The sequence below is a fragment of the Gymnoscopelus braueri genome (genome assembly GCF_963280865.1).
Source record: "Gymnoscopelus braueri genome assembly, chromosome: 22".
NCBI classification, from domain to species: Eukaryota; Metazoa; Chordata; class Actinopteri; order Myctophiformes; family Myctophidae; genus Gymnoscopelus; species Gymnoscopelus braueri.
In genome coordinates, this window is record NC_137624.1 from 41,554,905 (window position 1) to 41,626,993 (window position 72,089).

Sequence of the window (72,089 nt, forward strand, 5' to 3'; positions counted from 1 at the left end):
AACAAGCTCACAACGCATCAAGATGTGAGCTTGTGAGACCCTAATGTATGCGTTGACATTGTGAGACTCTAATCAAGTGATAATGTCAACATCATCAAATGGAAGGCAGACTGCATGGTGATTCGGGAGGAAGGTCGGGAGGAAGGTGTGAAAAAAAGTTCCTGAGAGCCGACACCGACAGACAGCTACTGTGGTGCGTTCACACGGGCTGATACAAAGATACAAAAATTCAAAAATGTACAGCATCTGTGTCGCTTTGTATCTGTGTTGCTCAACACGTCGGTGACGTCATCATGCGTGCATCCGCGGTGACGTGTGTCGGAGTGACGAGAGAAAAACAACGTGTGTATGGCTGCGCTGGTAGAAGTACTTCTGCTAACGAAAGGAGTGTCTGCCTTCCTTCTGCTGCTGTGCTGCTCACAGCTACTGTACCACTTATTTTGAGTTGTTTTGTTGGCCCTGACCTGCATTACTTCCTACTTGATGGCCTTTGTCATCAGGGCCCCTAGACTCGGGAACAGCCTCCCATTGGACCTCAGGGGTTTGTGATCTCAGAGTCTGTGTCTGTGATTACTCTGTAGTACAGTATCACAGGAGTAGAGCCACACCACTGAATACAACGCTACTGTATGTCATTACAATAAATGTTGTTTTTTATCTTGACGAGAAACAAATGTTGCATTGAAAGTAATATTGACATTGATTTAATTCATCGCTGAATGGTTAGGGAGCCCGCCTAGGACTCCGGCCTAGGACTCCGGAGGTCCCGGAGGTCTCCGGTACGATTCCTGCTGTCAGCAATGTGTCAAAGTGTCCCTGAGCAAGACACTTAACCCCTAGCTGCTCCCCCCTCCGTGCTCCTCTGTGGTTCAGCACTCAGCTGGGTGAAGCTGAAACTGGAGTTCCCCTGTGGGATGTGATAGGTTAAAAGAGGGTAAATTGCTTTAAGCACTTTCAACTTGGCGTCCCTATTTTGTGCATGTCATTATAGGTAATGACAAAAAGTTCCAAACATTTTCAAATTTATTTTTTTATAGTGGAAAAAAGCACCGATCAACAAGCTCACAACACGTTGCGATGTGACGCATTCAGAATACAGTTTTTTGAAGATCTTTAAGATAACAGGTTTAAATATAAATGTTGCTGCATGATTATCTCGTTCTAGATGTGGTTTCTTTGTAACTTCCCAAATTTCTAACTGACAGGAAGCTGATATCATCACCACATAGATTTATGAGCAGCAGTTTAAGCCACACACATCCCTGATAGAACAACATATCTATTTTAGCCTTGCGCTACCACTGAGAAAAAGTACTGTGCAAATTCAGTAACATAATTGTACTGTATGATGTATGCACATTATGTTTACTGTATATCTATTGTTTTTAGCATCCATCCATCTATCCATCTGTCTGTCCGTCCGTCCGTCCGTCCGTCCATCCGTTGTGTGTTTATAAAACTAACTAAACCTGAATAAAATCATAGAGAAAATGTCCTTAGACTTTGTCAAAAATCGTAGAAATAGCCGATCTACAAGCTCGTTTTTTTTTTTTTTTTTACCTTGTTGAATCTTCCCCTGACTAAACTAACACCAAAACAAACAAAAAAACACCAAAAAAAACAAACAAAAAACAAAACATGAAATTGAAAACAAAATAATAATAATTGTGAGCTTGTAGATCTGCTATTTTCAAATGGTCGAAATGTATATAGGGCTGATAATATATATTTTGTCATAATATTCAAAATCTACAAAGTAACTAGTAACTTTTTTCAAATAATTGTAAGTACAGTAGGCCTACTTGAGTAAATGTACTTAGTTACTTTACACCACTGATAGAACCCAGAGGGAGTGTGAAGCTGAACCAGCCTTTACTCATGCAGTCAAGAGATGGAGTGAGATAAGGACGGTGCACAAACTGTATCTACAACACATGCACATGCATGGAGAATCAGACCTGTCTGTCAAACCGGGCGGACCAGTACATGGACTTCAAAGAAATCAATCAGAATCAGAATCAGAATCAGTTTTATTGTCACTTCCACAGTACACAAAGCATACAGGGGAGCAAAATACCGTTCTCCACAACTCATAGTGCTTTCACATTAAAACAATAGACACATTAAAAAGAGGCGAGGCCGTTAAAAACATTTAAAAAGTTAAAAGAGCAGACAACATTGGTAATAAAATAAGTGCTGATGCATTCAAAGTGCAATATAGGTACGGTGCTATTTATCCCTAGGATGTTCGTTTAGGGGTACTGCGTCTCATCACCATTCGTGAAAGAATCTGGTTTGGATGAACAGGGACCTACAGTACTAAAATGTATCAAGTTTAATACGATGCCATTTGAGAGCAGTGGTGGAAAGTAACTAAGTACATTTACTCAAGTACTGTACTTAAGTAATCTTTTTAGGTACTTTTACTTTACTGGAGTATTTCCAATTTTCAATACTTTTACTTCTACTCCACTATATCTCAGAGACAAATATTGTGCTTTTACTCCTTTTACTCCACTACAATTATTTGATAACTTTAGTTACTAGTTACTTTGTAGATTTAGATTATTATTACAAAACCACTTAAATACAGTACTTTATATATACTTTGGCAATTTGAAAATAGCAGATCTACAAGCTCACAACACGTCGCTTTGCGACACGTTGTGAACTTGTAGATCTGCTATTTTCAAAGGAATTTTATACATTTTACACATTTGAAAACTTGTGAAATGGGACCGTCTGCATAATGAGTACTTTTATTTTTAATACCTTACTTTTACTTGTAAAAGGCAAGCACCTCACTCGCTCCTTACAGGCCTCAAGTCCTTCATTGATATGGTCCCTACAGGCTGAGACAGCATGAGGCTACGATCTGTTCGTCTATCATTAGATATTTATGTACATGACAACACCTGGAAACACTGCTCAGTGAGCTGGACATCATACAGGGAAAAAATTGCAGTTTTTGAATGAAATGCTCAGGAAATTTATACTTCTGTAAAGCACAACATTTTAAATGACACTCAAATGCAAGGTTGAGCTGTCGTGTTGTCATTAAATTGTCATCACAATCAATTAAAGAGATTTATTTTTTAACTTAGAGTGTGTGTTGTAGGTTCCAAGAGACAAAGTGTAAGGGGAGGAAGCAAGGCCAGGAGTATCATAGGAAGGTTCAAACTGTTATACCTTGGGGTCGAGGGGACACTAAATTGGGCAGGTATAATCCTAAATGAATATGAGTAAATGTTATGCATTGTAGCTTCAAACTCCATTTTAATCATGCTAGACTCATTGAAAACACGTGTCCCTGCTACTGGTGACTGATATTATCCTTCTAATGAATGATGGGCCGTGTTTTTTTTATTTTTTAAGAGAGAGTACAGTCCCCTCACACATTAGGACAATATCAGTCGCCAGAGGTTAAGACAAGTTTATAGGTCAAAGTATGTGGATTGTGGAAGGAGTTAAGAGTCACAAAAAAGTGGGGAAAATACATTAATAAATAGTGAAGAGAACATGACTCGCTGCCCAGTGAGCCCAATAACAATCAATATGAACAACAAATGACAAAAGTGTCATCACTAATGTAATAAAATGGAATGTTTTGATTTCTTTGTCTCCAACAGTTAGACAATCAGCATAATTATTAACTTAACTTACTGTAACTAAAAGCTGATCATAGCTACAAACTGCCACTTGGTTTGTAGGGAAGAGAAGAAGAGAAGTGTCACGGTGCAAGTCACAGAGGTAGGACCTTAATTGCAGGACAAGAGGCACACACAGATTTATATACAGTCAAGGACCCCCAAATTAATATGTATTTGGCCGCAGACCCCTATCCAAAAAAATATTTTGTGCCAGGGACCCCCATAAGAGAATATTTGTGTGAAAATCAAATAAAGTCTAAATTATAAATGTATAGATTGTTCTAAAAAAAAGCTGAAATACAAAATATGCTATAATACTTTTTCTGGGGACCCACTGGAACCCCCTCAAGGGCTCCCCGAACCCCATTCTGAGAAACCTCTGCTCTAGAATATCCCTCTTCACCAAATTTCCTCGCTGTAAATATCTGATCTACAAGCTCACAGTGCATCGTGTTGTGATGTGTTGCGAGCTTGTAGATCTGCTATTTTTGCCAAATGTTCGCCCCCCCCCCCCCCCCCAGAATAGGGTCACTAGGGTTCAAGTTGTGAAACCAAAATGAACAACATGCTAAACCATCATAGTTGGTGGTTTGTATTAAAGTGGTTATGGCTACAGCAGTTACTTCTGTACAATAAAATGTGTATTCATTATAATATAAAAAATATATAAAATGTTTATTCGTTTGTAGGCCTGCTGTAGCTGGCTTTGTGTTGATTCCTTTAGATTGTGTGTGCATGCATGCTTTTCTTTATTATTTCAGTTTGAGTTGCAGTGCTTTGGAAGCCAGTCTATAGACGAATCCACAGACGCGCTGCCTGTAGCTGCCTGTAGGCGGCCATTGCTGCGGTGTAGCGTCCGCGGAGCGTTGACACCGCAGCAATGGCTGCGCCCAGGGCAGCGCTCTGTGGATTCGTGTATAGTGGCAGTGTGAGTGTCAGCAGGTCAGCATTGAGGACTCCAATTGGACTAGTGAGCTGTACAGGTGCAGGGCATGAGATAATTACTCTATCGCAGGCTGCTATTGGTGCTGGGCTGGAAGGCTCTCCCTATTTATTGGCCACTGTTCTAGTATGACAGCTTTGTCCAGGACACGGAAAAGTACAAATTTCTACAAACACAGAGGAGGACGGACCTGGACTCAAACCAAAAGCCCCCCCCCCCTCCCCTCCCCCTTTGGAAAGGGAAGTAGATGCACCAGACACTTTATTCTGCTGTAATTGGATTTTAGATACTGGAACCTATGGCATTTAATGACTCTGCATCTTACAGTTTGAATGTCTTTTAACACTGGATGCTGGCTCTGAAAGAACCCCTGCCCCCCCTCCTCCCCCTATTGGACATTGGATTGATGCATTCCCCTCCTACGCCCCTGTCCCATTCCACTGCAGAGAGAGACAGACAGACAAACACTCTCAAAGAACACCACGTTTCTGACTGGCTGCCAAAATGAGCTGATCATCATAATAGTCATAAATCATTTAAATGTAAGATGCTGCACACCTACAACAGGCACCATCTATACAGACGTATACAGGTCTTAAGTGGTCACACTGTAACTCAACTGCCTACACTACAGGAAAACATGGGTCTTTTTTATTTTTTTCCATGGGGGGCCTTAAACCAGACTGTAGTAATGGAAGTGAAGGACACACACATGCTACCTGTTTAGTTCAATCATTTATCATTCAGTGAAGACTCCATGAGAGTGCACAAATTAATACTATTATATTAATATTGTTTATTTTTGAATAGAAAACTAACTATTTACAGATTTACTATTGAATACATTGTAGAATGGCACCTTTGCCCCATGAGTTTGTTTTATTTATTACAGCTATGAAGGAGATCTACCCTGATCTCTGCTGGTTCCTAACAGCTATACTGTAGCTGCATTCAATGTTTCTACTGTATGCATTGTTACAACCTGTCATAAAAAATACTCTGCTGCCATCTAGTGGAGACAGAAGTACAGTAGCTCAACAGACCAATCTCTCATGAACCACTTAAACCCTACACAGTTGTCAGGGGTCCCCCAGGGCTCTAAACTTGGTTCGCCCCTTTTATCCGTAGAAATAGCCGATCTACAAGCTCACAACGTATCAGGTGGTGAGCTTGTAGACCGGCTATTTTCGCTGAATGTTTGCTCTAGAATAGGGAGGCTATAGGTTCATGTGGTTAAAGAGAAATTATTGAATATTAGATCAACACATATTTCACACTGCTTGGTGTTAATGTGTCAGTAGATTAAACCATCATTAGTAACTTGATATTTGAGCAAGTCTTACAACCTGATTAATACCATTGATTTCTATTTAATGTCAATTTACTTACTGTAGGTACAGTATGTATACCCATGACAGGTTTCTAGTGTAGACCTAAAAAAAACCAATATGTGTAGAGAAGAAAAACATATTTACTATTATACTATTTTTTCTTTCTTTCTTTCTTATACTCCAGGTTTATGGTGTCTCTCCCAACCTACTCCAGACCATAGGAGTCATGTTCACGGGTACCAGAGCCAAGGTGAAGACCCCCAGACGGCCACAGTGAGCTGGGAGCTCCCAGCCAGCAGACTTGTGCTCTGGGACCCAACAACACATGGACATTGATCACGAAGACGTCCCACACCTACCTACCTACCTACCTACCTACCTACCTACCTACCTACCTACCTACCTACCTACCTACCTACCTACCTACCTACCTACCTGCATGGACGTACTAAAGAAAGATGCAGGGGAGGACAGTACTGGCCAGCTGCTAGCCAAACGTATGGAGGAGAGATGACTGGAGGCCTCTTCCCAGGATGACCTAGAGAGAGGAGGGTCTACAATGATTTTAGATCCAAAGTTTGACCCTAGCTGGCCATCACTTACACAACTGATGAAGTCAAGAAGAAGACATCTCAGGGTAGGAACCTGTTAATGTTGTTTTTTTTTTCTTTGCTGTTGCTGCTGATTATGTTGTATGTTGTGTACTAATGTGATGTCATGCTGTTGCTGTGTTGTTGTTGTTGTTGTTGTTGTCATATTAGGACTCAATGACTGCATCAGTGTCTGTTTCTGGCTCTGGCATTGAAGGCTGATGTGAATCTACAGTGTGTCTGTTGTGTTGTGTCTGTTGTTGAAGGTAGTGAGTAGTGACATGGTAGCCAGTACAGTATGTGTATACTAGGCTGTGTTGTGTCTGTTGTTGAAGGTAGTGAGTAGTGACACGGTGCAGTATGTGTATACTAGGCTGTGATGTATTGATGTTGAAGATGTGAGTTGTGGCAGGGTACAGTATACGTATACTAGGTGGTGAGTTGTGGCAGGGTGGCTCTGGAATTGAAGACTGATGTGAATGTACACTGAGTCTGTTGTGTTGTGGCTGTTTTGGTTAAAGAGTTAAAGAGCAGTATACGTATACATCTATGTCAGTGGTTGTCAACCCTTTTCATGCCAAGGACCCTTAAATTGATATACATTTGGCCACGGACCCCCATCTGAAAATATTTTGTGCCAGGGACCCCCAGAAGCAAAGATTTTAGTTGAACATGTTAGCTTTAGAAAATATATATATTCAAAGATATGCACACGTTATCAAGATTTTTCAAAAATAGCAGATCTACAAGCTCATAGTGCGGCACCGAGTGCGATCTGCTATTTTTGAATAGCCAAAGCTAAGTGGTTAAAATGATTGTGACGCTATGTTAACTAATTTCACTGGGGACCCCCTGGCACCCCCCCAAGACCCCACTGGTGGCCCCAAGGACCACTGGTTGAGATCCGCTGATCTATGTGATCTTGGTCACTTCGATTAGCCTCTGTGTGAGATTACTATTTTCTTTATATATTCAATATTCCACTGTTTTTGAAACTAGAGGTTTTGGCCTCTGACCAGTGTATTTCTCTCCAGGGGGGGATTTACCAAAAATACAAATCATCAAACATGTATTAAGGTATGGCAAAATATGCATAAAACTTAGAGTGCCATAACAAAGTAAAAATACAGACAGTATTCTGCCACTAGATGTCGCTCTACACCTTCCCTCTCCACACTACTGTGTGATCTGTGAGCTCTGATCTTCTGTGCAGACAAGAGCTCTCTTTATACTTAGATGTGTTGTTGTGAGCTTGTAGATCTGCTATTTGTGAATAATCACAGTATATCTGTGGTTGTCAATATTAAAACAAACATACTCCTTGAAGCTCATATACGATGTCTCTGGTCAAACATGTTTACACTTCTTGTATATAAACTTTTCTTTAATCTGACAAAAGATATTTTTTACTCAACCCATGACCACAGTAACTTTAATTTGAGCTGCAATTATATATACTATTTTTCACACCATTCCACTGTTTTAGATACTGTGTTTCTCTGATTCAAAATGTACAGGTCCACTGAAGCCTTTATATCTGCCCTACACCTCAGCAATATGAATACTAAATATATGTATTATAAAGCAATATGAATACCAAATATATTTATTATAAAACTACACCTCAAAGCAATATGAATACCACATATATTTATTATAAACTACACCTCAAAGCAATATATATACCAAATATATTTATTATAAACTACACCTCAAAGCAATTTGAATACCAAATGTAATTTCACACAATCAGTCACCTTTTAGTTTTTTAAAGTTTTACTTCAAGGTAATATGACATGTTGGATAAAATGTGCAATGAAGCAAAATGTATATAGAGTAAAACAAATGCTAAATATAAGAGTATGCAAAAAACAACAACAACACGAGTACAGTAGCCTATGTCAACTACTGAATTGATACACTGTTAAAGATTACATATTTCTGAAATTATCTTTTGTTGTTCTCATTTCCATATTCCCAATTCTTTGGCAAATGTAATTTGCTACAACATCTAAGATACAAACACCATTCCAACCTCCATAACTTCAGAAACGCACAAGACAAGGAGTTGAAATATACCCATTTTAAAGAGAATAAAACGACACTATCTGCAAATATGTACAATGTATTCGAGTACTGTTTCAGGTTATATAATGATACAGCAGGCATTCTTCAAATATGTACAATATTAAATTTATATTTCAGGGAGTATGGTAGGGATCATTAAACAAGACCAGGAGACCTGGTTTTGCCAGACCCAGACTTCACATGACGTGTCAGCCTGTGTCTATGCCCATGTATGGACGAAAGGGGGACAGACTTTTATGGCTGGGGCCTAAGGACAAAGTGACCAAAACCATTCTTTTGCCCATGTATGGAGAAAACAGGTACAAAACATGCCCATGTATGGACGAAAGGGGGACAGACTTTTATGGCTGGGGCCTAAGGACAAAGTGACCATGCCCATGTATGGAGAAAACAGGTACAAAGCCTCATGTAAGCCAGACCCCCTGGATCCGGCAAATATGTACAATATTCAATTTATATTTCAGGGAGTATGGTGTCGCCCGGAGGGCAGTTGTTTGCATGAATCGAGATCCGCGGCTGGCAAAAGCCAAACAAGTAGCTTATGTGGTACCGACACCTCAGGGGCCTTCATATGGCACTATGCGCCATAACAGTCAAGCAGGGCCCAGCTCAGCGGCTCAGGGGCCTTCAGATGGCGCTATGCCCCGTAATAGAGCGGGCCCAGCTCTGCAGCCCAGGGGCCTTCAGAAATGACCCTAAGAGATGAGGAGATATTAGAAAATGTGTTGGCCTAAATGGTGGACTAGCAATCGCCTCTCTTAATGCGGAAAGAGCAAATGTAGAGAGAAATATCGAGGAACTAGGAGAAACAATGAGAGAGAGAGAGCGTCAGAGGGTAGTGATAGAAATCAGCGATGAGGAAGACAGGATGGAATCAGACGCTAGGAACAGAGATGCTGTGATAGTGTTAAGCAGTGATGAGGAGAGTGACATAGAGGAGTTGCAGCAGGGGAGTGAGGAGCACAGGGAGGTGGAGTTAGAACAGGGTCCAGAGGCGACACCCCAACAGCAGCAGCTGATAAGGTTGATGTTGCAACGACCACAATCACCAGGCCGCATCATCACCAGGTTGCATAATTCCCTGGTCTACGTGCCTTCCACTCCAGGAAGGGGGAATTCACCTACCCCTCCATCATCACCGGACAGTCCATAAGAGAATCAGTTGGCAATGAGGGAGATCAGAGCGATCCTCCACCATATTGTTTCATGTATTCATTGGATGGATGCCTTATGCCTAAACTGTGTTAATTTGATGAACTGAGTACTGAGGAGGGTACTTAAAATCTTTTTCTGTTTCAAGCTTGAATGGAAGGGGTTAAAATTAAGATGTGAGAAAAGACAGGGCCACGACAGTGTGTGTGAGAATGACGAAATAGGTTAGCAGTGAAAGAAACAGCTAGAAAAGAGGAACTTCTAGTGGAGGACAGGAAACCATGAAAGCTGGGCGAGGAGCCAAAAAGCAGAGAGAGTGTGACTTTGAGAAGAAAGAGTAGAAATACTCTATTTTTACTCTACTCTCTATAAGAATAAAAATACTTATAAATAATGATAAAGTGTGGTAATGCTTACTATATGCTTAAAGATTGTGTTAATCACTAGAAGAAGTGGTAAGGATGAAGTAATCACTGAAAGGAGGAGGAAAGGGAGGAAAGTATAAAGATAGAAGGTAACGTAGTATTACAAGGGGGGAGAAAAGGCTTTACTAGACAGACTGGGTGTAGCACAGGAATACACTGATTAGGCGATAGTGGGGTGAAGAGTAAATGCTTTATACTTAAATTTATTTGGGTTAGTCAGCAGACAATAAGTAAACTGAGATAAATAGTATAGATAGGAAAATAATGGTCACGACTAGTGTATAGGGTAATAGCTACTGAGACTATGGAAACATAATTTCCCTAAGGGTATTGCATATGGTGAAATAGTGTGTAAGAATAGGGATGAGGTGATATGTCCCAGACATAGATTAAAAGGGTCATGATGCATCAAGCACAGTCACGCTGACCATGGTAATAAACGGGATATGGTCAAGAGAACGTGGGTGGTAGGAAAAATAGGATGGGCCAAAATGCCATTTATAAACAATGTTCAGAGTTCAAGTTGTTGAGAGACTTTGTGCGCTGTCGTTAGAGACCTGGGGTATAAATAGTAATCTCACCATATCACCCGAGTTGGGGAATTAGCCTCTGACTTGTGCGAATATGGAATTTAGATGCTTAATAATAGATGGGGTAGAAAAATCAGCCAAAAACATAGTGCGTGTATTAGACTAAAAGATCTCCCAATTTGATGATGGGTCTTATAAGGGGCCTCACCCTTTATAGCCTATTATTAGGTTGTAGTCAGGCGAGGGAAAGATTGTACGCCTTATACCTCACTCTGCTTTATAGTCAGGGGATATTAAAAAAATCTTGGAATAAATTCCTTACCAAATAAATTCTTCACCAATGTGTTTGTAAAGGTGTCTAGTAACACATCTCACAAAGACTGAAATGCAGTCCCCCTAGGAGAATTTTTGACAGCTCCTTAAAGTTGGGGTACCCACCATAACCTTGGTTAAAAAAAAATCAAAAATCTAATCTAAATTTAATTCTGTTTTAAGTAGCATGTGAGGTGTCAAACTAGGGTGTTTTTATGATTCTGAATCCATTGCAAGCATTTGTTTTGCACCAAAACCACTCCTTGGGCTAAAAACGGCCCAATCTCAATGGGCTTTTTACACAAAAAGTATACCTGGAAAAGGATGGCTATGACCGTTTTTAGCCCAAGGAGTGGTTTTGGTGCAAAACAAATGCTTATGGTCAACTTTAAGGAGCTGTCAAAAATTCTCCTAGGGGGACTGCATTTCAGTCTTTGTGAGATGTGTTACTAGACACCTTTACAAACACATTGGCGAAGATTTTTTTTGGTATGGAATTTATTCCAAGATTGGAAAATATTCTGCTAATATCCCCTGACTATGTAAAATAGACAACAGGTAGAAAGAAGGAATCTGGATTATTGGAAGGAACTACCAGAAGGTGATATTTTAGTTATGTCTTGTTTTATCACAGCATGGGAGGGTAAGATTACCTATGTATTTGAGATCTATTTGGATAGAACTTTAATATTCTCATGTATGTGATATGGATTAATTTGTAACAGCTTAATTGAACATTGTATTCAATCTACTTACTTTTACCTGAATTTTCTGCTTAAAGTTGTAAGCAATACTATAATAAATGATACATTTCCTGCATTTAAAGGAGAGGTTTCATAGAGTTATTTTACACACTTTGGGGATAATTCCCCTTATTTGGTTTATCTCCTTCAAAGAGTAAAAATAGATTTGTGCATATATATATATATATATATATATATATATATATATATATATATATATATATATATATATGCACAAATCTATTTTTTTCAATTTTACAAATGTACTAAACATTAGACATGTGTTAGTAACAGAGAGAAAACAGACTTACCTTGTGCTGAATTATGGGATTTCTATGACACACACACACACACACGCACACACACACACGCACACGCACACGCACACACACACACACACACACACACACACACACACACACACACACACACACACACACACACACACCAAATATCCGTCATTTCCATGAACAAATAAGAAGCAGTTATTGGAGCATGATGTTAAATTGCAATGTTTATCAGAAATACATCATAGTGAGGTGGCCGCAGTCAAATAAGAAAGGCTTAGGAAAACATTGTAATATGAATAGATACTGCTGCATTTTATAGATATAATGGAACCTGCCTTCATATTCAGCTGCTAATGAAGTGGCTTCTGCTCTTTCACCTCCTGAGTACAGAAGAACAGATATTAGTGCTGTTAGTCAGTTTAAAACATCAACACCAGCTTCAGACTATAGTTTAAGTGTCATTGTTCTGTTGGTTTTGTTGCTGTGAGACTTCCTACATGTTGTCAGTGAGCTGTAAGATCTACAGTACCAGTCAGGTCATGGTGACTCATGGCTGTTCTTGGTGGTTCTTGTCCCGTCGTGGATCGTATTGTCTGGAGTGGAATTTCTATGACACAAACACACAAGTGCGCACACACACACACACACACACACACACACACACACACACACACACACACACACACACACACACACACACACACACACACACACACAAATGTCAGTTATTGGGGCACGATGCTAAATTGTGCTGATGTTGCTTGTGTTGCCAAAGTGAGGTGGCAGACTTCAAATACAAAATGCACATTGTAACATGACTATAGACACTTATGCATTTTATAGATAGAAACCATGAGAGCCTCATGGATTAAAGTTCTCATTTGGATTCCATAGAAGTATTCAATGGAAGCATGTTGCCTACTGCAGTGGTTCTCGGCACCCCCAGGGGGGTCCCCACATGATTTTTTGTTTTTGGTGGGGGGTCCTCAGATGACGGTGAAGTGACAATTTAAGGACTTTTAAGACCTTTTTTTAATACCTCAAAAAAAGAAAAAGACCATTACTTCATCAACATAAGTAATCAGTAATGTCAAACAGTATGAGAAAGAGGCAGAGATTGTGAAAATAGCAGATCTACAAGTTCACAACGCCTCGCGGCGCTAGGCGTAGAGCTTGTAGATCTGCTATTTGAGTCAAGCAAAATGTAATGCCTCCAACAATTTCAAGTGCTTGTCAGGGGGGGGGGGGGTCCCCCATTCAAATATGATTATTTTGGGGGGTCCCCAGTTCAAATATTATTTTGGGGTAGGGTTAGCTTGGTTCAACTGGTTAGCTGTATGTAGAAGAGTAGGAACATAGGTTTAGAACAGTATTACTAAAACATCATAATTATACATATTGTGCTATTCGTTTCATAAATCACAGATTGGGTCTTTTGGCCTGACAAAGTTGTTGAGTCGTGAGAATTTATTTTAGTTTTAATCCATGGAACCTGCCTTCATATTCAGCTGCTGATGAAGAGGATTCTGCTCTTTCACCTCCTGAGTACAGAAGAACAGATATTAGAGCTGTTAGTCAGTTTAAAACATTAACACCAGTTTCAGACTAGTATATGTCTCATTGTTCTGTTGGTTTTGGTGTGAGACTTTTTAAATGTTGTCAGTGAGCTGTAACATACTCCAGCTACTGTCAGCTCACTTAACCATGCTTTAGAACTACTTCATTCAAACTATAGAACATGGAAATAGAATTACTAATATCTCTGATTATTTGGATTATTTATGTTTTTGTCTTGAAAGCTCTTGTGAGCTTGTTGATCGGCTATATTTTAACGTTAACGTTTGTGTAACTGGCATACAACAAAATATGAAATAGGGAATTAATTTATGAAAGAAAACATTAAATGATGAAATATGAAGATACAAGTTTTTGAGTCTAGGGGTGCGTTCGGATATACAGCACTGAGCGGACGGGCCAATACAAACTAATGGGCGAGTGCGCTCCGGTGCGCAATTTCCGAACGCACCCAATATGATAATAAATGAGTCTGAGGTTTAACTCCAGACCAACTCACATCACAAACTGTACACATAATGTTCTAGAACTCACTCACCTTCAGCATCAACGACACGCTGAGGCCCACATGAAGAGAAGATCTTCTTTATACAATCTGATGACATAACATTAACATAACATCATGCTGGTAGACAATTATGATGTAAATGATATGCTGGCTATAGGCAGATAGCCTGACCGGCCCCTCCCACAAGCCAATCATTGACCAATCGTAATGGAATCTGAACAATCTGTGTAGGCCAGTAGTAGCAAAAAGTGTGTTTTGTTAAATGCTAAATGGCGAAAATATTTTCAGACAGAAATGGGCTTGGCCTACGTGGTTGATTAAATGATCTATGGAAAGAGTTATAAGAGTTATACTGCAGGCTAAAACAATTTAAAATAATTTGTGACAGACGTTTTTCCTTGGCCTACTGGGAGTGTGCGTGCAAAGTTTCTCACACACACACACACACACACACACACACACACACACACACACACACAGACACACACACACACACACACACGGATGGACTGACACACGGATGGACGGACAGGGGCGGAAACATAGTCTCCAGCCTTCGGCCATACAGCCTGGTGGAGACAACATAAACAAACAGAACAGAACATAATGGTGATATGAGGTTTCAGAGTAACTTACCAGAAGATATCCAACCCACCATCAAAATGAATGCAAGGAGGAGAGCAACAATACTCCATCTCTCCATCAGCCCGCCGGGTGAAGTTCCTGAATGAATGAATGACTCTTCATCATTTGTGGGTTACATTTGCTTTGTACGCCCCCCTTAATCCATCTGTCCGTCCGTCCATTCGCCCACCCAGTGGTGTAAAGTAACTTAGCACATTTACTCAAATACAATTTTGAAGTATTTTTACTTTCCTGGAGTACTTCCAATTTTCAATGCTTTTACTTCTACCCCAATACTCAGAGGCAAATATTGTACTCTTACTCCACTACAATTATTGGAAAACTTTAGTTACCACTTTGTAGATTTTTATTGCAACCTAAATGACCACTTCAGCCTATATACATTTCGACCATTTGAAAATAGCCGATCTACAAGCTCACAGTGTGTCACATTGTAGATCTGTCAGACTGAAGCTCCACGCAGCTTCAGTCTGACAATCAGGCTAAAACTGTAGCCTACCTGTGCATGGGAGTTGCAGCATGGGGATTTGCTCTGTGTCCCAGAAAGGGTGTTGAATAGCACAGGTCAGGCTGGCTACTCCATTCGGGAGATCTAGCTGGCTTTTCACTGTGTAGAATCCATCTGGGTGACTCTGGGTGTCCACTCTAGGTACAGACGAGTCATTTGCCATGTTCTTCCAGGCGATGGAGGCAGCAGGTTTTCCTCTTTCAGCTAAACACACAGCCACCCACCTGTCACCCTGCCACTGCAGACTGGCTGACACATGAGGAGGGACTGGACAGAACAGAAAGACTGACACTCACTGAATAGTAACAAGGTCATCAAATACCAGTTCAGTGTTTACATAAATTACAATATATGCCCAGTGAGAGAAATGACAGACTTACCTCTGACAGATACATTATAGATTGCAAAGTCACTTCCTCGTTTGTATGCGGACTCACAGGTGTAGACCCCCTCGTCACTGTTTGAGATGTTTGGGATGAGCAGGTATGATTCACCAGTAGATGTGTTGTGGAGAGTCTTCTCATCCTCACAAGAGTTTTGACCATCACTGTTAAAGTCTATCTGACACCGCTTGTTCTTTAAGTCTATTGTCCAGTTTGTGTAAAGCATCTTGCCCCACATTCTGATGCAATTCAGGGTAACATTATCCCCCTGGTTGACGGTTTCATTTCTGTAGACTAAGCAACAACAAAAATTATGTTAATTAATACATCTAGATATGTTTAAAATATAAGAATACTGTGTTCACAGTGGTTATATCCTGATACAAAGGACAGTGGGAATCTTAACCCAAAAGAAACCTTAATTCATTAGAGATTTGACTGTTTGAACGTATAGATGGTTTGTAAAAAACAACTTTAAGGATACCAAGAATAGGGTACTACCTCTAACAAAGAGACAATAAGGTGTATTTCCTTAAAACAAGATGGAGTCTGTTAACATTGTGGTTCATGGGAATGTGGCCAGTGACATGAGTCATCCATGACATATGACATAAAGACTCAATGGTTTCAACTTCCATTCACTTAAACTTTATTAAATACAAATATTTCATTAAAGAAAATATATATGGAATAATTTGGGGACTTATATCATTGGCCTACTGGCCATTTCTAGTCTAACCTCCTACAGAGCCACACTGAAAACAATACCTGTTTGTAATTGTGTGGATTCAATTTGCTCTAAAGTAAATAACTTCACCAAAACCAATCAATCAACCGTTCAATCAATCAAAAGGGGTCATTATTCAGTTGCCCACCCACCTACAACATGACATCTACCAGTCCACCCAAATATAACGGGTTGCAACCAGTCCTGGTTGCTTCTATCTTTGCGTTCTCATTCAAACTGTAGCCTACCTGTGGAGGCGTGTGGCGTTGTGATTTGCTCTGTGTCCCAGAAAGGGTGTTGAATAGCACAGGTCAGGTTGGGTGTGGCTACTGCGTCTGGTAGAGCTAGTTGGCTTTTCACTGTGTAGAATCCATCTGGGTGACTCTGGGTGTCCACTCTAGGTACAATCAAGTAATTTGCCGTGTTCTTCCAGACGATGGAGGCAGCAGGTTTTCCTCTTTCAGCTAAACACACAGCCACCCACCTGTCACCCTGCCACTGCAGACTGGCTGACACATGAGGAGGGACTGGACAGAACAGAAAGACTGACACTCACTGAATAGTAACAAGGTCATCAAATACCAGTTCAGTGTTTACATAAATTACAATATATGCCCAGTGAGAGAAATTACAGACTTACCTCTGACAGATATATTATAGATAGCAAAGTCACTTCCTTGTTTGTAGACAGACTCACAGGTGTAGACCCCCTCGTCACTGTTTGAGATGTTTGGGATGAGCAGGTATGATTCACCAGTAGATGTGTTGTGGAGAGTCTTCTCATCCTCACAAGAGTTTTGACCGTGACCATCACTGTTCAAGTTTATCTGACACTGCTGTTTCTTCATGTCTATTGTCCAGTTTGTGTAAAGCAACTCACTGCATGTCTGTCTGGTGTTTGTCAGGGTAACATTATCCCCCTGGTTGACGGTTTCATTTCTGTAGACTGAACAACACACATTATGTTAATATATCTACAGATGTATTTAAAATAATAGGGTACTGTAACACACTGGTGATGATGTTTGAACATATAAAATAGTTTCATCCTACAAAGGACAGTTGGCATCTTAATCATTGTGTCCAGACATTACAGAGGCCCCTCAAACCCCAGCTCAACACACATGTTTCTGTCTAAGTTGAAAGGTTGCACAGTTGCCAGGATTTTCTCTGCTATTACTTTTGCCGTCATGTCTCCTGTGTCAACACATCCTATGGCTTTCTCCTTGATATTTCCCTTGTACACATAGCGCAAGCAGAAAGCAACCAATCCGTTTTAGAAATGTCCTTGCACTCATCGGCTAGTATTGCTTATCATATCAATGGCAGTTATTCTTGATTTATGAATAATAGTATTAGCAGTGATAGTATTACTGAAGCTGGAAATTACATCATCAAGAAGACATTGCTCTGATGATGCAATCAGAGATTATGTTTGAAATAGAATTCAGAAAATGTTTTCATGCTCAATATTGTTGATCATGAGATGAGAATGATCATGAGATCATGAGAATAATGTAAATCTGAGGAACATGGGCAAGTAAACAGTGGAGCTTTACTGCAGAGAGGCTTCCCCACCTCTTGAAATGAATCCATTACAATAGTGAAAGGTCAACAGCATACAGTAGGATTATGAGACACTGCAGAGCAGCCTTTTATAGTCTTACCTGTTCTTGTGATATTTAATTGATAGATACAATTTCCAAAGTCTGACTCTGGATTCACACATTCCTCTGTGCCGTTAGTTGTTGTCACTCTGGGGATGGATAACATAATATTAGTGATGGACAGCATGTAAAATGAATGGCACCTCACAGCATTCTGACTTATGATGCATTCACACTGGCAGCTACAAACGTTGGGCATATGTCTTTGTATCTTCATGTCGCTGGCTTCCATTGAAAATGAATGATAGACTGTATCTTTGTATCTGCCAGTGTGAACGCAGCATTAACTTCAGTTTAGAACATTCTGCTTACATGATCTCCCTGCTTGGACACAATGGAGACGCTTCATTTATCTCGGAATCCTTAATGAGACTTGAGTTCATGTAGTCGATTCCTTGATCTGGACATCTGCAGCTACCACGTTGACCTGTTTTGCAGGTTTTCCAGGTTGCATTGAATTAATTGAAGTAATTAAAACAATTATCTGTTCTTTTTTTCAACTAACCCAATTAGCAGACAAATACCTAATTCTCCATGGAACTAATGATTAATGATTACAGAGTAAAAATACGATTTTTGTCTATAAGATAATCTAGCCGTATTAGAAATGACTATATATGGTATTATCCAAATATTAGGAAATGTTTAAGCAACTTGATGTTCAACTAAAAAAAGTGCGATCCTCAGAGTGCATATCTCCACCAGGCCTGCTTGCCTACCCAGGGCTGTGTTAGTCCAACCCTGGGACTACACACACACACACACACACACACACACACACACACACACACACACACACACACACACACACACACACACACACACACACACACACACACACACACACACACACACACACACACACACACACACACACACACACACACACACACACACAGAGAGCTATGCAGCCTGGCAGAGATATGCTCTCTGTCGATCTGCCTTTTCTAGTCCTACCTTTTCTTCTGATATCATAGATGAAGTTTCCCAAATTTGACCCTGGAAACACGCATGGCTTCTTGCCGTCAGTTGTTGTCACACTGGAGATGGATATAATAATATTAATGATGGACAGCGTCTAAAATGAATGGCACCTCACAGGAATATGACTTAAAGGGATACTTCACTCTCGGGCCGGGGACACATTTAAAAAAAATATAAAAAATAAATGAAAAAAGTTATGGAAAATTCATGGCCCCCTCACACATTAGTAGGACACTGCGTGTCGTGAGGGGGCCATGAATTTTCCATAACTTTTTTCATTTATTTTTAATATTTTTTTTAAATGTGTCCCCGGCCCGAGAGTGAAGTATCCCTTTTTAAGGTCGTTTCAGATGGGGAGCGGTTGACGTGGGCGTTTTCTCTTGGATCTGCGGGGATCGCACCGCGATCATTGTTGTTTTGTCCTCCTGCGTGCAGAGGGGGAAAAAGCTGACTACAATCCAGCTCTTCCCCCGGGCGTGTTCACAAACGAGCACGAGCGTGAGAATTTCACGGGACCTGCACGCCCGCTCGCCTCTCCACCCCTCAACTTCTCAGCGAATCCCAAATAATCGCCCGCCTCTCATTGAAAATTAATTACTATGGCACGTCAACAGCTCCCCGTCTAAAACAACCTAAAGGCTGTTTAAAAACATTCTACTTACACAATCTCCCTGCCTGGACAGAACTGAGTCTCTTCATATATCTCGTGGTTTCTGATGAGACTCGGGTGCATGGAGTCGAAGGAACAAGACACTTAGTTGAAATGCACAGTTGCATTAATAATTAAATATGAAATGCTTTAGCTGTGTTATTATACTAATAACAAACATTAGCAGACAAATAAATAACATCACATTATTCTCCCCAGAGCTAAAGTAAACCAGCAGAAGAAATACAATGACAAGATTAGCGAGTAATATTTTTTTTAAATCCATGGTTTTTCAAAGCAATCTAACCATGTTTGAAATTACTATGGTATTATCCAATTAATAGAAAATGTTTAAGCAACTTGATGTTCTTCTAGAAAAGTGTGCTCCTCAGAGCACAGATCTCCACCAGGCCTGCTCGCCTACCCAGGGTTGTGTCAGTCGTGGGCTGCAGCCGTCAGGACATTTGCTGAGGGGGTAAATAGAGTTTGTACGACAGATGGACCGTGCAACTGTTCATGTTTGTGGCCATGGGGGCACAAAAAAATGCAGAATGTTGTACCGTATGTCATAGAAATGCTGTTGCCCCAGCTTCCTCACATCCTGACATCTACACCCCAATACGTACACAACCCTGGCTAGGCAACCCAGCCTGGCACTGATATAAGCTCCGCTGAGCAGCCTATGTTATGTTTACCTGCTCTTTTGAGAATGATAAACTTTCCCAAGTTTGACTCTGGATCCACGCATTGCTTTACATCAGCTGTTTCCACACTGGAGACGGATAAAATAATATCAGTGATGGACAACTTTTAAAATGAATGGCACCTCACAAGTAACACTTTGTCATACTGTAAGTGGTGAATTCATACACATAATTAATTAACTCTTGTATTTATGCTTCATTAATTATTAACTGATACATTTATTAGTGTGGTTGCCCTAACAGGGCAACCAGACCATAATACTCTTCCCACTTTATTATTTCTAGATAAACTTATTTTGGCGCGCTATTCCTCCCACAGTTTATTTTTCCCAATTTTGCGACATATGTCAAAATGACCGGCCTCACCGGGAATCGTGTGCTATCATTTTGCTAAGAGATTGGTTAAATAGTTTTTATTGATATTAATTTATTGGTGCATTACATTTCCCCATCCACTTTAATGGAAAAGTGAAAAAACTCAAATTCAAGTATTTTTTTCTCAGAAACCGTAAGAGCTAGAGTTACCAGATTTCGAGGGGAGGTTCATAATTTAGTGCAAATTATTAATAAAATAATTACAGCAATCGGCCTCATGGTGGCGCTATAACAGTCCACTTTACGTTTTGGCCTATAACTCTTGAACCGTTGGTCGTAAAATAAAAAATATATTCCCTGGATTCCTTGGGTCATTACGCAACTCCCTATATAGGCCACGCCCATTTGCGTCAGGATAGATTTTCCGCCATTTAGAATTTTCTTAAAAACACACTTTTAGCTCCTCCTCCCACATATTTTGTCCAAATTTCACAAAAATCGGTACAGATGATCTCTGGACCCATGCGATAAACATCTCCAAGCAGAATTTTGATAGTCATTACCGTTCGTCCATAAATGGCTTCCAAATTTAGTGGGAGGGGCCTGTTTTACAAAAAAGGCCAAAAATCACGAACAAAACGTCCGGTCAATCCCAAATTTGAATCACATGTCAAGGGTGGTTTACTCAACGAATCCCCAAAAGCATTTCCACTTTAACCCATAGGGGGCGCCACAAATGCGCAAAACGTAACCGTTCGATGCAAAAACAAGATTTTTGGGGGGATCAATCCTCTCAAAATGAAATAAAAGCGATATCAGGAGTGACGTGACAATATGATTGGCCCGTTACATTTGTGGGAGGGGCCTATTTATTTAGTGGCAGGGGCCTATTTCCTAAAATCGAAACGGCACGTATCACGAAGGCAGGATCCGATCGGCACCCGATTCGAATGGCACGTCGCGCGGCCTCCGACGGTATTCCTCCCGGCATATCCCTAGAGTCCCGGCGGCCGCGACCGGCGTCGGCGCAACCACACTTTGCAATTTCCCAGAATTGCGACGCGTCTAGTTCATCATGAATTTATCATGAATTCATGTTAATTCAAAAGTTAATATATCATTAGTTAAGGGTCACACATGGTGGGTTTGTAGATCAGATTTCTTTTGGTGGCTTCTATGCCTATAGGATGAGTGCTCATAGGCGGGTAGCAGTAGTGAGGAGAATCTGGTGGTGGTTGTTGTTTCAAAACTTCCATGTGGTGCATGGCTGTGTGTTAGGCTGATGGGGGTCTCCCAAGTTAGACTGGCTCACTGGATACGCCCGGTGGTCCCAAGGGGACCCCCAGGTGTTCATCATTAGTTAATCATTACTTACTTACTCAATTAATTATGAACTTAATGTCAAGTATGTATTAATTCATTAATGAATTAATTATAATCTGTTAAAGTGTTACTGAACATTCTACTTACATGATCTCCCTGTGTGGACAGAATAGATTCACTTCATATATCTGCTCATTCTTAAAGAGTCTTGGGTGCATGGAGTCGATTCCTTGACCTGAACATTTGCAGATATATTGACCTGTGGAATGATGACAAGAAACGTAGTTGCATAAACAGTTGCATTCAAATAATACATAATTAAATATTAAAACCACAATCTGTGTTTTTATCATACATATTTTATTCATTCGTTGTTTAGCATAACAGACAAATACATTACAGCAAATTATTCTCCCCAGAACTAAAGTGAACCGAACAACACACAATGATAAGATTTCTAGTCTTACCTGTTGTGTTGAATTGATAAATAGACATTCCCAAGTATGACTCTGGATTCACACATCTAATGCCGTCAGTTGTTGTCACACTAGAGATGGATAAAACAATATTAGTGATGGACAGTGTGTAAAATGAATGGTACCTCATAGCAAGGTTATTATAGTTAACGAAATAACGAAAACTAAAGGTGAAAAAACGTTTCAGTTAACTAAACTAAATAAAAACTAAAAGAAAAAAGAAAAACGATAACTAACTGAAACTGTATTGTGTGTTTACAAAACTAACTAAAACTAACTGAAATTATAGTCAAAATGCCCTTCGTTTTCGTTTTTTTTTTTTTCTTAAATTTTTATCCCGCGATTTTTGTAACCCATTTTTTCACCCGGTGCCAATTTCCTAAGTGATCCTGGGCGCTACACCAGCCCTACACCAGTATTACACCTGTCACCCCACAGTAGGGAGGCCAGGGCCGAGCTCATGCTTCCTTCAGGCATGAGAGCCAACTGACCTTCTTGTCACCTGACAGGGGGGAGTTTCCCTGGTTGGACGTAGCGCGTGGAAGGAACACGTTATTCCAACCAGTTCCCTTCCCCTCCATCAGGCGCCCCGGCTGTCATGGGGGAGGCGGTATAGTGACCAGGATTACTACATGTTTTTGTGAGGGTATTAACTACCCTAGGAGACACGGGGAGAACATGCAAACTCCACACAGAGTAGGCCCTTTCGCCAACCCCACCTAGGGTATGGGCGCTGATGACGCGGAGGAGAAGACACGCCCCCAGTGCCCACAGCGTCCCCGGCGGGAATCGAACCCAGGACCTTCTAGCTGTGAGGCGACAGCGCTACCGACTGCGCCACCGTGCCCCAGTTTTCGTTTTCGTTTTAATAAGCCTTTTGGATTGAAATTAATTTGTATTAATTTCCCCACCAGTTTCACTGCAGTTTGCGCGACCGTGGGTACTCTGACTGTGTTCGCCCCAAAACACAGTCGCCCTGGGGCAAATCCGGCGTTATTCCCCTGCTATGGTACGGGGGAGAAATGGGGACGAGCGTGCTTTGGGGCGAGACTTCTGGTTGCCGTTGTGTTGACTTTCGACACCGTGCGCAGAGCAGAACACAGAGCAGCACGTTACTTTGCCATAATGGTGTCGGCAAAACAAGTTGGGAGAAAGAGGCAGAGTCCCATATGGGATTTATTTGAATACAACAACGAGAAAGACAATAGCAAGTGCCTTGTAGTGGTGGAAACAAATGCTACTGATTTAATTTGTGGAGCAATTCTCAAGGGGAAAAACCCCACGGACCACGATGTAAAGTAACTAAGTATATTTACTCAAGTACTGTAGCCCACTTAGTACAATTTTGAGGTACTTTTACTTTACTGGAGTATTTCCAATTTTCAGTATTTTTACTTCTACTCCACTACATCTCTCAGAGGTAAATAGGCCTATGGTACTTTTACTCCACTATAATTATTTGAAAACTTTAGTTACTAGTTACTTTGTAGGTATTTTGATTATTATCACAAAACATACATTATACCCACTTCATTTCGTCCATTTGAAAATAGCCGATCTACAAGATCACAATGCTTTGGTGAGCTTGTAGATCTGCTTTTTTCAAAAGATTTGTATCCTTTTATAGCCTGCCCTACATTTTGAAAACGTGTGAAATGGGACATTCTGCATAATGAGTACTTTTTACCTTTGTTTGTACTTAGTACATTTTGATACCAATACGTTTGTGCTTTTACTCAAGTACATTTTGAATTCCGGACTTTTACTTGTAACAGAGTATTTCTACATTGCAGTATTGATAATTTAACTTAAAGGGATACTTCACTTTCGGGCCGGGGACTTAATTAAAAAAAATATTAAAAATAAATGAAAAAAGTTATGGAAAATTCATGGCCCCCTCACGCATTAGAGTGTCCTACTAATGTGTGAGGGGGCCATGAATTTTCCATAACTTTTTTCATTTATTTTTTATATTTTTTTTAAATAAGTCGCCGGGCCAAAAGTGAAGTATCCCTTTAAGTAACAAATGTGAGTACTTTTTCCACCACTGATAGCGAGTACCTTGACAAGGCAGCCTCTCTGCCTGAGACCCCTGGTCCCTGTGTGTGTCATGAAAGGGTTTATGTATTTATGTTCATATATTGTATGGCTATTTTGATTTGTACCAGGCACAGTACATTTTGCACTTGAGGCTGCTATCTTGTGGACTGTGGTTATAGTTGTGTGGATGGTTGATTGTCTAACAGTAACTGAATAATTTATATTTTTAAATGGTATCTTTTGTTGAGTTTTTATCACACAATACTTACTTTGACCTATTGAATCCTACTAAATAAAAACTAGCAAACCCGCTCTATAAACTAACTAAAACTAACTGAATTAGATTTTTTTTGTCAAAACTAACTAAAACTAACTGAATTAGAAAATACATTGTCAAAACTAACTAAAACTAAACTATAATGAAAAATCCAAAACTATTATAACCTTGCCTCATAGGAATATGACTTGTGCTGCCGTTTAGAACATTCTACTTACGTGATCTCCCTGCCTGGACAGAATGGAGACACTTCATTTATCTGGTAATCCTTAATGAGACTTAAGTCCATGTCGTTGATTCCTTGATCTGGACATATGCAGTGAACAGGTTGACCTATGGAATGATTGGACAAGACACTTAGTTGCATGCACAGTACACATGTACGTTAAATTAATATTAAACCATTATCTCTGTTTTTATGTTTTACTAACATTAGCCTACAAATAAATTACAGCACATTATTGTTTCCAGAACTAAAGTAAACCAGCAGAACAAAACACAATGAAAAGACTAGAGTAAAAATCTGACTTTAGCCTATAAAAATAGATGACAGAATCGTAAAATTCTGTCTAGGCAGCCCTGGCTAGGCAACCCAGCCTGGCGGAGATGTGCGCTCCATCGAGCAGCCTTTTCTATTCTTACCTTCTCTTTTGAGATCGATAAAGATTCCCAAGTTTGACCCTGGATTCACACATACAAGCTTGTCGTCAGATGTTGTGACACTGGAGATGGATAAAATAATATTAGTGATGGACAGTGTGTAAAATGAGTGATGCCTCACAGGAATATGACTTATGCAGCTCTTTAGAACATTCTACTTACATGATCTCCCTGCTTGGACAGAATAGAGTCACTTCATATATCTGGTGATTCTTAATGAGTCTTGGATGCATGGAGTCGAGTCTTTGACCTGAACATTTGCAGATAGGTTGACCTGTCGCATGAAGGGACAAGACAACGTAAATATGAAAACCATCTGTGTTTTTACTATTATTATTTTTGACTAACGATATTAGCAGCCAAATAAATGACAGCAACGTATTCTCTGCAGAACTAAAGTAAACCAGCAGAACAACACACACTTAAAACATTAGAGACTAAAACTCAGATGTTTGTCTATAAAAGACAGAATTGTAAAAATCTACACACACACACACACACACACACACACACACACACACACACACACACACACACACACACACACACACACACACACAGCAAAACATCGGCCATGCCTTTCGGCCTGGCGGAGACAAAAAGCAATTACATTTACAGAACAGAAAAAGCAAATAACTGAAAGGAAAGGACTTTTCATCATGATTTGTGTTCATGGGGTTCTCATCTTAAACAAGCTTAATGCTTAATGAGAGTTCCAGTTTAGTAGACCTTGTATTGTGAATTTGTACTTCCATGTACTGTTATGTACTGTCATGTACTATTCTCATGTCTTACTAAATAAACTACATCAATCAATCAATCAAAACCAACTTTCTCGAAGTATACAATATCAGTCAGGTATAAATCAAATTCCATGTCATAGTAGAATAATATAATTTGATATATGTCATATAATATAATGTAGTATGTAATGTAATATATAGTGCATATTACCGTGGTATATCTTATAATAATGTGATAATAATTTGCATAATAATATATACTATAATCTAATACTTTGATAATGTATAATATCAACAATCGTTATATTGACATAATACCAAATATTTGAATTAAGTATCATACTATATTTATCTATTTTGTTAGATTTGTACAGTAGTTTTATTTGTTAATTGAGCTACACTTTTTTAGTTCATCATCTAAGCTGTTCCATAGATTTACCCCTTTAATAGATATACATCTACCTTTATTGTTAATTCTTGCCTTTTTTTAATGCCAATTCCTCTTAAGTTGTACCTGCTCTCTCTAGGCCAGAACAGCTCCTGGATACAGCGTGGAAGCAGGTGGTTATTATATGCCTTGTACATTATAACTGCAGTATTAAGGTCAACTAGATCTAGTAGTTTTAAGGTGTTTAGTTTAATGAATAGTTGATTCGTTGGTGCATAGTAGTTTGTGCATAGTTTGTTTGACAATTCTGATGGCTTTCACACACACACACACACTCTCACACACACACACACACACACACACACACACACACACTCTCACACACACACACGCGCACACACACACGCGCACACACACACACACACACACGCACACGCACACACGCACACGCACACGCACACGCACACACATACATACATACATACAGATGGAGGGTTGATGTTGAGGCCTCTAAATACAGTGCACTTCAAGATGCACTTTCACTTCTGCCCATGGGAGCACCACATGTGATACGTTTTACTGTATGTCATAGAAATGCTATTGCCCCAGCTTCCTCACATGCTGGTGGAGATGAATGCTCTGCTGAGAAACCTTTTCTAGTCTTCTTACCTGTTATTTTGAATTGATAAAGAGACGTTGCCACGTTTGACTCTGGATTCACACATGTCTTCTCGCCGTCAGTTGTTGTCACACTGGAGATGAATAATATAATATTAGTGATGGACAGCATGTATAGTGAATGACACCTTACAGGAATATGACTTATGTTGCTGTTTAGAACATTCTACTTACATGATCTCCCTGGCTGGACAGGGTATAGACGCTTCATTTATCTTGTAATTCTTAATGAGACTTAAGTCCATGGAGGCGATTCCTTGATCTGGACATTTGCAGTTACCAAATTGACCTGTGAAATGAAGGGACAAGACAATAGTTGCATTAAAACAATTAAATATGAAATGCTTTATCTGTGTTTTTAATGCATTTAGTTTTTTCGACTTAAAACATTAGCAGACAAATAAATGAATGTATTATCCCCAGGAATGAACAAGCCTTTTTGTCTACAACAGTGGTTCTCAAACCTTTTCATGTCAAGGACCCCCAAATTAATATGCATTTGGCTGCGGACCCCCCATCTGAAAACATTTTGTGCCAGTAACTCCATACAAGTTTTGGGTTGTTAAAATGTTTAAAAAATATTCCTAATGTTTAAAAAATGTTGTTTATTAATTAAAAATAAATAGCAGATCTACAAGCTCACAGCGTATCGCACCGTGAGGTGTTGTGAAGTTGTGCATCATCTATTTTCAAACAGCTTATGTAGTATACGTATGGAAGTGTTTTTTTTATGTTATATTAACTAATTTTGCCAGGGACCCCCTGGAACCCCATCAGGGACCCCATAGAACCCCATCAGGGACCCCATAGAACCCCATCAGGGACCCCATAGACCATATTCACACGGCGGCCATATTGGAATTTAACATTGAAAGTGCCGCCACCCGGGGTGGCTACTTTCATTGACTTCATAGAAACATGGCCGCCGTGTGAATATGGTCTATTGAACCCCATCAGGGACCCCATGGAACCCCATCAGGGACCCGGACCCCACTTTGAGAACCACTGGTCTATAAAAATAGATGACAGAATTGTAAAATCCATTATTTTCAATGCAATCTAACCATATTAGAAATTACTTTGGTTGGTGATATTATCCAAATATTAGAACTTTATTTCCACCAGGCCTGCTCACCTACCCAGGTCTATATAGTCGTTGGGTTCAGCCGTCAGGACATTTGCTGAGGGGGGGAAATGGAGTTTGTACGACAGATGGTGCAATTGTTCACGTTCGTGGCATGGAAGCACCAAAAATGTGTTTCCTGTAGGCCTTTATGTCACAGAAATACTATTACCCCAGCTTCTTCAAATCCTGACGGCTGCACCCCCGACTTACACAGCCCTGGCTAGGCAACCCAGCCTGGTGGAGATATGCTCTCCACAAGCTTACCTGTTATTTTATGATTTAAGAGATACATTTCCAAGTTTGACTCTGGATTCACACAATCAACCTTGTCGTCAGATGTTATGACACTGGAGATGGATAAAATAATATTAGTGAATTGATGGACAGTGTGTAAAATGAGTGATACCTCACAGGAATATGACTTATGTTGCTGTTTAGAACATTCTACTTACATGATCTCCCTGCGTGGACAGAATAGAGTCACTTCTCTTATCTGGTACTTCTTAATGAATTGTGGATGCATGGAGTCGATTCCTTGACCTGAACATTCACAGATAGGTGTACCTGTGGCATGAAGGGACAAGACACACGTAGCTGCATTCAAATAATTAAATATGAAAACCATCTGTTTTTATTATTATTTTTGACTAACGATCTTAGCAGCCAAATAAATGACAGCAAAGTATTCTCTGCAGAACTAAAGTAAACCAGCAGAACAACACACAATAAAAAGATTATAGACTTAAACTCAGATGTTTGTCTATAAAAGACAGAATTGTAAAATCCATTATTTTCAATAGAAACTAGAATATTTGGATAACCAACTATGTTTAGTGTTAGTTAGTAGTAGTTTTATTTTGGTAATTAAAAGCAATTTAATACAATGCCTTCATTTGATATCAGTGAAAACATAGACCAACTAGAAAAAGTTCTAGTGCTCCTCGGAGCACAGGTCTCCACCAGGTCAGGCAGGTTATTGTGGGCCAGCAATGTTCGGTATTCGCCAATCAGGATGGAATATGAAAGATCAGACCGATCTGTCTTGTACACTTGACTATAGAGATAATGTGTACCGATTTGTGTGATGTTTGGATTTTTTTTTAAGGAGTAATACCATTTCTTTAGGTGCAAAAATCGGCCTCCTGGTGGCGCTATAACAGGCCCATGTGAAAAACTTGGGTCAGAGGTTCCGCTCTGGCATCCAGGGAGTGTGTGTGCACAGTTTGGCTGTGATCAAGCCAATGGTGCCGGAAATCACAGACAAAACCACACACACACACACACACACACACACACACACACACACACACACACACACACACACACACACACACACACACACACACACACACACACGTACAGATGGAGGGTTGATGTTGAGGCCTCTATATACAATGCACTTCAAGATGCACTTTCACTTCTGCCCATGGGAGCACCACATGTGATACGTTGCACTGTATGTCATAGAAATGCTATTGCCCCTTTTCTATTCTTACCTGTTCTTTTGAATTGATAAAGAGACTTTCCCAATTTTGACTCTGGATTCACACATGTCTCGCCGTCAGTTGTTGTCACACTGGAGATGAATAATATAATATTAGTGATGGACACCATGTATATTGAATGACACCTCACAGGAATATGACTTAGGCTGCTGTTTAGAACATTCTACTTACATGATCTCCCTGGCTGAACAGAATATAGACGCCTCATTTATCTTGTAATCCTTAATGAGACTTAAGCTCATCGAGTCGATTCCTTGATCTGAACATTCGCAGTCAACTTGTTGGAATCCTGTGGATCCTGTGGAATGAAGGGACAAGACACTTATAAACTCACAGCGTGTCGCACCGTGAGGCGTTGTGAACTTGTAAATTTTTCAAACAGCTTATGTAGTATATAGTTAAAGTGGTTAAACTGATTTTTGATGCTATATTAACACATTTTGCCGGGGACCCCCCTGGAACCCCGTAATGGACCCGGACCCCACTTTGAGAACCACTGGTCAATAAGAATAGATGACAGAATTGTAAAATCGATTATTTTCAATGCAATGTAACTATATTAGGAATGACTTTGGTTGGTGATATCCAAATATTAGAAAATATTTCTAGAGATCTGTGCTCCTCTGAGCACAGATCTCCACCAGGCCTGCTCGCCTACCCAGGTCTATGTCAGTCGTGGGGTTCAGCCGTCAGGACTTTTAATGAGGGGGGAAATAGATTTTGTATGACAGATGGTGCAATGGACCCTTCGCTAAACCCCACCCCAAAAGCGATTGTCCAATGCCAGCTTAGCAACCGTTGTTAGCCTGGCATAGGTCTGGCAAGCTTTCGTCACCTGCCATAGCTGTCAATGTTATTTCGCCCGCACACACACAATCATTTGCAACATAATAGCAAGAATAGGAATACCACGATAACGCAATGGTGACTATGAACCACGTACCCAAACCCGTTGGAGGCTGCTTTTCCCAAGCTGAAATCTGCACTTAAACTGCAAGGCTGAATATGGCTGTGTTGTTGAACACATACACAGCTTAACGTCAGGAAAGTTACACGACACGACTCACTCGCCCAGGTGGTGTCAATAATAGGCTACTACTCACCGTGATCGTAACAAAATTCAGAATCACAGCGCTGCCTGTTTCGGATTCCGCACGTTAAAGTATATTCATTCATTTGTTCGTCTATTTATTAACTGCTACTGTAGTCTTACCCTGCGGTACATGAAAACTCTTGTTACAGTCATGGATCAACTTCAACCTGGTGTTTGCACTTTCTCCATTTACGGTCCGTACATATATATAAACGTTCAGATTTCAAATATAAATTGCTTACCCTATGGCCACGGATGTTAAAATGATGCACGGGACTCTCAAAAGTACCCGTATATTCTGTATTGTTCAATAAAAAGCATTTTAATCCGATCGGTGGCCATTTTCTCATAGAGTTATAATGTATCAGAGTGCAATACACCTACCAACCGATAGGGTTGCTTTGTTGAAAGCATATGGAGAAAATGGCCACCGATCAGATTAAAATGCTTTTTATTGAACAATACGGATGATACGGGTACTTTTGAGAGCCCGTACATAAATGTAACATCCGTGGCCATGGGATAAACACTTTATATTTGAAATATGAACGTTTCTGTAGATGTACGGGCTATAAATGGAGAAAGTGCAAACACCAGGTTGAAATTCATCCATGACGGTCGAGACAGACGACCGTCGTGTATCCATGGCTATTACTCCCTCTAACATTTCCTGTGTTTTTAGTTTATTGAAATAATGTCATGCACATGTGTCCAGTGCATAGCCTACTGCAGGCCTTGTTGACTAGATTTAGAAGAGATTTTGAAGCTATTGCTGCTGAAATGATCGATTATTTTTAAGGGGAAAAGCCGTCATTTAACATGCAAGTCAATGGGTGAGAAGCAGAGATTGCCAGGCGCTGCCAGGCCTGGGTGTGACTAACTTCGCACCACCAGTCACAGAGTGGAGTGGGTGGGGCTTAGCGAAGGGTCCATTGTTCACATTTGTGGCCATGGGAGCACCAAAAATGTGTTTCCTGTAGGCTTATGTCACAGAAATACTATTACCCCAGCTTCTTCAAATCCTGACGGCAGCACCCCCGACTTACACAGCCCTGGCTAGGCAACCCAGCCTGGTGGAGACATACTCTCCACAAGCTTACCTGTTATATCATGATGTATGATAGACCTTTCCAAGATTGACCCTGGATTCACGCATCTCCGGCCGTTTGTTATTATCACACTGGAGATGGATGAAATGATATTAGTGGTCGACAGCATGTAAAATGAAAGTCACCTCACAGGAATATGACTTAGGCTGCTGTTTAGAATATTCTACTTACACAACCCTGCGTGGACAGTATAGAGTTGCTTCATATATCAGGTAATTAAGTGGTGGATGCATGTAGTCAAGTCCTCGACCTGAACAGTAAGGTTGACAGACTGTGGAATGAAGAAACAAGACACTTAGTTGCATGAACAGTTGCGTTCAAATAATTATATTAAAGCCTTTATCTGTGTTTGTTTTCAACCAAGATTAGCTGCAAACAAATAAATGACAACAAATTATTATTATATACCAGAACTAAAGTAAACCAGCAGGACAACACACAATGAAAAGATTAGATACCAGCAGTAAAAATCGGTCTCTTGTTTATAAAAAATAGAGCTCAAACTCGCCGCAATCGTATGCTGCCAGGCTCCACTTCTTCACATGACTAATGAGATAATGTGTACCGATTTGCATGAGTTTTGGACAACATTTTTAGGAGTAGTAGCAAACAAAACCCGCTAAATTGAGGAAAATCTTCTTTTGAACCGATTTGGCACTGTGGAGATGCCATGCTTCTCAGAATGAAGCACTTGTATATAATGAATGTATATGTTAAAGGTAGGGTGATATTCCTTTGTTAAAATAAGTGTTAAATAACTAATATATTCTGATAGTAATCATATAGACTCTATATGATTACTATCAGAATATAGATATTTAACACTCTATATTATAGAGTGTTAGTTCAGTAGCAGAAGCTTTAACCTTTTAACAAAAAACTTTTTGTTTTAACAAAAAAAGATCACTTACCCTACCTTTAAATTCTGTCTGAGAACTGCTGACAGTCCAAACAAGCATGTAATACAGCTAGAGTCTTGTATGAGTTACAGTACAATTATATAAAAAACTTAATAATAATAATGATAATGACACCATAGAGTTAGAGTTCCTCATGGGCGTCCCTGGCCCCCTCCCTCTTTAAGACCTAATCCCTCTAAAAGGAAAAGAAAACCCAGAAAAGCGTCAAACATTTTGAGAATAGCCAATCTACTTGCTTACAACGCCTCGCTGCAGTTGTGAGCTTGTAGATCAGCTATTTTCACAATATGTATCTGTGGAACCGAGTCAAACTAATGTAATGCCTCATCAGCCTCAACTCTTGTGTGAGTGCTTAAAAAGCTTGTCTGGGGGGGGGGGGGGGGTCTGAAAAGTTTGAGAACCAATGGTTTATGTCACAGAGCGGAGTACTTCACGCACGCACGCACGCACGCACGCACGCACGCACGCACGCACACACGCACGCACGCACGCACACACGCACGCACGCACACACACAATAATAAAACACACACACACACACACACACACACACACACACACACACAGAGGATAATCTGATTCTCGTTCATAAGAAAACATCCATTAACCCTAAAAAAAATAATTTTCTCCCCTGAGGACTGAACAGATATGTACTGAACAATGTGGATATTATGATAGAAAGGCAACACAAACTCATAGCATTAAAGGACAAAACGCATACTTACTGTTCACTGTAACCTTGTAGGTCTTGTTCTGCAGTCTGCCGTTTATCTCCACAGAATATATCCCATTGTCTTCTTCGGTCATATTTTTGATGACCAAATGTCCAGTTTCTTTATTCAATTCTGAGCGGTTTCTAAATGTCCCGTTGTAATCCACATCAGGACCAAAGCCCTGATCCCATTCTACTACCTTATCGAGGCCAAGTTTCCACAGGATGCCAGTGATGGGCTCAGTAAATGAGCTGTTATCTGGATGCAATTCAAGGATTCCATCCGGTTGGACGTACACATCGTGGTCTGTGGGTGAGGAGAAAATTATTTCAGTGGAGTTGAACAATTAAAGCGGTTGCTAATGTCAGATATAGTAAAAATGGATTTAGTAGTAAACATAATTGACCACAATACCATAATAATACCTAAACTCAAATGAACCAACCCTCGATTTGTACTGTAGTATGGACAAAATATCAATCACACAACCAGCAGGAGTACGTGTCTTGTTCATTTCAATACACAATATTGTATTGTATCTGTATTAATTTTCCTTTTGTATTTATTTATTTATTTAATATAATTAAATTAGTTTTCAGTTTTGATTCATACTACTATATAGACAACCGATATACTGTAGCCACGCACAACCAAATGTAACTCTGCATGTGACACCAAAAAGTATATAAATTCCATCTGCTACCAGGAACTACATTTACACACATGAGTTATTTTTACAGAATTCAATAATTAGAGACTATTCATGAATATGAGTTGCCAAAAATGCATAAAGTATTTTGATACAAATTAGAAATACTAGGTAAAAAAATAATCTCAATACAAATACAAAATACTTTAAAGAAATGCATTTGAGATACCAATATGTATTACGTACAAATACACATTATTAGATTTAGCTTTGTACCCTTTTTTCTTCCCTATTTAGTCGTTATGCAAATGAATTCCTCCCTAATTTGGGGTGATATATATATAGACAACTGATATACTGTACCCACACACAACCAAATGTAACTCTGCATGTGACACCAATAAGTATGTAAATTCCATCTGCTACCAGGAACAACATTTTTACAGAACTCAATAATCAGAAACCATTCATGAATATGAGTTGGCAGAGATTTCCCAAAAAATACACTAAATAAAGTATTTTGATACAAATTAGAAATACTCTGTCAAACAATGATCACAATACAAATACAAAATACCTGTCTGAGAATTGTATTTGAGATACAAATACAAATTATGTACAAATACATATTATTTCACTTTTTGTTTTTCCTTTTTACTGATTAGAACTTAACTTGACAACCAGATAATATCTTATCTTATCTTATTCTAGCTTATCTTATCTTTTCTAGAGTTATTCAAGTTTATGTAAAGTTAATAAATTCCAGCCTTCCATCTTTTGGTTCAGTTCAACACTTCATTGCATTGATGCAGCAGGTAGATTCAGCTGTCACTATATCACTCACTGCACTGTGAGATTAGATGCCTTGCATCTCAGAATGAAGCACTTATCATCATGTAAATGAAGTAAAGATAAAGCCTTTCTTCTGCTCTCATTACATCAGAGACAAGACAGCTTCGGTAAACTATATTTATCAATGGAGGTTATATTTTTTAGTCCACCGTAGTCTGTCTTTTTTAGGTCCGTTACTAAAATATTATTTAACTTTTTTAGGAAGGGACTTCTTCATTCTTTATTATGTATACTGTATATTTAAAATTTGACCATTAACAATTATTTGACACTCCCCTGGACTGAAAATAAAAACAATATATTTATATTTATAATAATATATAACTGAGTATTTTTTTAATTTGTGTTAACCTTGACCCTCCCCTGTTCCCCTGTTTTCCAACAGTGGCCCCCTGCCATGAATTTCAAACGGTCCTTTATAATCCACTGTGACAGAAAACCACATCACAAAAAAACATCAAGATACAGTTTTACGTTTTGCATCTTAATGTAGAATATCATATACAGTATATACCAGCTGCTATGTTATAAAATCAGCAGAGAGAGAGAGAGAGAGAGACAGAGAGAGACAGAGAGAGAGAGAGAGAGAGACAAAGAGCGAGCGTGCAGAGACAAAAGGTTAATGAGAACTTTACATGGTGAAGACCAGATGTTCCATCTTATCGTATCTTATCTATAGTAATTCAAATTTGTGTAAAGTTAATAAAGTCAGCCTTCCCCGTTCAGTTCAACACTTCGTTTAATTTGATGCAGCACGTATAGGCTCAGCTGTCAATATGGCGTAATGTCAGACATTGCACTGTGGAGATGCCATGCTTCCCAGAATGAAACACATGTACATTGAATGTATGTGTTAAAGGTAGGGTATGTGATATTTATCTGTTAAAATAAGTGGTTAACACACACACACACACACACACACACACACACACACACACACACACACACACACACACACACACACACACACACACACACACACACACACACACACACACACACACACACACACACACACACCGGAGTCACCAGCCTGTCATCTGGAGAGCCAAGGTTCACATGTTCAACTACACTCGCGCCCGCCCGCCGGCTGGCCGGAGGAGTTTTTAAACCAAAAACTCCACAATCTCTACCGTAGCATGGACGCAATCTCAAAGACTCAACCATACTGTTCATACAGCAGCAGTAAAATGTGTGTCTGGTTAATTTCAGTACACAATATTGTATTTATCTGTATTTATTTCCTTTTTGTATTTATTTAAATATTTTAAATCGTTTTTAGTTTAATCACATTTATTTTTTCTGTACTATTTATTTCTGTATTCATTGACACACAATGTATTCAGTTTGAGTTTTTCCAAGTTCTTGTTGAAGTTGAAGTCATCACCTACCTGATGCCGTGTTGATTCCAGACACTGCCAACAGCCACACCACCAACCACAGAGCCCTGAGGCTCGCCTTCATGTTTTTAACAACGTTCCTAATGATCTTAAAATAATACAAACGGACAACCAGCAAACAATATTAATAGTGCTTAATGTTGATGTTATATCTGTCTTTAGACGTCAGCTCTCCTGTTCCAGATGGAAACTGAAGGGGTGGAAGTTACAACCAACTAATATGACACTTTTCACATGTAACTCCTCCCATACAGTGTAGGGCAAGTTGTTACAATTTATTATTAGATGGGAAAAAAAGAACACCCAGGTAATCAAATAAATCACCATATATATATATACATACATACGTATTGAAATCTTTTTTCATAGTTGATAGCGTAGTAAATTTAAGTAAAATAGTTGTATGTGTATCCCTATTAAGAGTAAAGTCACCTCAAATCAAGGCCTTCATTTTGACAGAAATGTCAAGTTAAGCACGACTGAGAATGGACTGAGAATGGATTATCAAATCTTATCCATTTTCGAAACACCCAGTCTCTAGATTGTATCCCTTACTTATTCTGATTACTATTAATATAACAGGTTTAAATATAAACGTTGCATCATAAGGCTATCTGTCTCTTCATCAGGATGTGGTTTCTCTGTAACTTCACAGATTTCTTACTGACATTCTGACAGGAAGCGGTTATCATCAACACACCTTCTGAGACTACTTGCAATTATAACTTTTAACAAATCGGTTCTATACACACAGATACAGGCCTACTACTGTAGCGTGAAAGGAAAAGTCTGATATAATCCTGTAGTTTTCAGTTTAACCCACTTTTTACCATCCAAGTCTCTACCTGCATTTATACAGGCGACATGAGGTGAACATGAGTAAATATTAACAATCAATCCACAGTAGATTAAAAACTCTATTTATGTGGCACTACAAAAGTGACATGTAACTAGGCAGATGCCCATTTGTTATGCATGCCCCCCTTGTACCCATTGTACCCATAGTCTGTCTGTCTGTCTGTCTGTCTGTCTGTCTGTCTGTCTGTCTGTCTGTCTGTCTGTCTGTCTGCCTGCCTGCCTGCCTGCCTGCCTGCCTGCCTGTCTGTCTGTCTGTCTGTCTGTCTCCGCCCGCCTCTGTCCCTCTCATGCCCATATGGAGATCTCTATATCTGTCTCTGTGTCCCTTTTATGCCCTAAGTAGCTTGGTAGCGAGCGCAATAATAAATACAATCTATTTCACCTGTGGTGGCACAATTGCCCTGGTTGCCCAACGCATGCACCGGCTCTGTGTACAGTGTAGTTGTAGCAGCTTCAGGGTGTTCAGGCCTGCTGGTGAACCTCTAACATTGTGAGCTTGTAGATCTGCTATTTTCAAAAGGTTTCATACATTTGAAAACTTGAAATCGGACATTCTGCATAATGAGTACTTTTATTTTTGGTACTGTAAGTACATTTTGATACCAATACTTTTGTGCTTTTACTCAAGTAAATTTAGAATTCCGGACTTTTACTTGAAACAGAGTATTTCTACATTGCAGTATTGATACTTTTAATTAAGTAAATAATGTGAGTACTTTTTCCACCACTGGTGTTGTGTTTGTATTACAGTTGGTGTTGTATCTTAGTTTGTGGTTGTGGTGTGTGTTGCATGTTGACATTTTCCCAGAGTGTTTCATGCCATGCTCTGTCTCTACGGTGAGAGTCTTACCACTGGTTTCTATGTTTCCACTGAGTGTTGACGTGAACTGATCAGTGTGACCTCATCGGCTGCAGCCACACAGTTCTATAGAACCCAGGGAGTGTGAACCATCCTTTCAGACAGTGGTTCTCAAACTGTGGGTCTGGGTCCCTAAATAATTTTGGGGTGGGTCCCCAGATTATTTGCTTGGTGTGCAACATTGTTTTCTCACTCAACAGTGAACAAACCAACATACGGTATAAGTGCACACAGGGTATCTGCACATTTCCAGAGTGGAAATCTCTTTGTTGTTGCCAGATGTTGTGAGAGAAATAAGCAGCCAGTTATATGAAAACAAGCCCTAAAGAGGTGACTAGACTACGTTAGCACTTTAAACCTATACAGTACATTGGCTATTTGAAACTAGCCGATCTTCAAGCTCACAGTGAGCTTGTAGATCTGCTATTTTCAAAAATATCTTGAAAAGAAATAGTTAAATAGTATTTGTAATATATATATATTTATATATATCACCATATATATTGTCGCCGGGCGGTTTACGGAGGTATGTCCGTCCCGTATAGGCTCTCTGACTAACAGGTAATTTCCTATCCTAGTGAACTAAACCTTCAATTCACTCATAGGAAGCACATAAGCCTATGGCGTAAGATATTCACTCCAGCTCGTTAACCAATCTCCATCTTAAGGCCACACCCCTTTTCAGCTATAGGCATCGACCAGGAACAACCCATTAATCCCTCGATGCCTATAATCACCTTAATTACTATTGGCTATCCTACTAATCGCGTGCAAGTTATTGTGATTACTGGTTTGATTATTCTGAATGTATTAATAATGTCTAAATCCAGGGTGTTGTTTCTTGAAAATGACTAAACCCTTTTAATCAATACCCAAGGTGGGGTTAGCGGTAACCCATAAAATCCTTAACCTTATATATATATATATATATATATATATATATATATATATATATATATATATATATATATATATATATACATGCACAAATCTATTTTACTCTTTGAAAGAGATAAACCAAATAAGGGGAATTATCCCCAAAGTGTGTAAAATAACTCTATGAAACTCTTTTAAATGCAAGAAATGTAAAATTTATTATAGTATTGCTTACAGCTTTAAGCAGAAAATGCAGGTAAAAGTAAGTAGATTGAATACAATGTTCAATTAAGCTGTTACAAATTAATCCATATCACATACATGAGAATATTAAAGTTCTATCCAAATAGATCTCAAATACATAGGTACCCTTACCCTCCCATGCTGTGATAAATCAAGACATAACTAAAATATCACCTTCTGGTAGTTCCTTCCAATAATCCAGATTCCTTCTTTCTACCTTGTTGTCGATTTTAAAGCAGAGCGAGGTATAAGGCGTACAATCTTTCCCTTGCCTGACTACAACCTAATAATAGGCTATAAAGGGTGAGGCCCCTTATAAGACCCATCATCAAATTGGGAGATCTTTTAGTCTAATACACGCACTATGTTTTTGGCTGATTTTTCTACCCCATCTATTATTAAGCATCTAAATTCCATATTCGCACAAGTCAGAGTCTAATTCCCCAACTCGGGTGATATGGTGAGATTACTCTAACATACCCCAGGTCTCTAACGACAGCGTGCAAAGTCTCTCAACAACTTGCTCTCTGAACATTGTTTATAAAGGGCATTTTGGCCCATCCTATTTTTCTTACCACCCACGTTCTCTTGACCATATCCCATTTATTACCCCATGGTGACTGTGCTTGATGCGTCATGACCCTTTTAATCTACAGTATGTTTGGGACATATCACCTCTTCCCTATTCTTACACACTATTTCACCATTATGCAATACCCTTAGGGAAATTATGTTTCCATAGTCTCAGTAGCTATTACCCTATACACTAGTCGTGACCATTATTTTCCTATGTATACTATTTATCTCAGTTTACTTATCGTCTGTTAACTAACCCAGATAAACTATTATTTAAGTATAAAGCATTTACTCTTCACCCCACTATCGCCTAATCAGTGTATTACTGTGCTTCACCCAGTCTGTCTAGTAAGGCCTTTCCTCCCCCCTTGTAATACTACGTTACCTTCTATCTTTATACTTTCCTCCCTAACACTCCTTTCAGTGATTACTTCATCCTTACCACTTCTTCTAGTGATTAACACAATCTTTAAGAATATAGCAAGCATTACCACACTTTATCATTATTTTGTTACTCCATCTCTTCTTATTTCATTTACCTTTTACTGTCTTTAAGTATTTTTATTCTTATAGAGAGTAGAATAAAAATAGTAGAGTATTTCTACTCTTTCTTCTCAAAGTCACACTCTCTCTAGCCTGAGGCTACGAGCTCAATCCATGGTCTTGAAGGGCGGACCCAAACACAGCCGCCTGGATTTGTGCGTGGCTTCCTATTGCTTCACCAATCTATGTCCCCGCCTCCCCTCCCCTCCCCCCCTCGGCCTGTGCACGGAGCACGCTGACGTCACCAAATTTAGAGCGACGCCCCTCTGCACTCTGATTGGTTAGGAGATAACAAGGTCCAAGACCATCATTCCTGCATCGCTCCCCCAGGCTTTTTTTCTTTTGTAACAAAAAAAAAAGCCTGGGTTTCCGAGGCTACACTCTCTCTGCTTTTTGGCTCCTCGCCCAGCTTTCATGGTTTCCTGTCCTCCACTAGAAGTTCCTCTTTTCTAGCTTTTCTAGCTGTTTCTTTCACTGCTAACCTATTTCGTCATTCTCACACACACTGTCGTGGCCCTGTCTTTTCTCACATCTTAATTTTAACCCCTTGCATTCAAGCTTGAAACAGAAACAGATTTTAAGTACCCTCCTCAGTACTCAGTTCATCAAATTAACACAGTTTAGGCATAAGGCATCCATACAATGAATATATGAAACAATATGGTGGAGGATCGCTCTGATCTCCCTCATCGCCAACTGATTCTCTTATGGACTGTCCGGTGATGATGGAGGGGTAGGTGAATTCCCCCTTCCTGGAGTGGAAGGCACGTAGACCAGGGAATGACGCAACCTGGTGATGATGCGGCCTGGTGTAATATCTCCTCATCTCTTAGGGTCATTTCTGAAGGCCCCTGAGCTGCAGAGCTGGGCCCTGCTCTGTTTTGGGGCATAGCGCCATCTGAAGGCCCCTGAGCCGCTGAGCTGGGCCCTCCTTGACTGTTACGGGGCATAGCGCCATCTGAAGGCCCCTGAGGTGTCGGTACCACATAAGCTACTTGTTCGGCTTTTGCCAGCCGCTGATCTCGATTCATGCAAACAACTGCCCTCCGGGCGACAATATTTATTAATTCAGAAGGGGGTCTGCGAAGAAATAAAACGCAACAACCAATATTTACAAGCAACTTTACAGGAAAAACAAGCCCAAAGTCGCATTTAATAAGCGGACATGGCAACCCACAGATCAGCTGTGTAGGCCTACACTACAGCGTTTTCAATCAGTGGTGCGTCACCGTCTAAAGGCAAAATTAAAAGTGAGAACACAACGGCACTTTGACGTTTTCACTAGAGAGCGTTGTCGCCTAAACGTGGCCGTTGTGCATTTTTAAACTTGCATTGCAACACATATGTATCAATTGGAATGAGTGGGGGTGGATGGATGGTTCATGTGGGTTTATGCAGGCAGAGTGTGTGTGAGGATGGGTGAGGTGGTTTATGAAGGCAGAGTGTGTGTGAGGATGGTGAGGTGGTTTATGCAGGCAGAGTGTGTGTGAGGATGGGTGAGGTGGTTTATGCAGGCAGAGTGTGTGTGAGGATGGGTGAGGTGGTTTATGCAGGCAGAGAGTGTGTGAGGATGGGTGAGGTGGTTTCAGTGGTGAGAAGCTACTAATAGCTCTTCTTAGGAACCAGCACAGAGCTTATCAGATTGATAGATCTGCTTCATAGCTGTTATATTACACATCTAGTTGAGCAACGGTGCGCCTCGCAAGTCTGGATGTTATGTTTGTGACGTCTGCGGGCCACGGTCGACCCACCCACCCTCTAGGTAATTTTAATATAGGATGTTTGCCTATAATGTCAAAGTGTCCATGAGCAACACTCAACCCCTAGTTTTTTGTCACATTTCTAAGCCAATAATTTGATGACCGGCAGTGGTTCCGGTAGGGGAGACAGAGAGTCTCCTTTGTGTGAAACCGCTGCCTACCGGTCCGCTGATCATCAAATTATTGGCTTAAATGTGACAAAAACTAAAAAATATTCATGAATTCTCCATGGGGTATCTAATCCATAGAAAAAATAATTGTTTTTGGGCGAACTATCCCTTTAAGCAGAAATGTAGGACTGCCCCACCACCCTGCTCACATAGAAAGATCATTAGTAGACAAGACACTCCCATGATGACAACTCTAGAATATAGTGTGGCATCACAGCTGACTGATACAATGTTTCTACTGTATATACTGCTACAACCTGTCATAATAAAGACTCTACAATATAGTGTGGCATCACAGCTGACTGATACAATGTTTCTACTGTATATACTGCTACAACCTGTCATAATAAAGACTCTAGAATATAGTGTGGCATCACAGCTGACTGATACAATGTTTCTACTGGATGTACTGCTACAACCTGTCATAATAAAGACTCTACAATATAGTGTGGCATCACAGCTGACTGATACAATGTTTCTACTGTATGTACTGCTACAACCTGCCATAATAAAGACTCTAGGCTGCCATCTAGTGGAGACAGAAGTACAGACTAATCTCTCATGAACCACTTAAACCCTGTACAGTTGACCGGGGTCCCCCAGGGCTCTATATTTGGTTCGCCCCCCTTTTTCCGTAGACGTGTCTGGCTGGTGCAAAATATATCTATTTCTAACTCATGCTGTGTCAAACTGATTGAGATGCATCTCCTATATTATAATGTAATAATGTATATCTGCAAAGTAACTAGTAACTAAAGTTTTCAAATAATTGTAGTGGAGTAAAAGTACAATATTTGCCTCTGAGATGTAGTGGAGTAGAAGTAAAAGTATTGGAAATACTCTAGTAAAGTAAAACTACCTCAAAATTCTACTTGAGTACAGTACTTGAGTACATGTACATAGTTTCTTTACACCACTGGCACTAGCCATAACAACCTTAAAGGCTTATGCAAAGAGTATTTATTTTTTGGACTGATGATAGGTTCTTGGTTTACCTATGATCCTAGATTACTATTGCTATGCATTTAATGTATTAAATTGCTTGCTTAATAAAAGTGAAAACAATTCAAAACATAGGCTGTGCTCAGGGTGGAAATTCCCATAAGTGGACACCGACCCTAAAGTAAATAGATTAATTAAACAATCAGAACAATGAGAATAAAAACAATTCACCACATGAACCCTGACTGGAGGCCCACAGGGCTATATATTGTCTAGGCACCCTCCTTTTTACCAACGCGGAGGAGAGGACACGCTCCCAGCCCCCTACAGCGTCTGTACAACAGCTTTATAAAGAAAATAGAGTTTTTTTGGTAGGCAATCATGTCTCATAATTATCTCCAGTGATGAATCTTAATGCAGAATACATCCAAAGATTTCAGAGTAGATCTAGACCCACCCATAAAGATACTAATTCACACAATAATTTCTTGATGTAAAAGAGGAGAAAAAAAGAGGATGACAATAGGCTATCATTTATTTTCATTGAGTACTTTATTAACAGTTTGCCAATAGTACAGTGGTACGATTTTACAATGAATGTCCACAGCTTTTTATGACACATGACACACTCATGACTTTTCAGCACGTTTCAACATTTCAGCACCATATCAACAAAGTAGGTCTAATTAATTAATGGCATTTCACCGACATTATGCAAGAAGACATGTATTGATGATCTCACAAGAGATAGCGTGCTACAAGCACTAGCAGAACGCTTATAGGTTTTTAAAAAACATCTTTTTGTCTATTTTAATTGTGGAGGCACCATCTCGCTCCCTCTCTCGGTCTCTCTCGTTGACTGTTCCTTCACTCCATGGAGTCGGTGCTGCTATTTGTGCATAAATTTGTGCAAAATATCCATGAATTCAAGTCTCCATGGGGTGACTAATCCATAGTCCCCCAGGGCTCTATACTTGATTCGACCCCCTTTTTCCGTAGACGTGTCTGGCCGGTGAAATCTATCTATTTCTAACTCATGCTGTGTCAAACTTATTGAGATGCATCTCCTACATTATAATGTAATAATGTATATCTGCAAAGTAACTAAACTTTTCATATAATTGTAAGAGTAAAAGTACAATATTTGCCTCTGAGATGTAGTGGAGTAGAAGTAAAAGTATTGGAAATACTGTAGTAAAATAAAACGACCTCAAAATTGTACTTGAGTACAGTACTTGAGACCACTGGCACTAGCCATAACGACCTTACTAAATGTTAAAATGTCATTTAGCTTATGTAGACAGATGCCATGTTCATTTGTTGTATAATGAGAATAAAAACAATTTACCACATAAACCCCAGATGCCCACAGGGCTCTATATTGTCTAGGCACCCTCCTTTTTACCAACGCGGAGGAGAGGACACACCCCCAGCGTCACGCCCCACAGCGTCGGTAAAACAGCTTTATAAAGAAAATAGCTGAGTTTTTTTGGTAGGCAATCATGTCTCATAATTATCTCCAGTGATGAATCTTAATGCAGAATACATCCAAAGATTTGAGAGTAGATCTAGACCCACCCATAAAGATAATAATTCACACAATAATTCCTTGATGTAAAAGAGGAGAAAAAAAAGGGTGACAATAGGCTATCATTTATTAACAGTTTGCCAATAGTACAGTGGTACGATTTTACAATGAATGTCCACAGCTTTGTGTGACACATGACACACTCATGACTTTTCAGCACGTTTCAACATTTCAGCACCATATCAACAAAGTAGGCCTAATTAATTAATGGCATTGCACCGACATTATGCAAGAAGACATGTATTGATGATCTCACAAGAGATAGCGTGCTACAAGCACTAGCAGAACGCTTATAGGTTTTTATAAAACATCTTTTTGTCTATTTTAATTGTGGAGGCACCATCTCGCTCCCTCTCTCTGTCTCTCTCGTTGACTGTGCCTTCACTCCATGGAGTCGGTGCTGCTATTTGTGCATCATAGATTGCTGAAAATTAAGAAAGAAGATGGAAAGAAAGAAAAAATAGTATTACAACCACGACAACAATATAGCTACAGTAAATTACAGCCTATTAGCCTGTTATATAGTGAACAAAGCACACAAGTGCATGCAGTAAAAAAAACATTTGTTTTTCACTTACCATTTATTGCTTTAAGAGGAAGGTGCTGCTCCTTGCAGATGAGCGGGTGATGAAGGTATTGGCTATGACATCCAGGTCCAGTTCCTCAAATGCCACTTGTTTGTGACAGTTTAACAGAGCAAGGGGACTGAGTCTTGCTTGCCCCATTGTGGATCGCAGATAGGTTTTCAGTCTCTGCAGGCCTGAACGTGACCTTTCTGAGCTGCATGATGTCACAGGGATAGTCAGCACTTGTTTCACCAGTCTGGTGAGCTCAGGGCAAACAGCTCTGGATCTCTCTCCCTTATCACCTTTCAAGAACGCGACTACATCATGAAACGTAGACAGGCAAAGTCCTTGTCTCTCTGCCATGTCGATGCAAATGTCACGATGCAGTGTCAGTCTGACTTCGTCAAAGTCATTTCCATAGAACTGCACTATGCGTTTGCAGTCGCCCTTTCCGACCACAAAATCCTCGACATCTTGCATGTGTTTGAACACAGATGCACTGAATCTGCAGTTCAGGGATGACGATGCTGTGTCCAGGGCCTTAAGGTATTGCTCTCTGTACATTTCTTCTGGCGTTTGGAAGGTGTGTGGAGGTGCACGTCCATCTTCTAATGGTCTGGGAAACCTTCTTGGCAGAGCTGGGCTCTCCAAGTTCAGGTCATTCGCTGCTGCAGTGGTGCTCCCCCAAAATTGCTGGAATCCTTCGCGAAGAGAAGAGAACTCTTCTCTGAGTGTGTCCACCATCCGTCTTGCTTCCTGCAGGGGCAACTGGTGGTCTTGGAGCGCGGCATTGACCGTTTCCATGAGCGAGAAGATTTTCAGCATGAGTTGCAAAGAGAAAAATGTGCTAAACTCCTGTAGGAGCACAAACAGAGTAGTGGCTTTAGATCCTGCCTCGCTTGTGTCGTTTAAAGACATGTCCTCGAGAAAGTCCATTAGCTCACTGTAGTTGGACGAAATGGATTGCAACGAGGCCGTTTCCACGGTCCAGCGTGTGGGGCACAGGGGTCTCGAAGAAGGTGTGTCTTCTCCTTGGTACTCCTTAAACCAGGCGAGTCGCTTTGGTCTGATCAGTGTTATTATGTCACGAACAACTGCCATGGAGATGCGGCACGACGTGATGTTTTGGCCGACATCCTGCACCACTGAATGCAGAACATCTGCGGCGCCATGGACGTACAGTGCTCGGGGCTCCAGTTCCTGCATGCGGGCTTGTAGAGCCGTTCGAATGCCAGAGAGATCTGCGGAGCCGTCGTAACATTGTCCTCTGCATTTACTGACTGGCAGTGAGAATCTCATCAAGACGTCTTTTAACAGCTGAAACAGCGGGTCCGCTGTTGTTTCCGGTGTCTCGTGAAGCCCAACAAACAGTTCCTCCGTCTCCAGATCGTCTGTCACGAAACGAATAGAGACAGACACTTGTTGTTTGCCTGTGACGTCAGCTGTCCCGTCCATCATCACGGAGAAAAAGTCAGCAGACCGTATTTCTTCGATAAGTATTCTCTGCAAATCGTGAGCCATGATTTTTGTCATTTCGTTAAGGATGTCGTCAGATACCCATTTACTCTCCTCGCGATCCAGCCATGCCCGCAGCTCTGGGATATTATCTTCGGCAGGAAAGTTTAAAGTAAAGTTTAGTAACGAGGTCAAATTGGACTCATCGTCTGTTGTTCCATCGTCTGTTGTTCCATCGTCTGTTGTTCCATCGTCTGTTGTTCGTCCAATGGCAAATCCCTGGCATGAAAGGAACTGAAGACAGGATAAAATGCGCAGCAAAGCTTGTCTTGCAACAGCCATCTGCTTTCCTTCCTTTGCCGTCTCGGCAGGTCCTGGCGGTGGGGTCTCGCCGTCGGCGGCGAAATGCACTGTTGTCTTGATGCATCTCTTCTTTGCTGGTGGTGCCTTCATCTTGTAGTACAATAATGAGTGTTCTATGTGCCCCTTTTATACTGTACCAGCCAGGTGAGTACAGGGGATGGCCCCATGAAGACAAAGCCAGACATTTGCATGCCTATGGCCGAGGGCCGCCCCACTGAATGGACACGGTGGTGATTGGCTGCCTGTCCTTGATGGACTATAGGAGCCAATGGACGGGCAGCCCACGTATCTATTGTTGTCGGGGGCAGTGATGGAAAAAAAGTACTCAAATATTTTACTTAAGTAAAATAATCAATACTACAACGTAGAAATAAAAAGTAAAAGTCCAGAATTAAAAAATGACTTGAGTAAAGGTACAAAACTATCAGCATCAAAATATACTTAAAGTACCAAAAGTAAAGGTACTCATTGTGCAGAATGTCCCATTTCACAAGTTTGTAAATGTATAAGGAGCTTGTAGATATATTTTCAAATAGGCAAAGTTTAAACAGGGCTGAAGTGGTTAATGTATGTTTTGTAATAATAATTAAAATCTATAAATTAACTAGTAGCTAAAGTTTTCAAATTATTGTAGTAGAAGTAAGAATACAGAACATTTAAAATACTCCAGTAAAGTAACTATTCCTCAAATGTGTACAAAGTACAGTATTTGAGTAAATGTATTTAGTTACTTTACACCACTGGTTGGGTTTTTTTGTCTGTCTTTTCTTTCAAGCTTTAACTGCAGTGTGTGTAAATATAGAAATGTAGAAATGTAAAGTGTGTATAAAGTAGTTAAATAAATGCATAGAGCAAAACTGCTTCAATGATTCATTGATGTAAAAGAAAAACAAAAGAGGATGACAATATATATTTGTGAAAGTTTTATTTTAATCTCAGGTGTCATAACAGCATAAAAGCATCTACCACAGGAACATGCTGGATGTGGTGTTATTGGTCAATTTATTAGAGCTATAACTTATCCTTTGTGGTTTACATTCTTGCATCCATGTAGGAGGGTAACTATGTTAATCACACCAATCTGCTCCATTGTGGATAAGATGCATGCATGTTTATGTCCATCCATCATCAAAATCATTTCCATCATGCAAGCAGGAGGATATGTTAAACACATCGTCAGACACATAGGCCTACACACCCACAACACATACACCCCCCCCCCCCCCCCCCACACACACACACTTTCCACAATAACAACCCAGGAGAGATTGCAATAGTAATGTGTCATAGTTTGGTCCCTTAATCATATTAAATGTTAATTTGAGTGTATTGCAATGCAATTGCAATACAGAGCTTGTAGATCTGCTATTTTCACATAATGTTTGCCCCAGAATAGGTACAATATAGGGTTGAAGGGTTAAAAAGGATAAAAGCAGTGACAGTTAATACAAGTGATATTGAAAACTCTGAACTGACTCAGTATTATGAGTGTTAGTGACGTCAACTTATATTGTTTTGAACTATATAACTGTGTGGATGTCATCATGTCTGTGAACAACATTAAAGCAGGGAGGTAAAACAACTTTATGAAGAAAATAGATGAGTTTTTTTGGTAGGCTATCATGTCTCATAACTGTCTCCATGATGAATCTTAATGCAGAATACATCCACAGATTTGAGAATAGATCTAGACCCACCCATAAAGAAGTTCAATACAGAGAGAAAAACGTCCTCAATAATTCCTTGATGTAAAAGAAAATAGAGGGTGACAATAGGCCAGTGGTATAAAGTAACTAAGTACTGTGCTTGAGTACAAATTTCAGGTACTTTTTTTTTACTGGAGTATTTAACATTTGCAATATTTTTACTTCTACTCCACTACATCTCAGAGGAAAATATTTTACTTTTACTCCACTACAATTATTTGAAAACTTAAGTTACTAGTTACAGCCCTACTTAAACTTTGGCAATTTGAAAATAGCCGATGTACAAGCTCACAATGCGCGTTGCGAGCTTGTACATCTGCTATTTTCAAAGGATTTTAATATATTTTATACATTTGAAAACTTGTGAAATGGGACCCTCTGCATAACCAGTACTTTTAATTTTAGTAATTTAAGTACATTTTGTAATACTTGTACTTTTACTCAGGTACATTTTGAATTCTGGACTTTTTCTTGAGTATTTCTACATTGCAGTATTTATACTTTTACGTAAGTATAACATTTTAGTACTTTTTCCACTACTGCAATAGGCTATCTATTTGTAAAAGTGTTGTCTCAGTCATAACATCATGTAACATCAGTCTAATTCCACAGGAACATGCTGGATGAGGTGGTAAGTGGTCAATTTATCAGAGCAAAGTCGTCCTTTGTGGTTTACATTCTTGCATCCATGTAGCAGGATAACTATGTTAATCACAGCAATCTGCTCCATAGTGGACATGATGCATATTTATGTAGGCCTACATCCACGCTTCATGTTGTGTTAATGTGTCAATGAATCAAAGTCCATTGTTGAGTGAATTGTTACTCTCATGCAAGCAGGAGGATATGTTAAACACATCGTCGTACACACACACACACACACACACACACACACACACACACACACACACACACACACACACACCTATACACACACACTGACGCACACGCACACGCACACGCACACATACATCTATACACACACACACACACACACACACACACACACACACACACACACTGACACACACACTGACACACACACACACACACATTTATTTTGGGTCATTTTATCATTGCATACTTCCACAATATGGTGCAGTTAATCTAAACTAAAATGGCCCAATCCATGCAGGAGAAATTGCAATAGAAATGTGTCATAGTTGTATTGGTCCCTTGTACATCATATATATTACAGTTTACCTTTGTGGATTTAGTGGAACACACTTTTTACAAAGAGGCAAGGTCTGGGTAAAATGTTGTTAATTATTGAAGAATTTAAAATATTTGGTGCTTGTGGAGTCAATCCCAATACAATATATTCTAATGTCAGATGCGTCCCTTCTTATGCCAAGTTATGACATTTCTACATCTGTTTGAAACATTGAAAGAAAACGTCTGTCTCCCACTGACCACCCAGCTCTCTCTTTTGGACCAAGTTCAAAGATTTCCCATGTATAAGTACTTGACCCGTAGTAGATTTCCCCTCATTTTTAAAGATGTTTAATGATGAACTTTCATCATCTTCATCATCAATTAAAAGAAAAAAACATATGATAAAACTGAAAAAACTCGGATGAATGTATTGCCTTTTTATTAAGGTGCAAAGCTTCGATGTTGGTCATCTTTGTCAGGTCCTGGCCATACCAAATACTTGACAGAGGAACTAGCAGAAATATCAGTTCTGTATGACAGTGATATATATATATATATATATTTTGGCCTGTTTTTTAAATATCATTTTGTGCTTGACATTTTTAAACCCTGCTTTTAACCTTCTATGATTGTGATTGTGTTTTAACCATGTAGCACTCTGGGATTCCCTGTGAATGAAAAGTGCAATACAAATACAATTTGTTATTATTATTTATTATATGACTGCCGCAATGGCTTGTTTCAAATGAGATCCCCATGTACTCAATTCATGGATACAATAAAAAACAGACAGATATGCAGAACATCATAATGAACATTTTGAAAGTAAGAAAAACTAAAAAAGACAAACAATATGTACTTCTCACTTTGAGAACCAGATTTTGTGAGAGAAATAATAAGCAACCATGTCTAGAAAAACAAGGCCAAAATAAGTGACTATACATAATAGGCCGTATGAGCACATTAAACCTATATACCGTATACATACTGCATCTACATGCTCACAATGCGGTGCATCTATTAAAAAAAAAACTTGTATGTCCAAAATGTTTGGACATGCTCTGCGTTTCAAGCTTGTAGGTCTGCTACTTTCGATACTTTTGTGTGACGCTGTATGATAGGGCGTTAATTTACAAAAAAGCACGAAAAGTAAGTGAGTATGTGGTTTCTGCCTGACAGCAACGATATGTAGTAATTATGTATACTTTGACTCTACTTTGCCCCCCCCCCCCCCCCCCCCACGCACACACACACACACACACACACACACAAACACGCCGTCCGGGGGTGTGTGTAGTGTGTAGTAGTAGGACAGGTACTTAATGATAACAATAGACCAGACCACACCACACCCGGCTTTGCACACGGTCCTCAACGACCCTCTCATCACACACACAGTATATAGATGGGTTTCTTTCTCAGCCTTCATTTCCTCTCTCACTCTGTAAGTGTGGAAGTGACTGCAGCAGCCTGAGACAGCCTGAGACCTGCTTTACCTGAACAGCTGTGTGGTTGTAATATAGTAGCATACAGTACGCTGTGTTTGCAACGGTGGTGTAAAGTAACTAAGTACATTTACTTAAGTACAATTTTGAGGAACTTTTACTTTACCGGAGTATTTCCAATTTTCAATACTTCTACTCTGCTACATCTCAAAGGTAAATATTGTACTTTTACTCCAGTCCACTACATTATTTGAAAACTTCAGTTACTAGTTACTTTGCGGATATACATTATGAAACACACATTGACCACTTTAGCCCTATTTTATGCATAGGCTATTTGAAAATAGACGATCTACAAGCTCACAACGCGTTGCATCGCGACGCGTTGTGAGCTTTTACTCAAGTCAATTTTGAATTCCGGACTTTTACTTGCAGAGTATTTCTACATTGCAGTATTGATACTTTTACTTAGTACTTTTTCAACCACTGTGTTTGTAACTTACTGTTATTTTTCAGCCATGCAAGGTAAATGGGAACATTCGTCCACTCATCTGACGAGGGGAGGCGCTGTGACCGTCCCACATCCGTCTACGCTGCACACCTGGGAGGAAGCGGACGACAGGACCGAATGGCCCGCCCTGACCACAGAGAAGATGTTCTTCTACTACTCGGAAATGGCGGCCGTAGATTGTAACGCCATGGGAAACATCAAGGCCGCGTTCGTGTACCCGCATCTCCACGGAGACAAAGTGGGTCCTGTGCTGATACACAGACACCGCGGCTTTGTGTACCTGGAGGCCAGCGTTGGATCCGTCGTCCAGATGAATGACTCCTCCTGGCACAGTGCCTGGGTTCTGCTGACGGAGGACGGAGACGTGGAGACGGCGGGATGCAGCTGCGTTGCCGGGCAGGGTCCGTCGTGCTGCGTTCACGCCGCTGCCATCCTATGGACGGTATGTACATGTGTCTCAATGTATTTGATTGGCTAACCCATTAAGACGAATTGAAGGAGAATTGATAGACTTTTATGGCTAAAGAAAACCAACCCAACATGTAAACAGTGATAACAACATGATCCCTAATGTAAAAAGACATACAGTAACAGTTATCGATATTATCCCATAACCAATATTCTTCAATAGTCAACATAAATGTACTTAAGTCCCTGAATCCAGGGGATTTACATGATATGAAGGAGAAAAAAAGCATTTACGATAATATAACACAATATGAGCACAAACCCCCAACAAGCCGCCCTTGAAACCCTCCTGCACATGTAGATATTTTGTTAACCCCAACCCTTTTTTACAGTTCTAGAATTGGATGTAGTGTGTTTTTTAATGTTATGCTTAATGTCTTTTAATGTCTCTTCATCATTATGTCTGTCATTATATTGTCTAGGTGGAAGACGCTGTGAGGCGTAACGCTGCGTCCAAAATGAAGCGTGGTGGTGAGCACATGGTCAGGGGCGATACTGGCATCAGCTTCAAAGTGAAACGCCACAAAAGAAAGACGGTCTACAAGCCATCAGTGTCCTCTGTCAGATCTGCCAGACCTGCTCGTGAAGTCACTCACTACGCCTCGCATGAAGACTGGAGGCAGAGTCGCCTTCGCACGACTATGGCCCCGTTCTTCACCTGCATCAGCCACAGCTTTGTGTCCACACACTTCCACTCTGTACCCTCTGTTGAATCTGACCACGTGATGGAAAGTCACTAAACTTGCTCATGTACTGTACTTAAGTTCAATTTTGAAGAACTTTTACTTGACTGCATGAGTCCATTTAAAATATATATATATACTTCTACAACACTACATCTCCACTGCTCATGTGTCACCCATTGTGCGATCATTTGTATAATAAACTCAAACATTCTTAGTTGAATATATGATATTGCATTTGGACTATAAGTCATCATATTGTTTGGAAGTGTGTAGTTGTGCTTGTGAAGTCAGCCACTTTGAAGTAGGAACATTTTTGCACATGCATTTTCTTTATTTATAGCTTATAGGGCTTTATTTCTTTGACACTGTTTATTATTGCTGCTAAAATGTGTGAGGAACCAAAACAAAACAATGTTTACTCTTTTCTACTTGTATGCGAGAATTAACAATACAAGTCTTCAATCAAGCATTTTTGTGTCTTGAGTTTGTGTCTTCACTGCAAAGTTCATAATATTCTGGATGAGTGTTATAATTGTGACAGAACTGCAGGAATTTTAACTGTTAATACTGGTTTGAGACTGAAACTGGCCTCCAGTCCATAATCCTCATTGTCCAAAAGATTGCTTCAACAATTAATTCAAAAGGGGAAGCAAGATTTATTTGTAATGTAACACAATTGAATGTTTCAGCTTTGATGGCAGCATTTTAATATGGACTCTATATACTTAGTTGACTGGAGTACCCCAGGGATATGTCCTATTTGTGCTCATATTTTGGCGGAAAATAGCCAATCTGCAAGCTTGTGGTAGATTGCAATGCAGTTCTATTTTTGCGTAATGTTTGCCCCAGAAAAAAAGATGCTAAATCCAAGTGGATAAACTCAAGTTTATGTGGGAATCCATGGTGAATGGTGCACCCACTGCACCTGATCAAGTCACATGATCAGGAAGTTAATAAAGTCTAGTTCCTCCCAGTAGAGAGACATTTTGACTCTGCTGCACATGATGGAGATCTGCCTCTCAGGCAGGGTGAAGGAGAACTCATGGTAGGCAGAGATCAGCCATGTGTTGTGTTGCACTGAATTAGCCTTGTTCAACCCATTAAGACTGGGAACGCATCTGTGTCATTTTTTTATTTCTTTGGGTATTACAAAATGGCAGATATACAAGCTCATAGCATGGCACCGAATGCAGCGCTATGAGCTTGTAGATCTGCTAATTTAGAAAAATCTTGAAAAATTTCTTAACTCAAATCTTTCCTTCTGGGGGGGTCCCTGGAACAAAATAGTTTGAGATGGGGGGTCCGCGGCCAAATATATATTCCTTTTGGGGGTCCTTGACATGGAAAAGTTTGAGAACCACTGATATAGCAACATAAACTGTTAGGATTTAGAAGACATTTGTAGAATCCCCAGAAGCAAAGATTTGAGTTACAAATGTTTGCTTTAAAAATATATATAATCAAAGATTTGCATACATTTTCACGATTTTTCAAAGATAGCAGATCCCAAAACTTATAGCGCAGCACTTGGTGCCACACTATGAGCTTGTATATCTGCTATTTTTGAATAGCCAAAGAAATCTAAAAATTACAGATTCTTTCCTGGGTCTTAATTGGTTAATGCTTTGCTTTTTCCTTGTTGTATGGCTAATACTACTGTTGGCCTTTGTTTGGTTTAGGCCAGGCGTTCTCAAAAGTTTTTATACTACCACAGCCCCATATTATGAGGGACATTTTTTGGTGACTCCCAACAAATAGCATATCTTGTAGATCTGCTATTTTTACTAGTTTGAGTCCCGGGCAAATGTGTAATTTCTCCTTTTGGGTCTTTCTTGAGCTAAAACGTTTGGGAACCATGCACTGGCATAGATTACATTCACTTGGCTACACTGAGTTCTAACAAATGACCATTGATACGGCACTATATTAAAAATACAATTGTTGTAGTGTGAAGCATTTGTATGTGGCTTTGTTATGGTCCAAAGGTAGTATGGTACTGTGCACAGTAAGACAGGAGAAGCAGTTTTACAGTATTATCATATAAATAAAAAATAAAAAAATTGCCCCATTGAAAAGGGGTTTGAGTACAGAAGACAGTACATCCGATGCAGTACCTTATTGAAGGAACGAGCTATTACACATTTAATAGCTTCCATAGTGAAAGCTTGTAGATTGGGCGTTTTTTTTAAGAGATTGGTAATCTCCACATTGTAGCTCAGGCTTGTTAGCTGCTCAACATTTACAAACAGCCTGCCTACCTGACTCACTGTGTTTGAATAACAAATGACTGAAAGCGGGGCATCGTTACCCTGTCTGGCTTCAGGTGTAAATTGTGTTTCACTTGTAAATGTGTTTCTAGAGAAGCCTTTTCAGGAGGGTCGTCACTGATTGTCCATCTCCAATCTAAACACTTTAGCGTTTTGCATCTGTATGCATGTGGCTGTAGTCTCTGCACCAAACCTGTTTGTCAAGAGCCAGCTATAGGGTCACTGTGAAGGAGTCGTTGTAGATCGGCTATTTTCGGATTAGAGATGCAGACATTATACATGCACAAATATAACATAGCTGTGCTTGTGTAAGTGGTTATGGTGCAATACGTATATATATATATTGTATTTTTGTCACATCTTGGCAGTACACCAGAGTGTAATTGTGTAATTCAGCTTGTAGGTGTAGCTCATTCTAATACCTGCTACAGCCTGCCTACCTGTGCCCACAGAACTCACTGTGTTCATTGTTTTCATTCTATCATTTCCTAGGATAACTCATGGTATGCTACATATGAATGACAATGTTTCAAGATTCAAGAACGTTTATTAGAAAGATAAACAAGGGGCAACACAACAAAAAACTAAGTCGCAATAATCAATCAGCAACAGAACATTCTACACCATCTTGGTGTAGAATGCAGACCTTTCTGGTGTGCCAGGAAAACAATATGTACAGTACTGTATGTTGATGCATACAATGACAATGGTTTTGAATACAGCATATGTCTTCAACAGGGGGTCCCCTCAGAGTTACTGCAGAGATGGGGAGGATCTTTGTCTGGAGAAAAAAAGATACACATGTATTAGCCACCAATGTTGTGTGTGTTCCAATGGAGCCACTCACTGTAGTTATTATTTTGGCACAAGCTCTTGTTAATATGTTTCATTGTTTCAATATTAGCCTTTACAACATAGCAAAAATAGCAGATCTACAAGCTCACAACATGTCGCATTGCGACGGGTTGTGAGCTTGAGGACAGGCTATTTTTGCTACTTTTGTGTGATGCTGTAGTCTCGTAGTATGACTGACAACGTAGGGCATCAATTCACCAATAATATTAAACAAGTTTAAATATGGAGATCATGATGTTATTGCCCAACAGCAATGATATGCACTATGAGCTTATCTCAGAGGGTCAAAATGTCAATTATTCAGTTTTCGCTTTGACAATTATTTTGAGTGGATCATTTGGTCTAGCTTGATGTGAAGGGATTCAATGGGGGTTAAACCAAGGGTTCTCAAACGTTTCAGGCAGAAACCCCCCCCCAAAAAAAAAAATCATATTTGAATTGGGGACCCCCCCCACCACCCTGACAAACACTAGGAATTGTAGGAGTTGAGAAAAATAGCCAATCTACAAGCTCACATGGCCTCGCGTTGTAGATTGGCTATTTTCACAATTTCGGTCTCTTGGGCAATATGTTCTCATTTAATACTAATAGTATTGTTGACTAATGTTGACACAGGGTCTTATTATTTTAGAGTTAATAGAAAGGTCTTCAATTGTCAGTTTATAAATACTGTTGAGTGAGAAAACAATGTTGTACATTAAGCTAATCACCTGCACCCCCCTCTCTCTTGTTGCTCGGTCCCTCCCCCTGACTCTGATTGGTCCATCATACCCCTGTGAGTGTTTATCAGGGCTCTGTTCTTTGTCTGTTGAATGTCTTGTTGTCTTTAAATCTGTGTTAGAGTTGTTCAACTTTTCTCTTCTGTGCTGGACTTGGTGAAGTGATCAGGTATGTAGTTTGTGCTTTCACAATTCGTATGTTCATTTGACTAGCAGTCAACCAACATAGATTGATTGAATATGTTTGTATTTGCAGTTTGAAACAGTGCAGCACAGTGGTGTAAAGTAACTAAGTACATTTACTTGAGTACTGTACTTAAGTACAATTTTGAGGTACTTACTTTACCAGAGTATTTCCAATGTTCTGTACTTTTACTTCTACTACACCACATCTCAGAGGCAAATATTGTACTTTTACTCCACTACAATAATTTGAAAACTTATAGTTACTAGTTACTTTGTAGATTTGCATTATTACAAAACATTACCCACTGCAGCCCTATATACATTTTGGCCATTTGAAAATAGCAGATCTACAAGCTCACAATGCGTCTTACTTTTTACACCACTGGTGCAGCAGTACAGTTTAAAATAAAAAAAGCTATCTAAAAGGATAACACAAAAAGCCAGTGCGAATCTGTCCAAATAGACTTAGATCCTTTAGAGTAGGCTACATGTATTGGATAGTACTTATATTGTACCAGTAAAAGCTACAGCGATATTTGTACTGCAGTGTTAATTTCTTTTGTTGATAATGTTTCTTGTTTGTTTTAACATCTGTTATAACATATCTTTTCTACTAATATTTTGGATGAAAACCAAGCTACAAAGATATTCATACTGCAGTGATAACATTTAGTAATATATGCTGTTTCTTGTTTATTTACACTTTCATGTTGAATTCATGTTAATTTAGATAGTTAGATAGTTTTGTTTTTAGAGATTTAAACACTTACGCCATAAATACGTGGTAAATGTCACCCTAGGTTTGGTAATTTTGACTTTGACTTTGACTTTATTAATTCATGCTTGCAGTGGAGCCAAGGCCCCACTGAAAAAACTGCAGAACTTTACATTTGATGCATGATAATAATAATAATAATAATAATAATAATAAAAAATAGATTAAAAACACAAAATTATACAGGTTAAAACATTTTCAGGGCAGCAGAGCATGGTCATGTATGCAGTTCAGGTGGCCATACTGTGTTTTTGTGCAGCTAAATAGTGTCATTATATAGCCTGACTGCAGTGTGCACTGTTGAATTGGTCAGCCTGTTGGTCCAGGAAAACAAATTATGTCTTGGCCTTGGGTAATTTGTCTGCTGTTTTGCCCCTAACACGCTCAGTCATCTGAGCTTTGCGCTGTGCGTTTTCTGTTTTTCCTCACATAAATCTTTATATTACAGCAAGCAAAATCATTTATTTTTATAAAGCATTCTAATGTTCTGTTATCTTTCACAGGGGACTGGTCTCAAAAGGGGAAACGGCAGCCTTCAGACAGAGCTTTTTGAAGTTTGGAGAATTGAGATCGATCGTCAAGGAGGGTCAGTATATCTAGAAATCAAAAACAAATTTAGTATGTTTTTTAACCACTTGAACCATAGCATTCCCATTCTGGGACTAATTTTTTTTGTAAATAGCAGATCTACACTCTCACAGCTCATGGCAATGCGCTCTGAGCTTGTAGATTGGCTATTTTAATTGTAGAAATTTAGTGAGACATTAAGATTATGAGAGAATATGAAACGATTATGTATACACCAATTGTTTTTGTTGTGCATAGGTGTAGTTAAAGAATGTAAACCAATAGACCATATTCATAAGGCGGCCATATTGAGTTAATGAAGTGCCACCCAGGTTGCCACGGCAACGGGTGGCACTTTCAATGTTAAATTCCAAAATGGCCATGTGTGAATATGGTCAATGGAGTGTTAACGTTGTTTAGACACAACTCCATATTGTGGTTACAATATGGAGTTGTGTCTAAACAATTTTGTTGTGTTACAATACAAGCTAACATTAGTGCATTTATTTGTCTTTTTAGGTACACCTGTGTTGGCACTGACTGCATCAGCTGATCTGGCTTCCAGAGCCAGGGTGAAGAAACAGCTGCACATGGACACCGTCAAAACCAAAGCTGTGACGGTTGGCCCCAACCGGACAAACGTCAGACTCGGACTCATTTCAGTCTCCAATGAAGAGCTGGAATGCCTGGATTGGGTTGCGAGGGAGGTTAAAGACAAGGGGCTTTCCATGTCTCACATCATTATTTACTGCCGCGACATAAAGGCACTTGCCAGAGTTCATAATTACTTCAAAGGAGAGCTAGATGAAGATAGATGGGTCGATAGAGACCCTGAACACGAGGACGAAAACCTACTGCTAGGAATGTTTCATAGCCTAACGCATGCAGAAGACAAAAGCCGAATCCTGTCATCTCTCAGCGGAGAGGGGAGCTGCAGAGTTGTTGTCGCAACGACAGCTCTTGCGGACTTACATTTTCCAACGGTATCTCATGTGATAATGTACGGGGCACCTGAGAACGTTGAAGCTATGGTTCAGCAAGCAGGCCTGGCAGGCAGAGATGGCTCACAGGCACATGCTGCAGTGTATGTTATTAAAGAGCATACAAGGACCGATAAGGGAGTAAAAGAGGTGCTACGCCAAGGCAAAATTAGCTGCTTTCGAAAGGCCCTGTACAGTAGGTTTGAAGAACATGCAACACAGGTTGAGCCAGGACATCTATGTTGCACCTATTGCCACTCTTTATGTTCTTGCACCACTGAAGGTTGTGGAGAACTGGCACCTAATTATGAGGTGTTGCAACTGGACGAGGTTTCTACTAGACGTAGGGAGGTGCTGCCAGAACATGAAAGGTTGATCAGGGAGAAGCTGGAGGTATACGGGGATAGTTTGGTTCCTGCAAATGCACATCTGTTCACCTCAAAGACAGGCGCCACTGGGTTCGGCACCTTTCTCATTGATGCTGTCATAAAACACAGTCACACGATATTTGACTTGGCATACATTAACCGCAATCTCCCGATATTCTGTGACCGCTATGCAAATAAAATTCTAAAAGTTATTGGTGAGGTATTTCAGGACATCGACGGCCTGGAGGACATGGACTTGGACAGTGACCCTCCTACTGTGGTCCTGCCAGACATGTATTACACTGGCTACTATGATGAGGCAGATGATGTTGACTATGACTAGATGCAAACAACACTCATAATCTGCAATGTCAGGATTGTCAGTACTGCATTCCTCAGACTGAAATTATATTTTTGCGCAGTGTTATTTTTGTTATAATAATGCCCTGCTTTGTGGTAAAATGTTATCGTGCAGAACTTTAGAAAAACATGATCTGCAGGCTTAGAAGTTGCCGCATCGTCATGCATTGTGAGCTTGTAGATTGTGTAATGTAATTACTTCGGAAGCCTTAAATATTAACAAGAGCTTGTGAATAAATGATAACTACATTGGATTTGTTGGAGCACAGGTTCTTTTTACGGATTTTCAACAAACGTTCATTGATAACACTTGAGTAAATGGTTATTACACATAGACTAAAGTCCAGTCATTTGCATTCAATACAAGTCAGCATGTCTTCTATGGAAGCACACCGAAAGTATACAATCTACAAGCTCACAACTTGTAGATCGGCTATTATTCGGCATAGTTGTAGTTGTATATTATGATATTGCATTGGAAGATAGGTCATCATATTGTTTTGAAGTGTGTAATTGTGTGTGAAGTCATGGGCCACATTTTTTCATGGGATTTTTTTTTGCACATGCATCCATTCCATTATCTTTATTTCTTTGACACCGTTTTTATTGCTGCTAAAATGTGTGAGGAACCAAAACAAAAGAATGTTTACTCTTTATACTTGTATGCAAGACGTAACAATAAAAAGCTTGAATCTTGAATGTTTGTGTCTTGAGTTTGTCTTCACTGCAAAGTTCATAATATTCTGTAATAGATGAGTGAATTGTGACAGAACTGCAGGAATGTTTACTGTTAATACTGATATTAGAACAAGCCTAATCACCTTACCATTACTATTAATGCGATGCAATGCGTGTACAATGCAAATGGGTGTGGTCTGGCCCACTGTTTTCCAAACAGTGGGTCTGGTACCCATGTTTGGGTCGCGGACCAATGTTTATGGGTCATGAGTAAATATCCACCTTTTACTTATCCTCCTCATCCCTCTCTCTCTCTCTGACCTTGTCTGTGAACCGTGGTTGGTCCCCGTAAAAGGTCCCAGTTTCTGATGACGTCCTCCCACATGACACCATAGTGCCATTCGTAGCATTCTTGTGTAGACGCCATGCATCCAGGGCCCTTTCCTGTTCTTAATGTAGTCAGTGGGACTGGGAACTGGTGCGTTTTAGTGGCACAGCCCCATTAAGAGCAGTATATGAGTCAGCTGGCCAAGGAAAGAGTGTCAGACTGAGTTTGCCCAGGTTCCCCGCCCACTTCCTCGTTTCACGGCGGGTCGTTTGTTTGTGCTCATAGCGTCGAGGTAAGCCATGTTTTAATAATGTAGCGTGATCTGTTTTTAGTTTCATATGTCAACATGCTACAGGTTATTTATGTACATCTTTATCTCTTCTTAGACGTGCGCCAGCTAGAGCCCTGTTAGAGTGTGTGTGTGTGTGTGTGCGTTCACACACGGTTCTAGAGGTAGGCTGGCTTTTTGTATTGCAACAGTACAACTCTTTTTATGAATGAAATGAATGAGTTCTCACGCTGGTGTATTTTGTCATACAGGCGGTGCTAGGACCGAGCGGACCGTTTACACTGACAACCTGGGCATTCCCTCACATGTTAACAGGATTGTGCCTGTTGTACTGTTGACCGCTGTTCTTTTAACCTTTGTTTTTGTTTTTATGCTTTATGTTGCTACCTTTTATTATTATTTGAGCACTGGTTAGTGAGATCCAGTGCTACAGCCCCTGCGGCTTTAAACTTAAACAAACTGTCCAACCACAGGTTTAATTCGGCTACGGCCTGAGACAGATACTTGGCTAATAGTTATACTGCAGATTGGCACTTAATCGATTGCTGTCTCCTTTGTGGTGTTCATGGCTTTTGGCCTTTTTGAGTGTACATTTGCAGTGATCTTTAATGCCAACTTACACATGGCTCTGAGTGTTTTTATCTTGCTGATTTGCAGTGTTTAACTTGTGTGTGTGCAGACTTCAATAGGTAGGCCTACCTTTCAGTGCAACTATTCGGCCAAGCTTTTGTCTCTTTAGTAGCCCTATGCACTTTACTGGTTGACATTGTGGAAATAGTTTTTAATCATTAAATATATGACCAATACATTGTACGTTCCTTATGTGAATAAATACATTTTTGCATTCCAAACCGACCAATTCTTTGTTCACTTAAACTGAACACTTACCTTTTGGGGAAGTTGACTGGATATAATAACCTGTACCTCGGGTCTCCCACCCTGTAATTGGGAGTGGCGTAGTCACACTGTGTATAAAGTACTTGGTGACTCCATCTGGTTACATTAATAATGATTCACTATTAATAATACTTGCACTCTTAAAGGGTCTACACCATGAAAATCACTTTTTTTCTTGGTTTTTTGTATTTTTTGGGGTCCCCAGTGTCTCTTGTACCCAAAAAAATGTTTTTTTTTTTAATTCAGTCATTCCTTCTCATTTCATGGATTTCCAGAATGGGCGTGTCTGAACAGGCGATCTCAGAATGGCAATGTTTATGATGTCATAAACATTTTTGATGGCAAACCCCAATGTTAAATGAAAAGTGCCCGAATCGCTCCGAAACTTTTTCTACCCCCCCTAAGTGGGGGTCTACGAACAAATACTTCGGGCTCGGATTTTGGCTCCGCCCCCCGGAAGTGGGTGAAACAGGCACCTCAAACACTTGGTGGAATTGTTAAAAAAATTTCAAAGTGTTTTTTTTTCGATTTTGTATTTTTCTTAGATGCTTTTTTGTATGCAGAATTTTTCCATTTTTTTTTTTTAAATATATTTTTTAATTAACTGAATGTATTAACTGAACAGAATTGCTCAGTAGCCCCCCCCTGCCCAAGTGGACGTTTTGGTATTGCAGCTGAAAGTGCTGTATAAGCCAGAGACAATTGACTTGGGATGAGTATATCTGAGTGATGATTTAGGCTCAAACCTTTTGAAAAAGGTTTGAGGGACATACACCATATGATATTAAATATCAAATATTTGTTTTAAATTCATGGTGTAGCTCCTTTAAATAAGATTTGCATTGAAAAGTGATTAACATGTGCTCCAGGGGGCACATTCATAAAACATCTAGGGACCTAGTATAGAGCTATGGGTCACCAGAGAATTCGACCCAGGACAATTCGCCCAGCCGCGAATTTGAGTCAGCTCGACCCAAATCGACCGGGTCGAATTATCTGTGTAACCCCTAGAGGGTAGTAGAGTACAAGGTGACGGTGGTGAGGTCCTGAAGGTACAAGGTGACGGTGAGGTCCTGAGTATATTTAAGAGTAAATATTGTAAGCATGCTCCCCCAGTTGCATACTTTTTTTTTAAGAAGTTTTTTTGTAAACCTTCTTTTCTAAATGAAATAATAATGTATGCCTTATTGTAATGAGTATATTTAAGAGTAAATATTGTAAGCATGCTCCCCCAGTTGCATACTTGTTTTAAGAAGGTTTTTTGTAAACCTTCTTTTCTAAATGAAATAATAATGTATGCCTTATTGTAATGTTGTCTGTTTTGTCCTCCTCTCCTCTAAAATCATTTGAAAGTAGCAGATCTACAGTAGTCGCCATCATTAAACACAACACAAGAGGTGAAATGAATTAACGTAACTGTTATTTTATTTGACAAAACAGGGCAGTGTAAAACAATTTCAATGATTGAAAAAAAAAAGTCAAAAATAGTAGTATATACAAAAAAAATTGAAATAAAATGTATATTACAAAAAGGCTGAGTCTGATCGAATGTGCACTATTTCAGTCATAGAAAAACAAGTTATCAAAAATAGTTATATACAAAAAAAATGGGGGAATAAAAAAGAGAAAGGAGACCAGGCTAGACCTCGCTGTCCGCTCTTGCCAGTCCGACCCCGTGTGGCATCGTGTTCACCTCAGCAACAGCTGCCAGCAGCTGGGTGATGTCCAACTCCTTCCTTGCATAGGCATCCCATAGTTTCACCAGTTTGCCCTCTGTGTCCTTAGTTTTCTTTCGCTGGTAGCGTGCCACCATATCCATTGTGACGAGACGTTGTAGGTGTGAGATTGTGCCAGCTTCTTTGTACAGCAACGACACAAGCAGGTACAGATTCAAGCTTGGCCGCTGTGCTGCGTTGTTGAGTCTGTAGTGCCATCCCTCCAGGTTGTTGTTGGTTCTGATGGCTTGTCGGTAAACGCACCACTGCTGTTCACATCTGTGGGATGCTTGGGCCTGCCCTTCTCTCTGTGTCTATTGGCTAGCCTCGTGAGATGATCTAGCCTGACTGTGCACGTCGAATCTTGAGGCATGTCGTCTCTCAGTACAGACTCCACGATGCCTCCAGCGTACCGGAACGGGTTTTCCTTAGCCATTTTAATGACGTTTTTGTATATTTTCACCTTTGTTTCCTTTCCAGGCTCCCCGTAATGAATGTGTTCGTGTATCCCAGGCGTAAAGACATCACCAACTTGCTTAACCGTAGCGAGACATAACTTTACTTTGCCACGCACTTTGCAGCGCCATGTAGGGTTCGGGCCAGCAGGGAGCCTCATAATATAGCTGTGTCCATTGGTATCGACTAGCAGTGGCCCCCCACGTTGCGTGCCTTGCGGTATGATCTTGTAAACAGTCTCAGTTGGCTGGACAGCTGGCGCTGGTGGCACAAGCTCGGTTACAGGCTCGGTAGGCTCCGGTAAAGCAACGTCTGTCTCTGGAGGGGCAGCTGTGCGTGTTCTTTTCCGAGGCACAGGAACAGGTCGTGGTGGTGTAGTTAGGTCTATAATCGGTGAAACAGCTTCTGTCTCCGGAGGGGCTGCTGTGCGTGTTCTTTTCCGAGGCACAGGAACAGGTCCTGGTGGTCCTGGTGGTGACACCGCTGCTGTAGTTACAGGCTCAGTTAAAGCAGCATCTGCCTCTGGAGGAGCTGTTGTGCGTGTTCTGTTCCGAGGCACAGGAACAGGCCCTGGTGGTCGTGGTGGTGACACCTGTGCTGTAGTTACAGGCTCAGGTGAAGCGGCATCTCTCTCTCTCCGAGGAATAGAATCAGGTGAAGTTGTAGTTGGTATAGGCACAGCTATTCTTTTCCGACCCTTCTTCTCCTTCTTCTCCTTCTTCTCCTTGAGAACATAGTCATTATAGCGGCTAGGTTTTCCTGCGTTTCTCTGTCGAGACATGTTTACACCACACTGTCCAGAGAATGTTTGGCATAGCAGCAGACTTGCTGTGCTTTTAAAGACGATTTCAGGAGACATTTGCATACCATTAATTGACCATTAGGTGAGAGGTGTGAGGTGTGAATCTAGGTGTGTCTCAAAGGTGCTGATGAAATGGGCCATTGGAATGCCCACATTACATTCATCAAAGATCTATAGTATGTCCCTAATGTACAAAACATATTTATTTTCGATTTTACATTTTAGACTTTAATTATTTATTTTTAGACTTTTTTACCCTTATTATAGCTCTCAAATCATCATCCCATCGCAATTAATAGTTTGAGTTTTTACACTAAGAAATGGGCAGACAAAATTGGAACTGGAGCACTATATCATATTCATAATATTTAATATGAGTAGATTTTAACTGAAACTAACTAAATTAATTAGTTACTATGGTATGTACAACAACAGCTAAACATTAAAAAGATATGCCAATAATAGAAATACCAGATCCTTTAGATTGATTGAAGTTTGCACAGGAAAATGTACCAGTACAGTACATGAGTTTACTGTTACAAGGTCAACTAAAATGATATAACCAAAAAAAAGCCTATAGTAACTGTAGTTACTAGTTACTTTGCAGACATAAATTACAATATTATAAAACATGGATTAACCACTCAACCACAATAAAGGTAGTGTAGCAAAAAACGTCATACTCTGCTATGGGGATGATGGTGGCTGCTAGCCTTAGGAATGTGATCGTTGATGGCCTGTGTCTCTGTGTTTCTCTGCATATAGCTGCATTCTATATACAGTTTTAACTTTAAAGGGAGATCCATCTCAATGACTGTGCTTGAATAAGGTGGTATTCTCACACTTAATTGGAGGCGGAGGTGGGGCACTGTTTTAGTTTATTTGATCAACTCACAGTACAAGCATACATTTATACAAGTCTTACATCCATCAGTGTTTGAGGTGATCAAAAGGAAATAGGCTGAAGCTAAAAGCTTATGATAGCCTATCCTCCTTAAACATGATTAAGGACACGGTCATATGCTGTGTACATATTCACCTTGTAAACAAAATGTAAGTAAGATGAAATATGCAATATAAATGAAATCCCAATTATAATGTTTGCATCTCATATATGATGCCTAATTCTCCATATTCAAGATTTAAGATGGGGAACATATACAATTGGAGGGGGGTACAGCATTGTGTAAACAGAGCTATGTTACATTGTGTCGTTCTATATGGGAGAATAAAATGAGTGCAAGAATAATTGTCAGACAACACAGAGCTGCTGCTAATGTGTAGACTGAACGTCACTTTATGACTGAATGACAAAATAATCATTTCCATAACACATACAAATAATATAGTGTATTCAAATCACAGCATACAATCAATAAAGGCATTACCATTATAACTATAACTTTTCTAATATATCATACTTTTATACTTCATGTGATTATTCACAAAACCCCACATTCACACCCTGGTATATATGACGTGACCCAACTGTTCTGTAAACGTCCTCTGGGTGGCTCCCTTTAGCTTCCATTAGCCTCCATTAGCTTTGTAATGAGTGCAACAAAAACACCAACACAGTCCCACCAATACAGTCCCACACCAATACAGTCTTGAAGCTAAAGCATTCATAGAAACTTATTATAACATGGCAACTTTGCACTTTACCTGAAAAGGGGAGAATAAAGTGAGTGCAAGAATAATTGTCAGACAACACAGATTGAGGATCGCCAGGCTGAACCAATTGATAATAGACACACTGTAATCCATTACAAAAGGATTTAGAGCTGAGGTAAGGAGGTGTCTAATGGCTGTGCTCATTAATTATCACCTCAAGAAGACAATAGGGCTTGAGGTAAGGAGGTGTCTATCTCAATGGCTGTGCTTGAAAGCCTTTGGGCTTGTTTCACCCTGACAGACAAATAATAATTGTTTGGTAAATCAATGTACATATTATTATTATTATGTCTCTCTCTCTCTCTGTCTCTCTCTGTCTCTCTCGAATTGTCCGGTCCAAGCGGGTCGAAAGCGGGTCGACCTGACCAGGTCGAATTGTCCTGGGTCGAATTCTCTGGTGACCGAGCTATGTGGGACCCCAGTCAAAATAGGGTTTCAGTGTTGAGGTCAATGAAAGGAAATGAGGTCCTCATGGTTGAGTTGCAGTGGGATCCATGTCTGGGAACAATGTGTGACCCCCAACAAATAGGCTGCACTCCGAACAAATGACTATTGATACGGCACTATATAATAAATACAATTATACAACAGGTAGTTCCGACCAAGCAATCTGATTGGTTGAAATAGCTTTCTAGCCGTGCTTCAAACCAGCATCATAGCACGGGCCTAATCACATTAATAAATCACTCCGCACTGCAGTCCGCACTCCGCACCTGATTAGACCATATATGGTACAGCTGTGCTGTGAAGTCACGCTGTCCCACGGTAGGAAAACAAACAGACAGTACCCACCGCCGCCACCGGAGAACAAACAGCAACACAAAATGGACTATGTTGTTAATTGTCTCCGCCAGGCCGAAAGGCATGGCGAGAGAGTATGTTTTGCCCCCTGTCCGTCCGTCCGTGTGTCCGTCCGTCCGTCCGTGTGTCCGTCATTCTATCATTTTGTGTACAGCTAATCTCTGGCACCGTTGGCTTGATCGCAGCGAAACTGTGCACACACACTCCCTGGATGCCAGAGCAGAACCTCTGCCCCAAATTTTTCAAATTAGCCTTTTATAGCGCCACCAGGAGGCCGCTTTTTGCAAAACACATTTCTTGACAGTACTCCTACAGATTTTATCCAAACATCACGCAAATCAGTACACAGTATCTCTATAGTCATGTGATCAACACGGATCTGTCCAATTTTCCATATTTCATCCTGATTGGCTAAGGTTGGCTTCCAAAGTTTGCAGGATTGCTCCGTTTTCAACAAAATGCCTCAAATCATGAACGCAGCTTGCGATTTCCGTGAGATTTCACACGCACATTCCCATTAGGCCGAGGAAGAAATGCCACTTGAAAATGTTCAAATCAGCCTCATGGTGGCGCTATAAATGGACGATTTGTGTTTTTAACTATAACTGCACCGATCTGCATGAAACTTTGCACGCACACTCCCTAGAGGCCAAGGAAAAACAACTGCCCTGCATTTTTCACATTTGCCTTTCATAGCGCCACCAGGAGGCCGACTTATGTAAAACATATTTTTTTTATATTAAGCCTTCAGAATTTATCCAAATTTCACGCACATCGGTACACATGATCTCTATAGTCATGTGATCACGATGGATCTTTTAAAATGTTCATATTCCATCCTGATTGGCTAACATTGACATCTAAAGTTTGCAGGAGTGGCCCGTTTTGAACAAAATGCCACAAATCATGAATACAGCATCCGATTGCGGTGACACTTTGCACGCACATTCACACTACATTGAAGAACAAATGCCACCCTTTTAACATTGCCCTATTATAGCGCCACCAGGAGGCCAATTTTGCAACACTTTTCTTTTTTATATTACTCCTACAAATTCAAACATCATGCAAATCGGTACACATATAGTCAAGTGATCAAGATGGTTCCATCCGATTTTTCATATTCCATCCTGATTGGCTAATTCCGAACATTGCTGCCCCACAATAACCTACCTGACCTGGCGGAGACCTGTGCTCCGAGGAGCACTTTTTCTAGTTTTGACTTATTTGGTGGACTTACGGTTGATCAATGGTTAGAAGAGAGCACACTAAATCGCCTAAAATCCTATAATAAAAGGAATAACTGGAAAAAAGTGTGCTTTATTTCAATGGTAACATCCATACTGTATAAATATCCTCCTGTGTTAAAGTAAAATTACTCCCATTTCGTTAACAGTCCAGTGTATGTTATACTTTATCGTACGAAGGTATCGAACGGCAAAAATAGCCGATCTACAAGTTCACAACGCATCGCCATCTTGACGCGTTGTGAGCTTGTAGATCAGTTATTTTGGCCACGTAACACGATCGTACAACGGAGCATATAGCCTACTGGAATCAGCTGTGTTGATGAGACGAGAGTCAGAGAGACAGAGTGCTGCGCTGTTACAGGGACTATTTTGTCTCAGTCAAATAAACTCTTCTCTTTACAGGGAAACGGATAAGCGAATTTTTTTTATTATGAATTGCCCCACAATATGAATACATTTGGATGTGTTTTGTTGGTAACTGTTGTATAATCGCAATATTACACTCGAGGGTGTGCTTTACCTTACATTATTAGCACTTCTGTGATCGCGGCGGAACTCGGCTGCGCCTCGTTCCTGACCGCATCACAGGCCTGCTAATAATGACGGTAAAGCACACCCTCTCGTGTAATATTGCTTAATTGTTGCAGTGTGAAGCATTTGTATGTGGCTTTGTTATGGTCCAAAGGTAGTATGGTACTGCACACAGTATCACAGGAGAAGCAGTCTACGGTATTTTAATATTTTTTAATATGCCCTCCATTTAAAAAGGGTTTGGACATACCTGTTCTAAGGTGAGAACAGTCAATGATGATACTTAACCATTAGGGAGGGCATGTCAGAACGACTCTGCCACTGGCAGATGTGACTTATAAGGGCCCACATGTGTTCTAAGAGCAGCATTCAATTTCATTAGTGTAAGTTGATGATAATTTATTTCTGAGCAATGTAAGGCTATTCAAGTGTAAACACATTGATGGGTCTATATCTTTACCATTCATGTGTAATTCAGTCAGTAAAGTAGTGCTTACTGATGGTTGATGACCATTGTCCTTAGACCTGAGGCCGATTCTAAAAACGCCTTCTAAGACCTAACCATAGTTTTCTGAAAACGTTCAAATTCTTACTAAAAAAAAAAAAGAAAAAATGATGTTACTATATTATAGCAACAGGTTAGAAATTCATTTGATGAATTTTGTCGTGAGGGGTTTATAAACATTTTAACCAGCAAAAGGTAACCTATTTAACCCATTAAATCTTTGAAAGCATCTGTCATTTTAGATTCGAGCTATATATGTGTATAGCACATTGGTTGGCTATTGAAAAATAGCAGATATAAAGTCTCACACGCGAGCTTGTAGATCTGCTATTTTTGAAACATTTAGAAATGTTGTGCAAATCTTTGAATATAATATTTATAAAGCAAACATTTTTAATTCAAATCTTTCCTGGAGCAAAATATTTTGAGATGGGGGTCCACGGCAAAATACATATACGTTTGGAGGTCCTTGAAATGAAAAGGTTTGAGAACCACTGATACAGCAACATACGTTTTTTTTCAGATAACTGTTAGGATTTAGAAGACGTTTTGTAGAATCTTTTGGGTTAAGAGATTGTGACTAATAGCTGCACTGGATCCACTGGATGGATTGGAACATAGATGTAATTTTTTTTCCATTTCCTCGTACATAAAAGGTTTCTACCGGACAGCGATGACATAATATAATTACAAACACTTGTACTACATGGGAATAAAGGAACAGGTCTCACTTGCAGTGCTGTATAACACAATGAAATCATTGTGAACTAGAAAAAGTGTTCCTCGGAGCACAGGTCTCCGCCAGGTCAGGCACGTTATTGTGGCCTCCTGGTGGCGCTATAATAGTCCAATGTGAAAAGGGTGCCATTTATTCTTAGGTCGTTCACGGCAATCGGACACTGCATTCATGATTTGAGGCATTTTGTTCCAAAAATGTGTTTTGCTAAATTAGACCTGCTGGTGGCGCTATAACAGGCCAATGTGAAAAGGCTGACATTTCTTCCTCGGCCTAATGGGAATGTGCGTGTGAAATTGCACGGAAAGCGCAAGCTGCGTTCATGATTTGAGGCATTTTGTTCAAAACGGACCAGTCCTGCAAATTTTGGAAGCCAACCTTAGCCAATGAGGATGGAATATGGACAATCGGACAGATCCGTGTTGATCACATGACTATAGTGATACTGTGTACCGATTTGCATGACGTTTGGATAAAATCTGTAGGAGTAAAAGGCTTTTGCACAAATCGGCCTCCTGGTGGCGCTATAACAGGCCCATGTGAAAAAATTTGGGCAGAGGTTCTGAATTGGCATCCAGGGAGTGTGCATGCACAGTTTCGCAGCGACCGGGCCAACGGTGCCTGAGATTAGCTGTTCACAGACAGATGGACGGACGGACGGACACACGGACACACAAACGGACGTACAGGGGGTAAAACATACTCTCTCGCCATGCCTTTCGGCCTGGCGGAGACAAAAAGCAGAACATGTATCCACAAGTTTCCAGCGAAGCATGGGCGTCAGTTCCAGTTGTAGGCTATACATATGCGGTGCCTCCGTCGGATATGTCCCCCACCAGGCCTGTGCATAGGGCCTGTGCCCCAGTAAATTCCTGCGGAAACAGTTGGATAACGTTTACTAATGTTTGT

At 40.1% G+C, this 72,089-nt stretch overlaps 2 protein-coding genes across 2 annotated transcripts; both read right to left on the reverse strand.

The window, feature by feature from the left end:
- Positions 1-15,264: 15,264 nt before the first annotated feature.
- On the reverse strand, positions 15,265-19,786 carry LOC308079031 (fasciclin-2-like; the record flags this gene model as incomplete). The annotated part of the gene is made up of 8 exons (XM_080420368.1): positions 19,714-19,786; positions 19,025-19,107; positions 18,380-18,494; positions 18,068-18,156; positions 17,041-17,346; positions 16,649-16,927; positions 15,671-15,967; positions 15,265-15,557 (listed from the first exon to the last, which is right to left on the reverse strand). Exons 1-8 carry the CDS (start codon positions 19,782-19,784, stop codon positions 15,265-15,267), a joined length of 1,533 nt encoding a protein of 510 aa, XP_080276494.1. The 5' UTR covers positions 19,785-19,786.
- A 5,263-nt stretch (positions 19,787-25,049) lies between these two features.
- LOC308079032 (uncharacterized protein) lies at positions 25,050-36,735 on the reverse strand (the record flags this gene model as incomplete). Its single annotated transcript, XM_080420369.1, has 9 exons — positions 25,050-25,168; positions 25,478-25,557; positions 25,658-25,769; positions 27,296-27,378; positions 28,883-28,994; positions 29,927-30,006; positions 30,107-30,233; positions 33,783-34,076; positions 36,663-36,735. The coding sequence occupies 9 exons, from the start codon at positions 36,733-36,735 to the stop codon at positions 25,050-25,052; spliced, it is 1,080 nt and encodes a 359-aa protein (XP_080276495.1).
- Positions 36,736-72,089: the final 35,354 nt, after the last annotated feature.